This window comes from Gymnoscopelus microlampas, assembly GCF_963454915.1.
Source record: "Gymnoscopelus microlampas genome assembly, chromosome: 22".
Taxonomy (NCBI): domain Eukaryota; kingdom Metazoa; phylum Chordata; class Actinopteri; order Myctophiformes; family Myctophidae; genus Gymnoscopelus; species Gymnoscopelus microlampas.
The window spans coordinates 11880363-11952451 of record NC_139959.1 but is presented as its reverse complement, the minus strand read 5'-3'; the positions used below and the strand labels follow the sequence as shown (position 1 = coordinate 11952451).

The window sequence follows — 72089 nt, the reverse complement described above, 5'->3', positions numbered from 1 at the left end:
TTGTTGTGTAAGCCCCAAAATGACTGGATATACAGGCTTATGGCCAATTTATAAAAACGTACCAAAGCAAACATTTATTTAATAGCCGGTTGGATTGTATAGTGGTTCTGTGAGTTGACACTTGAGTCAGGGAAGGCGATATACATAGGCGGTGCCGATGATCTAAAAGCAACCGCAGAGGTGTTGATTGACTGTGACGAGTAAATAAAGTGTTGATGCCTCCATGCGTAAACATTTGTCACAGTTGGCTATGTGCGTTCCTCTGCAACAGTGGTTCCCAACCTGTGGGTCGGGACCCATTTGTGGGTCGCAGGTCCATTTTTATGGGTTGTGAGTAAATATCCCCTTTTAGTTTTTTGTTTTCATTTCCTACATTTTGTTTTTAATTATTAAAATTATTAATTATTAATTCCCCCCCCCCCAAAATCAAAAATGCTCATGATTAAAAACAAATTCAGAAATTATTCAAAATAATGTCATAGAATAGATGAATGCCAAAAATAAAAGAAAACAAATGTTTAAGAAGTAGTGAAAATAGCCGATCTACAAGCTCACAATGCGTTGCGATGCAATGCATTGTGAGCTTGTAGATCTGCTATTTTCACTAGTTTGGGTTCACGGGGAGACATCAAATTTCTCTTTTGGCTCTCGAGCTAAAAACTTTTGGAACCACCGCTCTGCACAGCACTGTATGCAAACCAGTAAAAGCAGTTATGCAAATTTACAGTGGTAAATGAAATTAAGCCATCGAGGGACCATTAAGAACTCAAAATAAGTGGGTCCTATAAACCTTTTCATAATCTAATTACAGACAGCTAGTAAATCCTTTACAAACCATTTATAAACATACTCTTAATTCAATGTGTCGTCTTAACGGCTTTATTCTCTCAGGCAAGCTTAATCTACTAAAATCCACCTGAAAAGGAGTAAAGTTGGGTTATTATAGGCATTTTAAGGGGGAAAGAGTGTGTTTTCTTGTATTGCTTCTATATAGAAGGACAAATAGAGTTGTGATACATCTCCACATCTTTACAATTCTATAACCGTGTGTCCATAGATAAGAGGACAGAACAACATGTTTTCCTTTTGCTCTGATTAGTGCATCAGAGTGACAGATGCCGAGGGGATTAGGCCCTAGATTAGTATCCTTTCCTCCCGAATCTGTTTTTCCTCTGTCTGCCACATTGCCCTTCCATTGGTCCTATTAACCACTTCAACCCTGGCACCCTAATTTTTATCGGCATTATTATAGGTGAAACTTGGGGGAGGGGGGGAGAGAGAGAAAAAATATGTTGTGGTTATGTGGTTAAAAAAAACAAGGAAGGTCAGATTTCCCTGTTATTTTCCTCCTCCTAACTGCTAGCTCCCGTGTTTGCTGTTCTCAAATATATTTGTTGGCTTCAAATAACTTGTTTTTGGTATATCGGTTTGCATCTGTCTCATCTTTCAAATACAAACTTTCTATAGTCACATATTAACTAGATAACAAATAGATTAGGGTTGTTTTTGTAATCTTATGTCAGTATACCGATATAACTATTCTAATCTCTCCGTAACACTATAGGGACATACAATATTGACTCGAACAAAAGCATTTCTCTACACGTGCGCTATGGTACACCGAGTGCATGTGTGCACTCACTCGGGCGTGTTTTCAAAGCGTGACTCATCATCATCTCTCCTTTATTAACCTGACTCATCTTTCTTGCCAGCCATGTCACAGCTGGACACGGGAAGTTGATTTTTTCCGCTGAAGCTGGCAATCGACTCGGCTGCCTCCAGAGCTGGCTCTGAATGTACGTCTAGCCCCACCCGCTTGATAAAAAGCCAGGAGGAAACCGGGCCCACTGTATATACGTCCCATTGTAGAAGATTACACTCATAACCTAATTCAGTGGTTCTCAACCTGTCGCTTGTAGATCGGCTATTTTTAGATTTTTTTTACATGACGAACTTGTGAAATGGGACATACTGCATAATGAGGTGCTTTTACCCATTAAGACCTGAGGCCGCGTCTAAAAAAATCTAAATCATCAGTTTTTCGGAATAAAAAAAAAAAAATGTTCACGTTTTTTCAAATATAGCAGATCTACAAGCTCATAGCTTGTATATATGCTATTTTTGAATAGCCAAAGTAATCTAAAAATGACACAGATGCGTTCCCGGTCTTAATGGGTTATGTATATTTTGATGCCAATACTTTTATACTCTTACTCAAGTACATTTTGAAAACCGGACTTTTACTTCAGACTTAACAGAGTATTTCTACATTATGGTATTGCTACTTTTACTTAAGTAAAAAGAATGTCAGTACTTCTTCCACCTCTGGAAACAGGGCCTATGGTATGCTATACGCTCCATCGTAGAAAATTACACTCGTACCCTAATTTAGTGTATGTAGTGCAGTATAAATGGATCTGGGTGTGTCCCTCTGTCTAGCTTCCATAACGACAGATTTCTCAGCGTTCCCCTGAAACCGCATTCGCAAGCAGATGTCTGCTAGCAGGACCTGCCAGATAATGACAAAGGATTAAATCGCCTCCCGTTCCCACTGCCGCACCGTGCTAGCCAGCCCACTGTGTTTGTCCAGCCTCTTTACTCCCCAATTTATGGGCGGCAGCCGAGCCGGGGATAGATTGCCTATAGGAGTACACAAGCCTCAGAGGAATAAAGAGGAGTGCTAATCGGTCTGAAATAATTCTGATTCAAGGGTGCAATTTGCGACTAATAAAAATGCAAATTCACCCAAGATGTGATGGAATGACTATAGATGACCACATGGTTCAGCTGTGTGTGTGCATTGATAGTTTGGGTTTCTGGCTGCTCAGTTTGCTGTAAACCTATATAAATTGTGGTCACTTTATCGTTTATTATAGTGTGTGTGACTGTGTGTGTGTTGGGGGCTTATAGGCACATAAGCCATGAGGTTAAAACTGTTCCCATCGCAGATTGGAACTCATTTCCCGGGTGGCACGCAAATATTTCAACTTCATTATATCTTATCTAAAATGTGTGCAAATGATATATAGACTCTGGAAGTCATCATCGCGGTGGAGTTATCGGCCTCTGTGTTAACTTTCAGTTCAACAACCCGACTTCCCAGACCAACAATGATGATGACCTTACGGGGTCTGGCTCCTGCCGTGTGTGTTTACTTTGCACCTGAAGCCGTGTGTCGCTGGCAGCGATCCAGACGGTGTAGGGTTTCATTCAGGTCACATCAGCAACGTGATATTGGGCCATGGTCATTTGTCAGTCAAATGGAGAGAGAGAGAGAGAGAGAGTAAGCATTGATCTGATACTCTATTCAGAGGAATCCCCCCTTTCCAAGTATACACTTCCTGTTTCAAATGACCACTAACCTTTAAAGGACTTAGTCAAATGATCTACTGGTAATTTTGGGAATCTACTGGGAGTTCCCTGGTATGAATACATTCCAAATTATATCATATAACTGAACTTCTGAGAAAACACACAGTCAAGTAAAAATACACAGTGAAAGCGTGTATACATAAACATACATAAAAATAGAGTCAAATGAACACTCCAGATTTTACTGTGCGTATAAGGAAAAAAGAAACCTTTTTTTGTTGTTGTTATGGTCTGAACATACAGACTGGACAGAGACTGCTCATTTCTACTGGATGATTTGTGTACCAAACCTGGCAGACTATCATTTGTGTGTGTTTTTAATGCAGGAGTCCCACTGACTGCTGCAGTTTTGTGGATCACCCAAAATAACACTGTGTGTGTCATTTAGGGATAATGTAGCTGGCTGGCAACAGGGAGCAGCGCAGCAAAGCAACAATTAGAGAACTGTTCTCTCCGGCTCACAGATGGCGTGCGACAGGAGACGAGAGAGAGAGAGAGGGGGTCAGTGTTTTCATTTGGTCTGATTTTTTCTTGGCCGTGGCATAATAATCAGCCTGGCAAATCGCGTTACCACCATATACAAACTCTTTCAACTCTGCAGGAGAGTTGAAAGAGGACAGGCATCCTTAACTCACCTCCAGCTCGTTACGTTGATTCATTCATTGCTGACAAACGCGGTGTGAAATGCAAGATTTGCCTTTCAAAGGCCTGTATACAGTCTTAACTCTGTTGACGTAGATTTCTATTCATAAACTCCCCCACGCATGGATTTTCCCCATTTTAACGCTTACAATTGCGCACAAGAGGCAACATTATGTTCTACCGCGGCATGTTATGTACAGTATATGTTAGGGGGGAAAGTACTACTAACTCGTGGACAAGCCCTTCCTTTGTTTGCAGTAAACTACAGTCCTCACCTGTGACTGCAGTGGCGCTGGCAGCCACCCAGCAGCGCGGTATATGTGCGTGTGTGTGTGTGTGTGTGTGTGTGTGTGTGTGTGTGTGTGTGTGTGTGTTTAAGAGACAGAGAGAGAGGGCCAGCCAGGCGCCTGTGCATTGGGTTGCCTGTTTCCACACCGTCTGGGCCCCAGAGGAGGATTTGCAGGCCAGATAGGATTAAACTCCCTCTCTTTACACAACAGTGATGGGGATAAGAAGTCCGCCGAGCTCAGGAGCACTCCAAAGCTCCATTAATACACAGCGGCAGAAAAAACGCACAGATGAGTTCCTTAAACAGCTGAGCCCACTGGGCTAACCGTGTTTGGTTATCATCTGTTCTAACTGCCACGATAATGCCTCAATTATGACAACACAAACCAGCCATGCCTGGAGATAAAAGAAAGGGGGGAATACATTTGTGGCAAGTGTGTGGCAGCATGCAGAAAATAACATGCCACTTGATGTAGCATCTGTTTGCAGAGCACCTCTCTCTCTCTGTCTTTCAGTCTCACAGTCAATAGACAGGAATAGAGACGGTCACAGGATAGGTGGGCACTATAGGGACATCTGGGCATTTTGTCCAAGATGTTAAAAAAAATATTTTTTTTGGAAATGTTTTTAAGTAAAGTATACATGATTAGAACATGCTTAAACATTCAACAATTAAGGTCTAATATTTCTACAATTGCTATCAAATTGCTACAAAACCTGTATATCCAGTAATTTTGGGGCATAAACAAGAAGTTGAAGGATAAATTTGAGCCTGATAATGATGCACTGTGCATGTTCACATCATGTATGCTTTATATTACTTTTATTATTTATTTATTATTTTTTAACATTTTGGACAAAATGGCCAAATTTTACATCGAGGCACCCAGATGTCCCTAGTGCCCACCTATCCTGTATCCATATCAGGATGTCCTTAGCTTGTTGGCATAGATCACCCCAGCACAGCCCCCCCAACCCTCCGTCACCGCCATGTGCCAGCCATCGCACCTAATCTGGCAGAACAAACACTTGTCATTGCTGGTGTCACGCACTTTACTATCAACAGCTCTTCATTGATGCTGATATCATGGCTGATGGATTCATGGCCGATCGCCAGTCCGTATGGATCCATTGTGTGTGTGTGTGAGTGTAGGGGAAGAGGGGTATTGTTCAAATGATTAACGGCACCTGGAGGTGTGAGTGAGCTTGATGCCCCGACCACTGACGGGCTTCTCGGGCAGTTTTTAATCATCATGACACACACGCTGTCACTCCATGTCCCTCAGCCCCATTAGCTGAAGAGCACCACTGTGCCACTGGCCTGCCAATCCTGCTGGCTGGGGGGCTTTCACCGTGAAGGGTATCAGGAGGAACAGGCCTTAAGTGGCGGTCAAACGTCTTCGGGATGCTTTGATTTGTGTATCTCATCCTGAGTGAGGTTCGCGTCGGTGTACGTTGTGACTCGTGACACCACGTGGGGGGGGGGGGGGGGGGGGATGCAGAGATGATTAAAGTGTCCACAGCGCCCATTAAATCTCACAATGTGTCATGGGATCCACTCCTTTAATCTCCCCACAATAGCCCAGTGCCTTTTTCTTTGCCGATGACAACAAACAGACATTCCCGTCCAACTTAGCCCTCCCTGATGAAAACAAACAAGCATGTTTACGCTAGGCTAAAGAGGAGACGCGGAGTAGGCCCTGCTGAGCTCTGATTGAATCCCCCTTTTGTTCTGTGTTCTTATCTAATCTTCATATAATTATGACATGCGGCATTAGGCTACTTTACGCTGTTGAGTGACTGTTTTAGCCCCCGCTCTGTGGATAAGAGCCTCGGCTAAATGCCTTAAATGATGAATTGTAAATTGTATGGTAGCCACTTAAAACCCCAGCATCTGTATTGTGGGGAAAGCTTTCGCAGGAAAATAGCAGATCGGCTATTTTCAGCAAAAGCTTTCCCCACAATAACAGAAAACAGAAAGGACACTAGCATAGAGCCCTGAGGGACTTAGCTCAACCATATGCGGTTTAATGGTTAACAACCTGCCTATTTACTGCAGTCCTAGAGTGCTACAGATGTAAATGTTATGATTTATTTGACCGTTTTTAGGTTATGTTATCCTTTATATTCACTCAAATGGAAACTGGTGTTCTTATCATATCTTTAGTTTTTTTTATGACCCGTTATTTATCAAGTTTTATTTACCCACAGTGTACATACATGCGCACAGTCATAATTCTAATACATATATATACTTTTTCAAAACACACATAGTATACATACACATGTCAAACGTTGAATACCTATGCATACATATTATTTATATACTGTGTCTGGTGTCAGTATAACTTCTGTTCTTCTTTCCATATTCTCTATCACACCATATTTATTCCCTACCATCCTGTATATATGTTTTCACAATTAATTAAATAGATCAAAGACCAATTCATGTATAACTAGTGAATAACTAACCCATAGAAAACTACCAGTAGAATAATTAGGATCAATAATCAACCATCAATAATAATTAATCAATAACAGTGCTATAGATAGACAATATCAGAAACAGAAACCTGTCTTATGTTACTTTGTCTTTTTACATGTTACACTTTAAGCTATTAATACTATTAATACTTAACCACTTAACTACAAATGTTTTCTACATTTCTACATTATTATCAAAATTGGCGATTATTTATTTATGTATTTATTTATTTTCCTCCCTATAATGACATACCTAAAATTGAGATGCCTGGGTTGAAGTAGTAGAAATAGCCTAGTCAGTAACAACGCATTTGGGTCGAGTCATAAAAACAATGGACACATGCTATAATGACCAACTCAACACAGAGAAATGTGCGAGGCCAGGATAAGAACAGGTTGTCTGAGGTCAGAGTCTCTTCAGTGAGTCTAACCCTGAAAAGATAGCACTCTCCTTTTACTTTTACACAACGAGGTAGCAAAACAATCTGTCTGCACGTGCAACTCTTCCACATACACTTACGCACACAGGGGTGGAAAGTAACTAAGTACATGCACTCAAGTACTGTACTTAAGTAAAACGTTGAGGTACTTTTACTTTATTTAAAAAAACATTATACAAAGAGTCAAATATTGTACTTTTTACTCCACTACAATTATTTGACAGCTTTAGTTATTAGTTACTATGTAGATTTGGATTATCATTACAAAACATACATTAACCACTTCAGCCCTGTTTAAACTTTAGCTATTTGAAAATCACTTTGTGAGCTGGTAGATCTGCTATTTTCAAAAGATGTGTATACATTTTATAAATGTGAAACCTGTGACATTCTGCATAATGAGTACTTTTACTTTTGGTACTTTAAGTATATTATGATGCCAATACGTTTGTACTTTTACTCAAGTACATTTTTTATTTTGGACTTTTACTTTTAACAGAGTTACTACATTGCAGTATTGATACTTTTATTCAAGTAAACAATGCGAGTACTTTTACCACCACTACGCACGCGAGCACGGACTGGACGGACGGTATGCACATGAAGTGACATAGCTCTCCACTAATGGCTTCTTGTGCTCTGCGCGTGACATGCGAGACGGGTCCCTCTCCATTTCGCCCCCATGACCTTCCTCCTGGTACACAAATATTGCTCATTACATGGGGGTTTATGTGCTGGATATAGTCATTGACCCTCCGCCCGCCTCTGGCACCGCGCCTTTCCCTCTCTCTCTCTCTCTCTCTCTGTCTGTCTCTCTTCCTCATCTCCTCCCTGTCCATGACTACTTACTGACGGGGCAGTAAATTATAGTGGCTAGGGTGGGATTAGGTATAGAGAAGGGGGGGGTGGGTGGGTTGGTGGGGTCTGAGAGGCAGGCGAGAGGCGGAGGACATGCACAAATACACATATATGCATGCACACACACACACACACACACACACACACACACACACACACACACACACACACACACACACACACACACACACACACACACACACACACACACACACACATGCACAGAGATGATTGTCTCTTCGTATGCCAGACAACTCCTCATTTTACTGCTCATTCGCCTCCTCTTCTTCCACCTGCAGATTGCACCATCAATCAATCCATTTTTTTATTTGCTCTTTGCTTCTTCCTTTTTTAAATATTTTTTTACAAACCTCTCCCACTCATTGACTGTCTGCAGGGCACGGTGTGTTTTAATGCTTCGAAGTAGCATGCAAGGCAGTAAGAAAACACATAGGCGTTGTGTGTGTGTAATCCATTGAAGTACAGTCATTTATACTTTGTCGAACGACCGCGGCAACACTTCTTTTAGATAAGAGTGCATCGTTTTACCATCATATGACAAAGTGTGAATTAGCCTTAAACATGATTTATGCTTGGGGGCGACAAAGTGTTGTGCAACGTGTCACTCGACAAGAATAACACATTTTCACTCTTTTTGTTTGTTCAGTTGAACATGTGTCACGTTTGGGACCTTGTGGTCGAAGCATAAACCAGCCTTCTAAAGTGCAAGGCGTTAACCGGTATACGCTCAAGGTGTCTTCTGTAATTATCACCGGTTTGGACCACAGTGGGGTTTTTTTTGGTGTCTTTGTGGAAGAGGAGCCTGTTGTCTTAATATAGGGGGATGACCTCAGCCGTGTCCTCCCCTAGGCTCCTACTATAGATGGACTGTGCTGAACACATGGACTCACACTCAAGGCAGCAGCAGCAGCTGATGGAAACAGGAATGTTGTACTGACTCCTCCACCAAATGACCTGGAAAACATTGCCTGGCTGCATCGCTCACAGTTATTGGCTGTGTATCTCAGCTGCAGTCTTTCTTTTGAAAAAGACCTGTTATCTAAAATGCCCTGGGCGTGTGTGACGTTGTCTTCCGCCATGTGTTTCATGGCTTTTTGCATTCATTAATTATGGTAGTTGTATGGGTGTCCACTGATTTTGTGACATAATGGACACTTTAATCTGAAATGTGTGAAATGCCAAAGCTGCCGTTGTTGAATAGGAACAAATGTGCTCTATGAGTACATGCTAAACCCATTCAGGACCGCTCTCTTGGTGAGACTCCAAACTATTTGGCATTCCTTTCTCAGTTCTCTCCCTAAGCCCTGCCAAAACATTTTAGAAAGAATTGCATGTACTTGTGTGAATACGCTCAGGAATTCATCTCCCCCTTCTCTCTCTCTTTCTCTCTTTCTCTCTCTCTCTTAGCGTTAATTTAGCCCACGTGTGTGTGTGTGTGTGTGTGTGTGTGTGTGTACGTTTTTATACATTTTAAATTAATGCTCAGGACTGTGTGTGTGTGTGTGTGTGTGTGTGTGTGTGTGTGTGTGTGTGTGTGTGTGTGTGTGTGTGTGTGTGTGTGTGTGTGTGTGTGTGTGTGTGTGTGTGTGTGTGTGTGTGTGTGCGTGTGCGTGCGTGTGCGTGCGTGCGTATGTATGCAGTGGAGTCAGCGTGTGGGGTCTTTGTCCAGGAGAGAGAGACCTGCTCCAGTGATTAATGGGGTTCCTGTGTTGGACGCTGCAAGGCGCCGTACACAATCGCTGGCCCCGACCACAAGCCCCGCCAGGCTTGTCCTTCACACGGTGGGAGGGTGTATAGGGGAAAATATTTCTCTCGCCCCGTCCTCTACTCTCCTTTTCCCGCTCCCTGTCCTTTCTTCTGCCCACCCATTCTTCTTTTCCCTCCTTTTTGACCCTCCAAAACACACACGCACACACACACGTTTTCCTTCCCGCTAACTCTGCTCTCCCGCTAACCCGTCTTAAAGCTCCCCTCCTCTCCAATCACAACACATGTTGAAACTGCAGATACACACCCACCACATCCGCATCCAACAACCCCCCCCCCCCCCCCCCCCCTCCCCTACACCTCTCTTGTAATGTTAGCCAGGAGGAAACAATGGCATAAAAAAAAGAGAGAAAGAGTGAGAGAAAGAGAACACTGGGGGGACGTGTCAGTGAGCGCAAGCAGCTTTTAGTGTTGTTGGGACTGGAGGGATTGGCAGAGGAACAGGGGTCTGGGCGTGAGGACCCAAGTGTGGTGAACCCAACCCAACCCCACGCCCCACCCCCGTGGCTCGGGGTATGGGTCCCTATTCTCAGTGTTAAACAAGCCTTTTAACTAGGCTTTAACCTGCGGGCCCACCCTCAATGGGGCCTTTGTGGGAACGGATGTGTGGACAGTAGTCCCTCGGCAAACACTGCTACTTGTCCCTTTTCTCACATTCTGAGACTGAGACCAGCAGGGCTGGAGCACGTGTTGTCAGATTTGGCGAGAGAAACAAGCAACCAGGTCTATGAAAACAAGGCCAAAAGAAGCGACTAGGTTACATGAGCACTTTAAACCTATATGCGTTGGCTATTTGAAAATAGCCGGTTTACAAGCTCACAGCGTGTCGCGATGCGACACGCTGTGAGCTTGTAGATCTGCTAATTTCAAAACGAATCTTGAACAAAATTGGGATATTTTTGGCACAATAGGTCTGGCACAAAATATTCTCAGATGGGAGTCTGCAAACAAGTACATATTCATTTGGAGGTCCTTGACATGAAAATGTTTGAGAACCACTGGTTTAAACAACATTACACAGCAAGCCCAAAATAAGTAACTATACACAAGCCCCTAAAAACGCAACTACCAATATTTACAAGCGACAGAAAAACAAGCCCAAAGTCGCTTATAATAAGGAGACATGGCAACACTGCCAGCAGGGCTGGCTGTAGACACTGTGGGTTCTGTGCATGTGCATTCCAGCATCTTGGGGGGGAGGGGGGAAGGGCGTGTGTGTGTGTGTGTGTGTGTGTGTGTGTGTGTGTGTGTGTGTGTGTGTGTGTGTGTGTGTGTGTGTGTGTGTGTGTGTGTGTGTGTGTGTGTGTGTGTGTGTGTGTGTGTGTGTGTGTGTGTGTGTGTGTGTGTGTGTGTGTTTGCATGTGTGGAGGAGAGAGACCACCTTAAGGACTACAAATCATTGTGTGTATTCCTGCACTGTTGGCACAGAGTGACCTTGGTACATAGGCTACTGTAGAAATACATCTGAAAATGGGCTGCTATTTGTCCCAAAGGTTTCATACCAAGTGAAGGCAAAACATTGAAATACTGTCATTTGTTTTAAAAGTTGATCCCAAGCTAACCTTTCCTATGTGGACGTGTAACTATTTCTGACAGAAAATAAACAATTCCTGTGATTTTGTAAGATATCTTTCTCTAAGTTGCAATGTAACACAGCTCTGTTTACATATTTCTTTATTCCCATTTAATTGTACATACGTTGTTTTGCTGTGATTGTTTTGTTCCACTTTTACTTTGGCAATTTAAACGTATGTTTTCTCATGCTAAAAAAGCCCCATTGAATTTAAATTGACAGACAGACAGACAGACAGACACAGAGACACAGAGACAATGAGAATGGACGGTGTGATGAGATAAACTAGCTGTTTATCTTATCAGGAGGGATGCTGTTGGTAGTCGGGTGTGGGTGCCTCTATGGCCAACAGCGGGACATAGAGAGACCATCAGCTCGGAGGAGCAGCCCTGCATTTGTTTACAGTCATCTTTAAATGATCTTTTTTGTATTTCATTTTCCACGTCATAAGCACATTTGAAAAAAAAGTTAAACTATTAAAGCACTTTGCTTGGCCAAGAGGAAAAAAAAGCTCTGAAAGCAACCATTGCCTTCTAAAAGCAACCACTACAATGTGGTCATCTTTTGGTCATTTCTCATAGGGTCTAACCACTTAAACCCCATATGGGTAACCGGAGTCCCTAGGGCTCAATACTACTCTGTTTTCTGTTATTGTGTTGCGTCGCATTGTGAGCTTGTCGATCTGCTATTTTCAGCAAAAGCTTTCCCCACAATACCGATGCTGGAGTTAAAGTGGTTAATGTAAATATTTGTTATTATTTTAAAGGCACTTTTGTGTATTACTGAATACAAATTACTTGGCTATTTTTGTTACAAGTAATGGAATCCCTTGGATTACAAAACAATTGTACTCTAATCTGAATATTCAGGATTGTTGCAAAGTCAAACATTGACAAACATCCTAACCCTAATCCCTTTTACAGCCTACTTAAAATTGATTTGTTTGTTTAAATATCTGAGTAATACAAACAGAAGAATTGTGCTTTTGCTATTGACAAATACATATAAAATACAAATAGGAACAATTTCCTCAATGTATTTAGAGGTATCTGCTCTGTAGGTGCAGTACAGTAGGTCTACATATTACTGAGACCAGCACAGGGAAGTGCAGGAGTACACTGATGATTGACAGTCTTTATGGTGGCTGTATTCCACTGGATGTCCTTTTCCTGTCACAACACCTCACAAATCTTGCTACTGTGTTTGCACATTGCTGTACTGTCTATACCTAGTAGGTATGGAGTTTAGATAGATAGATAGATAGATAGATAGATAGATCGAGTCACATTGGGTCATTCTAGTGGTAATAGAGATACGTTTGTATACTCCTCATTTTGCTGAGAACCCCCTGGAAACCTTTTTTTTTGATTGATTGAATACTTTATTAACCGTTTGCAAATAGATCAGTAGTATGATTATCCAATGATGCTGAAAGAATAACACAAAAATCCCTAAGGGCTTGTTGTATGTCCTGTGTATTCAATTCATCAATAATTGCCCATGGGGGTCCCCGGACCCTGGTTTGAAAACCCACTGCTCTAGAGAGTGGACAACAAGTCAGCCTCTGAATAGATTTGAATGACAGGGTGGGAGTCTTTTTTTGACCACTTTCCTCAACAGCATGCCCTGACATGATCCTCCCCAGTCATCTCTTTCGTTGGCACTTAAACAACCGCGGATTCATTTAGTTAACCCAGTGCGGCCCGAGGCTATAGATTTCATTAGCCGGGCCTCTCCCAGGGTCTCTAATTGGGCCTCGCTGTTGTCGGCGCGGCACCTGCGGTTGGTCTTTGCTTGTCACTGTAGCCGTGGTAACGGCGGCGTGCTGGGACACACCGGTTCTCTGAGCCCGGGTGACGCGCCGCGTCTGTGGGGGGACGGTGCTCCTTCCCTGCCGACCGTCCCCCCATTACCAGCACCACATTGTGTTCCTCTACCCCCACCCCCCCTAAACCCTCTCAGGCTGATTAGACTGACACCCATGCAGATTCCGTTTGAGGCCAATCAATGTCTGCAGGGCTCAAAAGATGAAGACTCCTTTTTAACCAGTTCATGGTTAAAAGTTCATGGAGTGCCCTAAAGCCTCCCTACCCTAGTGGGTGATATCAATCCTGTCATCTCTTTGGTGTTTATATACATACATATGTATGTTTGTGTGTGTGTGTGTGTATGTGTATATATATATATATATTACAGTACATATGCACGAGACAGAGCGAGTGCGGAGGCTTTGGCGTAGCTGCAACGAGCGAGCCCTTCTCTGCTGAAATGTGAGCTTAGCTTAGATGCTTTAATTTATTCTTTTTGGGGCATTTTTATGCTTTATTTCAGATACGAGTGTAGCGAGACAGGTAGCTAAGGGCAGACAGAGAGGAGAGAAGAGACACGCGAGACAAGACCGTGAGAAGTCCGTTTGAATCCCAGTTGCTCACTATAGGAGCATATGTCTGACACAGCCCTGGGTAGGCAACCAGGCCTGGCGGAGATCACTTTTCAAATGTATTTTTACACAGTACACTGTAAAATCTATAGTGTTAATTTAAACTTGAAATTTAAATGACATTAAAGTAACACTCTGGATTTCTAAATGGGGTTCGTGTCAGCAGTATAGTTTGTATGTTAAATTAAGAAAGGGTTAGAGTGGGGGAACTGACAGGTCACACATCATGCTTTAAATCTTCCTCACCACAACATGATTAGTGCTTTGCCTGTCACTGTCTGGAACTTTCTGGTGGCTGTTGTGCCACACAGTCAGCTTGCTTTCCCATGGCCTGTCTCAAGACCGCAAGATCGAGCGCCCTTTGAAAAGGTTGCACAGACAATAAGAGTAGAGAGGGGGGTGTGTGTGTGGGGGGGGGGGGGTTCTTCGTATTTTGACGGGAAACTTGGCAGTGCGTAGGCTTCCTTCTACTTGTGTCAGTGAGAACGTGTGATCGCCGTTGCCTGCGAGGGATTTCCAACACATCAGCCTTCCTTCGCGCCTCCTCTCTTGTCTGTGACAAACAGCTACAAGGTTTTTTGATAGCCATGCATTCTGCTTCTGCTAATACCAGTAATTCACACACCAGGGTGACTTCCAGAATAAGAGGGTTTTGACCTTATAGTAGAGACAGGCTTTTATTACGCACTGTAAGTACAAATTGTAGATACAAAATGATTGATTTATCAGATCTACAGTGGTTATTAATTTAGAATCAATTTATTGTTACTTACATCAGTGATTCCCAAACTTGGGGTCCCCAAATTATTTTTGGGGGGTTCCCCAGATTAGCTTAATGTGCAACATTGTTTTCTCACTTAACAGTAAACAAACCAACATACAGTATAGGTGTATACAAGGTATCTGCACATTTCTAAAGTGGCAATTTAATTACCTTTAAGACCTTTTTAAAACCAGATTGGCCAAATTGTCAAATATTACATAAGAAAGAGGCAAACTTTGCGAAAATAGCCGATCTACAAGCTCACAACGCCTCACAGTGCGAGGCGTTGTGATCTTGCAGATCTGCTATTTTCACAATATTTATCTGTGGAACCGAGTCAAACTAAACCCTTGACTTACATAATACACACTGAGCATACATTGGATCAAAATGCTATGTTTATACATACAAACACGTATGTTGATTTAACAGCCTGTGTGTGTGTGTGTGTGTGTAAGACCATTGTTATCAGCTCCGCGTCAGAGCAGCAGAGAGATTCCTGTTCTTCAGAAGCCGCTGCCTTTTCTGGAAAGCACGTGTGTTGCATTGAAAACCTCTCAATGAGGAAGTGCTGCAGTCATAAGGAAATATGGCAATGATAGACCATCACGTTTGTTGGCTGCCACTCGATGTGGCTAATGTCCCCGTGCACACAGCTTTCACTGCACCTTTTCAGCCTTTATGTAGCCGTAAAGCGCACTTTGTGACATATTGATTTCCGTGCAATGCACAGGCCGCTGTCAGGGAGCTGTAAATTCCATTAGATATGCATCCCCACCACACAGCTGCATTTTCCTGAACCTGTGCTCCACAGCCACGGTAGCGGTGACAATAGATGACAGTGTGTGACTGCTGCAGCTCCGAGAAGTGCATGCACTGATCACAAAATGATTGGATGAAGCTATGATGAAGTGGCTAGGATGAAGGCCAATCGTGGGGTGTACTGTGTGGAAAGGAGACTTTGCTCACTCACTTGAACCAACGGCCTGACCGAGTGTGGGTGAGTGATGTGATTGGATGGGCAGTATGCTCCCAAGCAGGGGCAGGGCTGGTCGCCTTATCTAATACACCCTGTCACTCATCATTAACCCTTTCAGCGCCAGCTTTACGACCCCCCCACCCCACACTTTCCATCATATTATGGTGTGGTGTGGTGTATAGTGAGGTATGGTGTATTGCTGCAAATTGGAACGCCTCTCCTCCCCCCCAACACCGTCCCAGTGGGAGATAGAGACTAGAGATATCTAGTTATATACCTCTTGATTACCTGCATTACAAAATGAAAGGAAAGTTGGACATTTATGATATACAGTATATGAAATATGGGCTCCTTATACAGTATATCCTCTGATGAACTGATGTGAGGACAAGACCCTAGGCCTAGAAAGTGTTTGAAAGGCAACTGCATCTGTGAACCCTTGCAATATCTTGTTATTATCGTGATTACTATTATTATTGTTATTATTATAATTTTTTGTTTGTTTTGGTTGTGTTATGTTTCTGGCATCGTCCTGTTTTGCGCTGTGAAAAAAACACTTTTACATAAAATATATATGGTGTACTTTGCACAGACGGCTGGTGGCTTCAGTAGTTAAGGGAGAATCCTGTGTCTAGCTGACCGACCCGATCACATGGCCTCGGTGCATAACGCCGCTGCAATAGAATCGCTGCTTTCAGTATTCAACAATGCCCATGTCATCCATCACCATAGGCCACGGTTTTTGAAAATAGAGGACACGCCATGGGGTTTCATAAAACAGATCTACCAGAAACAAGCTGGTATTTATCCAGCGGTGGGCACGCTTATTCATCAGTCTGATTAAAAAGGAAAAGGTACCTTCAACTGGGCGGCGTGCTGAAGCACCGCGTGAGGTCACTCTTTTGATCGTCTATTAACCAATCAATAATATTATGTCAGGAGTAAGTCTATATAGCATGTCACGCCGATGAATAAAACATTCAGCCAAAGGTTCCTGGGAGAGATACTCCAGAATGCATTAGTCAGACAGCCTTGTGACGTTGCCAAGTAAACAAAACAAAAAAGGGGGGAAAAAAAGAACAACTGGCAGCTTTTCAGCCCTAAAGCTAAAGATGTGTCCAGAGAAGTGGTGAGAGGAAAACACACATACACAGAGAGGGCAACCCAAACATAAAGCTTGTTTGTTAGCGAGTGAATGGAACCATTTTCTTGTCCCACTGTGAACGCGGCCGAGGAAAATAGCGGCTCCAGTTGATGAATTGACATCATTTATACGTTTGTGCCTGTCTCGTAGCTGAACGATGATATCTGGTGAATGTTCCACAAAGACAAAACCACAACCTTGTTTAGTTTCTTGGAATATAATTAACGCTGATTGCTTGGGAACAAGCGGTACCTTAGAAAAATCTACTGCTACGGGGCTTTAAAGGTAGACAACTGAAAACAAACAGGTCTTTGTTGAAGAGGCTCTGGGGGAAACACCATTACATTTCTCTCGCCCATCCTGAAAGATGGGGGTAGGGGTTGGGGGTGAGAGAGAGACACAGAAAAACACAAGTGACCTCTCCTTTAATGGGCAGCTGATGATGTCACATCACTACACACACAGATTCTTTGGTCTCCAAGTAAAGCAGCCCTTCTGGGCTCTGATTGGCCGGCTGGCTGGCTGGCTGGCTGGCTGGCTTGTGAGAGGGGGGATGGTGTTTGTTCCCTCTTGCCTGTGGATTAATCCCTGAGCCCTGAGTGAGCTCAGTGCACGTCTTTTCTCTCCTGTAACTCCTGTCAAAGAAGCCTCATCACACACTGCATCCAGTAAGACAGGCCTGCAGTCAAAGGGTTTCGCCAAAGGGTGCTGCTGTGCGAAACGTGTGTGGTGGAAGCTCTCTGTTAGTGGTGATTATAACATTGACAGAGCACTTGGGTGCCTCCACTCAAAATCCAATAAACGTGCATTAACACCACAGCTGCATGTATTCCTTAAGCGCCTCCACCCCCCACCCCCAACAAGTCTCATCCCCCCTTAGGCAGACGTTGTACAAGTTGTTTTGTTCGGACGTGATGAGCAGTGGCATGAACTTGGTGCACTGCTTTGTGCCTGTCCACCCTCTCTGCAGTGAAACACAATGCCTTGTGCTATCACGGCACTGTCTGGGGCTACAGGTGACCAGCTGTCTGCCTGTGTTCCACTCTTCAGGGACAGCTGGAGCCATCAATCTGTTCCCCCCCTGAGCCCTGTCGGCTCAGTCGGCCTGCTCTGACCACAGCAACCCCGCACTGTCTGATCTGCTCTGTCACTCCTGCGGGCGACAGTCCTGAGTCCTGCACAGCTGCTAACGCTGGTACCGTTGTTGTTGTGAACCCTGCACTTTAACGCTGAATGCTTGGAGATGGGAAGTCACATAATATTTACCTCCTTGTTTAGTCGCAGGTGATTGCGGACATTCATCAACTTATTTTCTTTCTTTTTTTCCTGAAAGGGGTTTGTGTATATTATACGTAGCTGCTCCAACCTCGGCGTGAAATCTATGGCTGGGATTTTTGACATCCATTTATATGCCAGTGGCATTTCAGTCAACAGCCCCAGTCTTCTCAGTAGGAGTGGTTTTATGATGTCTCTGATGGTCATAAATTGATACATTGTTGAGCCACTCCACACAGCACGTGCAGTCACAGGCCTTTTTTCCCCCCTCCGCAGATGGAAAGCATTGAAGCCCATTATTGTGCTCTTGGAGGGGCGTCTTCCACTGTCAACTCTTTGGCACACTTTTAAAGAGAGTGGCCCTAATGTATTCAGGCCTGATTCAGTGGCTTTGGCACCAGGGCCACCCTTCCCCCCAGCCTACACACTCTCAAATGCGCGCGCACACACACACACACACACACACACACACACACACACACACACACACACACACACACACACACACACACACGCAGATCTTTTTCCTAGAAGAGAGGAGTAAACATGTGTGAGTGTGAGTCGCACTGTTCCCCTGGAACTTTTCCTTGTTTATCGAAAGGAGGAATTCGGTGGGTCTGTCGGACGGACTTCAAAGGACATGAAAAGAATGAGTGCCACAGCCAAGACTTTTCCTGTTTATCTGGGTGGCTTTCAGCTCAAAGGACGGTGCATTGAATAAGTGACAAAACCTGTTTTCATTTTTCATTTTTTTATGATACCTACGTTTGCCCATTACATACATAATGGGTGTCTATTGAAAGGGACATTTGTTTATATAACTGTGAGAGGAGAGAGCAACCATCTCAGGGATCTGGTCTTTGCCAAAGCAGCACCCATAATTAGGTATTAGGCTGAACCAAAAACCATGAATGCAGTAGAAGCATGATGCCTGTACTCTCCTTGACTGGTGGAACAGAGGGCTAGTTGTTGATGCTGATGATTATTAGGAATATAGCGAAGAGGGCAGGATTCCTCTGTAATGGCTGTTACCCATGTGACTCTGTGTTTCGTCCTCGGGGCCTGCTGCAGAGAGCTAATTGTGTCTTAAGAGTTGCAGTGCAACAGTGAAGCTAATTGGGTGGAGTCAGTCTGCACGCGTAGACTCTCAGTCTTACCCTTTAGGCGTTATCTTGATACACACCCACTCACATATTACACACCTGGTGCACATGAAAACAGAAACAAACAATTCGGATAGTATCACTATTACTACATACAGTCATACACGCTCTGTCTGACTAGACAGACACGCTTCCTGAGTAAAGGGTCTTGTTGTATGCACCTAGAGAGTACAAGGCGTGGATGTTTCCTGGGGTCGATTTTTTGTTTTCCCTTTGATATCCAGTCCCGAAAGAGTCATTGTGCCACAGCACTTCTGCTAATACTTACCAGGTAAGAAATACAATGCTTGTAAAGCTTTATGGTAGCCTCTTAAATTATAGAGCCCCCTTCCCCAATAATTACTCTGTAATCAGACAGTAACAAACAAAAATGTAACAATATTTACCACAACTGACTTTGTTGCATCCCACAAGGTCTGTCATTCACCTAATCTTTACGGAATAATTCACCTGTGAAATTGATGGATTTGGGTAAAACCGTGCAATTACGGAGAAAGACAGCATGCATTCTCTCTCTCTCTCGCTCTTTCCCCATAGAATTCATAATTTTCCATTTACCATTTATTTTTTCTTGCGCTCAAATTACTGTAATTACGGAAACCATAAAGGGACTGTAATTTAAAGGGTTACTGCTTTCACTCACTTATCAGTGCAGAATTGGACTTTAATGTCTACCCTGTTCATGTCAACACAGCCGAGACTTTACCAAAGCTCAGAACAAAACCTCATCATTTACAAAAGAAACATTTGTTTCTACTGCTGGTCAGAAGGCCAGGGCATACAACCAGATGTTCTTTCTGAACGCCTCTGCTTTCAGCCTTATTGTCACCTTAAATTCAAGCTGGGTCCATTTGGGGTCCAAATAATGATAATTTTCAGCAAGGTTAGACTAGGAGATATAAAAATAAAATAGTTGCACACAGAGAGGCTGGAGTTTGTGAATATTAAATATTTCTTTCTGCCAGTATGCTAGGTCTACACAGCCATGGTCAGCAGTGTGTGATCCTCTTTACATACCATTTGCCTTCGAGAACAACATTCGAGAAGCGTGTTTTCTCCCCTAAATGTTTTATATATCAACGAATCAATTTACCACTTAAAGCAGGACTTACGTAACTTTCCTCTTCTATCCAGGATTTGAACCCGAAATGTTTAACATTGAGCTAATAGAGCCGGCCTTCTTGCTCGGGATAAATAGAATCCAAAATGTGTGTCAGATCCTGTGCCTAGGTGAGACATGACCTTTGACACCATCTAAATGTCTCAATAGAAGAGCAGGGAGACAAAATACAACCACCCCAAATGTATAAGTTATATTGCATTAACATACTCTGCCACACAGATTTGACAAAAAATGTATTCATTGAAATAAGTTACATTGTGAGGCTTTAAGCCCTATTTTATACTTTGTTGCACAATGGTGTCATGCACAATTGTTGAAAATAGCTGTTCTACAAGCTATTAGTACAATTAACTGGAGCCTAACTGGAGCCATTCCCTCCAAAGCAAATGACTGGCGTGATGAAGAAAAGAAGGCAGGTGTGATACCTGTGATTATGATGCTAAACATCAGCATGAATGTGTTTGTAGCCATTAATTCGCTGTCACATGTAAACGAGACTCTTAATGACAATGACCAACAGCCCATAGTGACAAAAGGGCCCACCCTTAGCAATGGACAATTAGCATGGGCCTCTATGTACACAGCTTCAGGAGACCTCTTCCCAAAGCCCTAGCTGCCGAGGGGAACACCTGTATTGACATTGGCAGGACACTTTGCTTCTGCATTCAGGTCCAACGAAAGCAAACCATCTCAGTGCATTCCCCATGGCCTGCTAAAATCGTAAATACCCGATTGACTTGAGGGGTGGAGTGTGATGGGAACGGGTGTGAGACATGTTGACATGACCTGTGAGGACAATAAACCAAATACACTAGTGGGTCTGATGATCAGCTCCAGTTAACAAATCAGCGGAATATTCAAATGTCACTTAAGGTGGTCACACTGCAGATGATCTATTATCAGTATCATTAGTAAAAACAGAGTCACTGACAAAATAAACGGTATGTATGATAGTCGATACATTTTAAATGGGTACTTTGTTTGGTGTTGATTACACTTTCACTTTCCTTTCACATTAGACTAACATTCTTTTTTAATGGGTAGTTTGTTTGGTGTTGATTCTACACTTGTACTTTCCTTTCAGATATCAGACTATCATTCTTATTTATGTGTTTTTTGGGAAACAGTGACTCACAATTTCACATTCAGCTTAGTCAGTGTTTTCCTTTAACTGGAAATTAGCCACACACAACACACGCATCACAGCAGACAGCACCTCCTCCTCCTAGGTCATTGGAAATGATATTATCTGACAACTGATGCTCCACGGGTCTACTTACACCACTACAGTCACAATGTAGTAACTGTAGTATGGTTACTGTACATACTGTATACGTTCGTTGCTACTAGCGTTGATTATGTCTTGTTTATCATTGTATATTATTGTTTGTCTTTAAATGTGTTGATGAATTGAATACACAGGACCATAATGGAAACAAGCCCCTATAGGGCTTTTTGTGTTATCCTTTTAACAATCATTGTAAAATCGTACGTCTGTACTATTAGCAAACTGTTAAGCCTAATACACACCAAATATAGCTAAAATGTATTTTTAGCTTTATTTGGTGTGTACAAGGCTTTAATAAAGTATTCCATCAAACACAAGTTAGTTCCAGTGTCTTTTTCCCCCACCCCAAGAGCCTATAATGTCAAATGACGTCATAGTCTATTACCATGGTGTATGGTTTTACAAACAAACAAAACAGAGCGTAAAGGTAAACGTATACAGTCGGTGACTCAGTGTCATAGGAAGATACATTATTACACACAGCCAGTCAGCCAGTCAGCAGTGTTGCCAGATATTGTGAGAGAAATAAGCAACCAGGTCTAGGATGCGATGCGTTGTGCGCTTGTAGATCTTCTATTTTCAAAAGAAGAAAAAGATCATCTTGGGGGAAAAAATAGGTTATTTTGAAACATTTTAACAACACAGATCTTGTATGGGGGGGGTCCCTGGCACAGAATATTTTCAGATAGGGGGTCCGTGGACAAATATTAACCTGGGGGTGCTTGACAGCTCAGTGGCCTTGTGATTAGACTGTCCGCCCTGAGACTAGGGGGTCGGGGTTCGATTCCCCTGCTGGGTCTTACCAAAGACTATAAAAATTGGACCCAATGCCTCCCTGCTTGGAACTCAGCATCAAGGGTTGGCTTGAGGCTAAGTCCCTGCGACATACTAGCGTCATGTCCAGAGGGTGTACTTGTACATCAAGCTGCCTCACGTCACGCTAAGGAAACAGGAGATGCCCAGAGGCTCCTGTCCTCTGGGCCTCAGGGCTCGGCAAGGCTTACTTACTTATACCTTAACATGAGAATGTTTAAGAACCACTGGTTTAAACAACATTTAGGGAACAAGCCCAAAATACGCAACTACACTTTAGAAACAAGCCAAAAAAAGAACCGCAACAGAGGAGAGGAGAGACAACCGCTCTAAAATAGCACTTACAAGCGGCTGCAATTCGAAACTGGCCCCTGTAAAAAGTCAAAGCCTAATCCCACCCCCCACCCACACCGAACTGTTTACTGTACTTTTTTTTATTTTTTTTTATTATTTCTGTTTATATGATCTTTTGCATAGTATTGTATATTTGTCTGTCATTAAATGTTTCGATGAATTGAGTACAAAGGACCCCAGTGGCAGTGGAAACAAGCAATAGGCTTTCTTGGGTTTAAAATCCTCTTAGTAGACCTTGTATTGAACTGTACTTTCCTGTGCTTTTCTTTTTTTTTCAAACTGCTAATAAAATATTCAATCAATCAAAAAACAATATTTACAAGCAACTTACCACCAGAAAAACAAGCCCAAACGTCGCTTATAACAAGCGGACATGGCAACCCTGCCAGTCAGTGGCTCCGAAGGCAGGAAGCAGCAGCGTGGGCAGGCCAGTGTAGCCTCCCTACAGTGTGTCACCGCCTGCGTCAGACCAGACGCCAGTAGAGGGGAGTTTTCCTTTTCCACTGACGAACACACAACACTGCGCGTCTGAGCCTCCTTGCTCCAGTCACACAGGAGAGGAGAGGAGAGACAAGAGGTACGCCGCTCTGCCCTCCGCCGCTCGCACAGACACAAAAGCCAAGCATCCACTTCTTATATGCGAGGAGGATAAGCGCAATTTTTCCCTTTTGGATTACAATTTTATTCCATCGGCGGATTTATGTTATTATTTCATTATAGTTTTTTTTCCTGGGGGATGCATTTTGACTATTGATGGTGATCGGATACGTTCATTCGTGGTGAGTAGAGTTCTAATAACAGGAGGTGATTGAACGGGCAGAATGTATGTCTTGTCTCTTTATAACCTCGGAGGTGGAGAGAGAAGACAAATAGTTGTAGATGTTCTTTTTTCCCCTGTGTCACCGCAACAGTAAACAATTTACTATTTGGTCAATTGTGTTGATATTTTTTTACACTGTTTTTGGTTTGAATGATTAGACTTAATCGCTATTTCCCTTAATACATCGCTATGGTCAGGGCTGCTTGTTTAAACAGTTTAATGTGTTATGTTTGACGGTCATTTATAACCAGACGTTTAATTCTAAGATTTTCGCCTACAAAGCGGATCGTTATTTATTTATTTTGACGAGTTTGGAAATATGTTGTTTAATAGTTTAGCCTGATACGGTCGCGCACAGGTGACCATTTATAATGTGTTGATAGCCTACAGACACGTTTGTTGATTCGCTGATTGCTTATTGATTGACTGCATAATTTGATCACTGCATGATCAATCACATTTTTTTCTCTTTCCCCCGAACTTGATTTGGATCGCAGGATCCGCAGTGCCCTTTAGTTTGGTGGTACAATCAATTCATTCTATTGAACTGTTGATGAGGCTTTTGTGTGTTGATCCCGACCGTGGAGTTCTTGTCCACATCAGGGGGTGGTGGTGCGCCTCCTGAAGGCATACTGCTACAGCTGATGATAGAATGAAGTGGTGTCATTGGAATAGGCATTAATCACCAAGAGCCATCGATGATGACACTTTATGTCAGTGAATATACAGTAGCGCGGCTATTTATAGCCATTCAGTTGGGTAACAGTTACAATGTAACTGCTGATTGAATCAATGTAACAGTTACATTGATTCAATCAGATACATTCAATCATTAGCCTATACACCAGGTAATGGAATGTTGCGCATATTTCCCCCTCATTTAGACAAACGTTTGCAATGTTTCCAAAAGGACACATTCATTCATATATGGTTGCAATTTATTCACATTTAAATGATAGTGCCTTGGAATTTGTTTTTGTTTTTACGTGCAAATGTTGAAAGTTTGTTTGCCTTTGTAGTAGCCTATTTGGTTCTGTGGAATGTTATTTAAAATGCTTGTTTGAGCACTTGCTCATAATTATTATTTGTTATTATTAGCCTATTTGTTATATGGACATTATTATTATTGGCCTATTTTTGATCACCATTCTCTTGTTGAATTATGTTGATCGTAGGCATGTCTCGGATCTAAGCTTTGTGTGTTTTAGTGAGTGACACTAGAGTCGATTCAATCGTCTCTAGTGCGACCTCACTCGGATCATTTCTGGAATTATGTTTTTTTCCTGAATTAGACTAGAATGCAGCGAGCTGAGTGATCCTTTGTTTACAGAATAACCTACATTAATGTGTGCTTGTGATTTTATGTATTTGCTTTTTTTTGGATTGATTGAATACTTTATTTTGGATTTTGCAAAAAAAAGCACAGGAAAGTACAGTTCTATACAAAGGAATGCTCAAAAGGATTAAACCCAAGAAAGCACTATGGCTTGTTTCCATTGGGGTCCTGTATATTACATTAATTTAAACATTAACAGTTTGGTTTGGTGGTCATTCAGTGTACCTAATATATTGAGATTTTATTTTATTTTTATTTTTTAATGTATAATTATCTTCTATTATCTATAGCAGTACATACACTTTTATTAGGCAGCTATGGTGTGTGATATATTCCTGGATGTTGCACCAACATTTTTATTTATTTATTGCTTATTTCAAGGCAATGCATTTTTTTTTAGGTATAACAGTGCTCTCTGTGCAAGAGCATTTTGTCTTGAGCCTGATGTATAGCTTGGTTGCACATTGGTGTTGCATGCTATAAATAGCAGATCTACAAGCTCACAACACTTCACAAAGCTTGTAGATCTGCTATTAATTTACTGAGCACGGCAGACACCGGCACACACAACTAGGTATACCTGAGGCTCTCTAGGGAGGGATTCATGCATGACAAAATGTCATTCTACGGCTCCTGCCTGCCTGGCTGCTGCTTATTGAGCTCAGGCATATTATTGTAAGAACCCGCTCCTTAACCTTGGTGCTGCCCCCAAGCCCCAACCAACCCCCGGCAGATGTCAGAGAGAGACAGTATAGATTAACGGAATGACCACTTCCTGTACACTGCAGTCAGTGTTACTAGTGTGTTTCACAACCTCAGGAAGCACTCTGTCGTCTGTCTTCCTCGCGCACACAAACAGTTATCAGGCTCAGAGCGACAGAGGTTCTCTCTGTCCTCAGCCCAGGGGAGACACACACACACACACACACACTCGGTTCAAACCAGGTTGACTGCAGTCAGTGTGCTTGGTTTCATGTTGGTCACATGGAATGGCCCCATGCAGCTTTGCATGTGTTGTGGTGGGGAGGGGTTTTTAGCTGCCCATCTCTCTCTCTCAGACCCTCAGCACAGTCAGGGCTCCCATCTGCTTTGTCCTTCCTTTCCCCTGACATTCCACACGGCTTATGAGGTACCACTGAGTGCCCTAGACTGGAACATGACCCCTGAACCCATGACCTTTACACCCCCCAACACTCCTCTCTCTCTCTGCCACACACACACACACGGCCATCATCTCAATCAATCCATTTACGGTGTTTAACACAAACAAGCTGAGATTTACACGCTTACATGCAAAGGTGCTAGCTATCCTGATACTTAACTGCTACTTCCTTGACCCCCCCCCCCTGAGCAACTTTGTTTCCAACCATGCAAATCTGCCCGAGTGCAATGAAGATAACAGCTTTTACACCACTCACAGATAACTATCTATGCTTCTATAAATATGATCTCTATACCCTGAAATAGATGCACGGACCTGCACAGTGCATGGCCACGTTAGAAATGAATATAAATGACATGTTGGGCAGATAATAGTTTGTAGCGTTATATTTTCTTTTTGGTTTATGAAATAGCCCCACTTTGGCACACACAAAGGGAACAGATTGAGCGTGTGTGAGCCTGAGCACGGGTTGTCTTCCCACTAGTTGTCTATTTTATCAGCTTTTTGACCATAAAATGGGGGGGATTATGCTAATGTCCACCACATTTTCTCAAAGCTGTTTTTTTGGTTGGGGACTGGAGTGCAGTCACCTCAGTGTGTATCAACAAACCAACCCCAAATCACTCGCAGCATACAGAAGTTGACTCAAGGCAGATACCCCTGCATTGCAAAATGTAAAGTAACTTAAGTACATTTACTCAAGTACAGTTTTGAGGTATTTTTACTTTACTGGAGTACTTCCAATTTTTCAGTAATTTTACTTCTACCCCACTAAATATACTAACCTCTTCAGCTCTATACACATTTTGGCCATTTGAAAATAGCTTATCTACAAGTGAATAGATTAAACATGTGAATACCTTTTCCACCACTGCAAGGAGGGCAGCACCTGGTCGTTCAAGTCTGTCTGTGGCCTGCACAACAGAACAGATTAATGACAATAGAGCGAGCATGTGAGGTCCATGTGCAGCACGATAATACCCTGCTGTCAGGTGTACTAGGAAGGGAAGGGGAGCCGGCTGCTTGGTTGCTGCTCGCCTATAATGGCAAGAGGTGCTTTCCAGCGGTTAGCAGTAGAAAACACATCTGGATTAGATAGAGCCCGTGTTCTGAATCTTCTCCCGCTATTACAGTGAGAGACGAGTGGCGCTGCCAAGAATGGAATTCCTGCGGCTTGCGAGACATGACATTATTTATTTGTTTTGTGCGGTCCCTCCCTCCCCTTCCCACCACCACCACCTCTCTCCTCTCCCTCCTGCTTTTTGGAATCTGCGCGCGAACCGGGTCGGGCCGCGGGAACGGAATGTTTTCTGTGGCACGGCCACATCGAAACGCTGTTCGTCTCTCTGTGTGGAGTGAGAACAACAAACTAACTCACACAGAGGGATGGGGTGGAAACTATTAAGCTCTCTCTCTCTCACCCTCAGCTGTGCCTGCCAGCAGGTGGAGTGTTTTCCTAATGCCCAATTTAGGCTCTGTTGTGCCGTGTGTCGGTGCAATCTACTTACCTGAAAGAAGTCCCTATCTGGACTTCTTTCAGGTGAAGTTGTTACTTTAGTTTGTTCACTTGGCTTTGCGCGTTCTGCTGCTGCCAGTGTCTATTAGTTGGTCAACCTCCTCGTGTTTTTGCGTCATGATGATGACTGTGTTTGATTTGGTTGTTGACTTTTGATGGTTGGTTTGGAGGGGAGGTGTAATTGATATGTTTTGTTTAAAAAGTGATTGTTTGTTTAGAGAATGGCTCCAGCTCTTGAGGAAACAGAAAATACATTTTCATCTCAGGATGCCAATTTGATCCAATTAGGAGAAAGAACCCTTGAAGGTCATTTATCAGATTCCATTTTAAAGTGTTACTATTTACATCACTTCCAATTTCACTTGTTTATCCTGTATGAGCTCTCTCTTCTGATTGGATAAAATTGGTATCTTGATGTGAAAAGGCCTTGTCTATTTACTAAAGACCCCTGTTACTGAACAAACACAATGCAATGATGAGGTCTCTTGTCGGAATATAGAGCTACTTAGCACTTAATCGAATACAAATATCACTTTTTACACTCACATTAATGGTAATCGAAATACAATTATGATCCTACTAGGGTGACTTGTAGTGCCATTAGCAAAAATAACAGGTTTGCTGATAATTTTGGCAAGTGACATGGTTGTATGATAGTTTAAATTGGGTTTCAGTCATGGTTAAGAGGCATACAACTGCACTCCTGTGTGTGTGTGTGTGTGTGTGTGTGTGTGTGTGCGCGCGTGTGTGCATGTAACGTATGCATGTAGATGGGATTCTATGTCAGTGTCAGCCCAGTATCATCTGAAACTTATGTAATCAATTACATTCTTTCTCTTCTCTTGTTGTTAGAGTTGTAAGAGGCGTATTAGTGCCTCGAGGAACCTGCTTGCCCAGACACGTATCCACACACACGCTAAGGACTCTCAGGATGCTCATTATGAACGCTCAAGTCAGACAGTCGGCCAGTCATTCAGCCACTTGTATGCAAATATTCTTGGCAGGTTTAGTTAGTTTAGCCTCTCAACACACCCTCCCTCTGAGTTATCAGCTGCACAGGGGCTGGACAGGCAGTGTTGTAGTAGGGGTCAAAGTCAACCATGACTTGGCCTCCTGTGTGAGCGTGGCAGACCAGGGCAGTTTAGACAGGCTTGGCTGGTGATGTCGGTGAAAGCCTGGATAGGATTTTTCGTTTCTTTGAGCAATGCAACTTTTTAAATGAAATGCAGCATTTTCCTGCTTTTTGTCTTCATTAATTCATCTCTTGTTAAGTGCTAAGTGCCAACTCTGCTTCGCTTTAAAAAAGTGGAAATTGAGTGAAACTGGTGCTTGAGGTAGGATTGATCCATCCAGAAATCCACACCTATAATCCATGTCTTGACAACCCGTCACAGTGATTGTTGAGAGATGGATACATTTTCTTAGGAGTGATTGCATATTGTATACTTGTATTAATTCTTGGGGTTTCCCCCCTAAACTTCCTACCAGAATAACAGAGGAGTTTGTAACCTAAGGTGTTGTCTGTAGGCAAAACGGAGCTGAACTGCGATTCAGAAGTCATGTTTTGCAGCATGTGCTGTATCGATGGATGCACATATGAAGATAATTCTTCCTTATTCGAATGAACATAGTCGTGCATCTTCTGACTGGAGCTGAGCAGCGCTTCTGATGACAAATCTCCCCCCCCCCCCCACCCTGTCTGTCTCTCCATTGCCAGAGATTTATCTTTGCTTCCCGGTGACAACTGGTTGGGGAGCACCTCGGCGGATGCGTCCTTTATCTGCCTGCCTGTGTGTGGTTGATGGAATGACAGTGATGCATAATTTAGTGTGCGGGGAAAACACGCTGTGCTTTCTCTCCATCTCTCTCTCTTTCTGGCTCGCTTGTCCGATCACATCCACTCTTGTTTAAGATCAGACGTACACAGACTGTGCTCTTTCTTGGGAGGCTGCATATGAAGTCCTCTTTTCCTTTGTCTTTTTGGTTCTCTTTTCATTTTTTTTTTCTCCCCTCCTGCCCTTTTACAAATAAGCCCTTGTACTGCTAGTTGGCTTCTTCTTTCCCCTTTCACTCCCTTGTTCCGTTTGTTCTCCCTGTTCCCTTCACATCATTCTTGTGTGGGTGCAGTGGCCGGGCGTGCTGAGAAACTCCAGATTGACTACGAGCTGTCTTCCTCACCGGGATTAACCTCTTCGCCATTGTTTCTGCCCGTTGAACAGGATTAACAAATCAATGTGTCAGGTAGACTGCAGTTTACAAGACAATGACCCACTTTTGACACCAGTGGCCCCTCTCTCTCTCTCTGTCTTTCTCTCTCTCTCTCCCCCTCCCTCCCTCTCCTCCCCTTCTGCCTCACTGCAGCTTTTAATTAAAAAGACTTTGCTTAGCTGGCGCTATGTACTCCCTTGGGGACCCCTCACAGCTTTGTTTTCATTTTTTTGAAGGGAAACTAGGGGTGGGGGTTATACAGTGTGTTTGTGCCTGCGTGTCGGGGAGGGGTAAGGTGAGACTCTCCTTTTCTCCTCTTATCTTTGTAGATACTGTTTAGTGTAGTGTTTCAACGGTGGGACGCATGTGTTAAGTGGGTTAGACATGCAACAGACGCGGCAGCACCCAGGTGTTCCCAAAATCAGCTCAATGCAAATGATCCCATCAGACGGAACAGGTGGAGGGCGGAGAGAGTGGTTATTAAGAGATTATTTCTCAGGTCAAGCGAGAGTCGGTGGACGTCACACGGCGATCAGCGCTATTGCTTTCCTGATCGGATCGGTGCCGTAGGAGGAACCGCTGAGCTTAGTTTATGGCGTCAAGCCGGCTATATCGGTGTGTTGGAAGACAAGTAGCCTTTTTGTCGGCTACAGTGATGCCGTACTCTGGCATGACCTATTGCAAGGTGATCCATTCATCATACATGCTCTAGGGACAAGAATATCTCTCTTGCAACAATAACCCCCTATATAGCTCTGAAGCTACCCGCACTGCCTGTACAAACAAAGAGGTCAGCCTCTTGCCCTTGACTTTGTCTCCTCTGCTGCTGTGCTTGTCACATAGAGCACTCGGCTTCATACAAAATTACCCCCTTTTCTCTCCCTCCCTTTTTTCCCTTGTGCTGACACTTGCATAACAGTCAGATAAGCCAAGCCAAGCATCCAGGCCACACATGGAATATATGGAGTTCCTTGAAAGTGATTGGACGATCGCTCTTGCGTGGCACACCTTGCCTTTGGCACAGTTGTTGTGACAGTTTAGGCCTGTTGGCAGCGTAGCTTTTGTGTGTGTGTGTGTGCGCGCGGCACGTGTGCTTCTACGTGTCGGATGATATTCATGGCACGACTAGATGATTACTTGATAATTGGTCTAATCTCAACCCGATCGCCAGAGGAAACGTTCTCATTGAACGTTTTTCAGCGTTTCTCAAAATCCGTGCATAGACTACTGGAAAACCACAAATTCCGTGCATAGCCGCCTCGCATCTCCCCCATTGTGACTAAACCATTTCGGAGCCGCGCAGTCTCAAGGGAATTGTCGCTTTGTGAAGGACCACCGAGCGCGCTAAAGCGCGCGAGTTGCCGTCCTGAACATAGCGACATTCCCTTGAGCCTACTCAGCGGCGTTTGAGTTACGTACCGATAGGCACAGAATCGTAAATTTTGTTGTGGGGACTGCTCTACTTCCTGGTTTTTCCGGGTTGCGACTGGTTACGCCCACCGTGGGACTCCCCGTACATATGCACGGAATTTGGGGGTTTCTAGGCGACTATGCACGGAATGACATGCACAAATCCGTGCAATGTATACTAATTCTCTGGCGATCAGGCTGCTAATCTAGAAGATCCTGGACTGGTATGGGCATACTTGGCTAGCCTTGCCTGTATACTTGCTAGTTATATTATGCGGATATGTTGCTTACATACCTTTGTTAATTAGATTTGTTTTTGCTTGACCACAAATGTTAAGAATGTTATTTAGATAGCATAATTTGTTTTTAGACAGATGTTTGTTGTTTACCTGATAACGTAGTTCCTTTGAAGCACTACATTGTTCTCTTTGCACTCAATACGTGGCTATTTACCCTGGCGTTTGTTGAGTAGGGTTCATGCTTACTCTACTTAACTCTGGAAGTCTCTCTGGAATAAGAGCATCGGCTAAACGCCTAAACTGTATATGACAGAATTTGAAAATCATACCCGAGTGCTTGCCAACATGTCAAAATGCTGCTTGAGCACTTTCCCTATCTGGATATTATGTTTCCAAAACCTGTATCTGTTCCGAAGCGTACCAACTAAGTCTTACCAAAAATCTAAAATAACAGCAATAGTGAAGTGCCTGGCTGCCTGCATTTACATTACCTTTTAAAGCTGCCCAGTTTTGGCCGGCAGTTGCTAAGGATTTGGCCGCGTTACAGGAGACGGTGATGAATGCGGTGCAGGCTGATATAGTTGATGCTGAAACCTATTTCTTTATGAGCAAAGTCTTCCTCATCCCCCTGGCCTGTGCATCACTGAAGGGAGTGTCTGCGTTGCTGGAGCCGAGCCCAGTCGCTGCTGCTGCCGTTTCCTTCGCCTCTCCTTCCTCAATTCTCTCCTTCCTTCCCTTTCTTCCTTTCCTCCCATCTCTGTTGTTTGTGAGTTTAGCAGGAGCTCATCCCCCGACTGTGATGATGACCAGTCTGCTCTCACAGTCTGCTCTGTTTTTTGTTTGTATTACTCCAGCATGCTAGTATCTCCTTTAAGCATGATGTTTACTAACATGTGCAAAGGGTAGGCATAATAAGCTTAGGCTTCAGCCTACACCTTTTGGTCTGTGTATTACCATCATTATTATTTATTATTTATTACAACTATTATTATAATTATTATTGATGGGAAAAAAAAAAGAGAGTGAAAAAGAACAGTGTATGTACATAACTGCCTTACAGACCAAATAAAATCTACTACTACTAATCTACTACAGTCACGACACACACACACACACACACACACACACACACACACACACACACACACACACACACACACACACACACACACACGGTTCCCAGAAGTTGTGAAGACGATGACTCGCTGTCTGTCTCAACATGTACAGTATGTGTGAAGAGCTGCATGCATCCTTCGTCTGTAAATAACAGCAGCCGTAACTATCCAGGAACATATGACACACGGAATAAACATAATGTCATCATCTTTGTATTTAATTCAAAGACATTTTTAACGTGTGTGTGTACACCTGTGTGTAATTGACCATGATCACACGGTGGCCATTTTGCTCTTGAATCATAGTCAAGGAGATTGGCCGGTGAAGAAGCCTTTTTAACAACATTTATCACAACGATAACACAGCAGCGTCCCTCTACAGAACACCGTCTATGATTTGTACTCCGTCGTACGAGAGTCCCTTGCTGAAAATAGCCTACAAATTTGTAGATTGGCTATTTTCTGCGCGTGACATACCACGTATGAAATTAAGCAATGTCGTGACTGGTGACCATTCTCCAACTTTCTATCTCTCTCACACTCGCATTCCATCTCTCACACTCTACCCCCCACCCCTTCCCCTCCCTCTCTCTCTCAGTCAAAGAATTGATTGTTTTTATCGCTGAAGCAGCAGCTTAGATAAACAGGAGCCGCATAACAAAACATGTGGAGCATACTCAGGTTCTTCATGTTTACTACGAGAGCCATGTAAACATTTTACAAACGGCTGTTGCTTTTGGATTTGTGAAAGCCGACCACAGGGAGGGAACCGTTTAAATTAAACAGATATAGTCCTTTTTGTTTGTTTCCCTGGCTCCTGCCCACAGCAAAATGTGGAGTATTAATTCAACATCAAATTGACCTCAAGAGTTAAATTGACACTCCTGATTTTACGGTGCAGCTCTGATCAATGCTTTTGCTGAGCTGATGTGATTTGGAAGTGGGTGAAGGGTCCAGTAATTGTTGACTTATGCGAGTAGGCTTGATTGATTGCTTCCTGTGCCATGCCTGGCCCCTCTCTCCCTCTCCCTCTCCCTCTCTCTCTCTCTCTCTCTCTCTCTCTCTCTCTCTCTCAGCTGAGTGCAGCATGAGATGGCCTGCGTACGGTCTCACATGGCCAAGCACAGAACTGGCTTGTATTCAGCAAATAACTCGCTCTATTTCAGGCAGGCAGATGGTTGCAACCAAAAAGTTTTGGTTAATAAAAAAATCTGTGCCAAAAAGGTGTTTCCGTTCAAAGCAAAGCTCTATTGTTTATTCATTTGTTTTAATTGTGTATAAATGTTTGACATGGCGACGGCGTGTTAATGGCGTTAACCCTCGAGGCATTACTCTTGTTCGCTGGGCGTCGTCGTGCCATCATTAGCTCTGTTCGAATGTGAACGGTGGGGGAAGTAATGGGATGCAAATTATGTTGATGAGGGGACATGCTAATAACCCCTCCCCTCCCCTCTCTCCCTGTGTGTTCCACAGACTGCCAGTGTCGACGCCATGAGTGGGCTTCTGAAGAGGAAGTTTGAGGAGGTGGATGAGGAGGACCCCTGCTACTCCTCACCCTCACCCTCCCTCTCCTCCTCTGCCTACTCGGGCTGGGACTCGGAGGGCGAGAGCTGCTACTCCGACACCTTGGACTCTACGCCCAGCAACCCCAGCTCTCCAGCCACCAGTTTCAATGGTGAGTGCTCTCATTGCCTCCTACACGGAATCATAGTAAGGGTCAGTGTTGCCAGATTCTGTGAGAGAAACAAGCAACCAGGTCTAGGAAAACCAGCCCAAAAGAAGCGACAATGGGGCCACATGAGCACTTTAACATATACATCAGCTATCTGAAAATAGCCGATCTACAAGCTCACTTGTGAGCTTGTAGATCTGCTATTTTCAGATAAAATCTTGCGGGGAAATTATAATAAGCAGATCTGGCAACCCTGGTAAGGGTTAGGATGAGCACTTCTGTCTCTGTCTCCCAATGACCATATTCACATGGCAGTCATTTTGCTCTTACATCATTGGGAGGGGGTGGGGGCGGCTATCATTACTGCTCCATCAAGGCGAAAAAGAGCTCTTGATAACAAACTTATAAACCGGAGAGAGAGTTTGAGGGACTCAGCCAACTGGCAGCATATAAAACACTTCACCCAAAATGATTTCAGACGTGTGCAATGAATTCCCCTTTTGATTTCTGGCAACCGACGCCGCAGAAGCGCTAATCTCATTATGTGGAGAATGTTGCACCTTGGCCCCGACTCACCCGGAACTCTACAGACGCCACAGGCCTCCGCCTTGACCTTTTTTTCCTGCCAGAGATGTTGCCGTTGAGCCGGCGTACGTCGGATGCGTTTCAGTTTTTTGGCCCTTTTTTTAGACTCTCTGCTGTCCCCTCAGGGGATTTGGTGGGGGGGGCGTGGGGTTCGTAGGGTAGAAGAAGGGGGCAAACAGTTGTGAGGTTTCCCAGGATGGTAGAGGCAGGGAGCCAGGGCAGAGAAGCGTGGGCAGGGTGCCCATAGCACTGGGAACACACAGAGCCTTGTGTTAGGGCCCTGGGCACGCACCCAGCACAGGTGCTGGAAGAGACCGGGGGGTGAAGGAAGGCGGATGGAGTCATAAAGAAATAGAAGGCATGTCGGAACATTGAGGAGATGGAGGATTGTGTGTGTGGACCATTATAATCTGGTGTTTGTGTTGGAGAGAAAAGTCGTTGTGCTTTGCCGGGAGGGGGAGAAAAAAAAGAGCAAGGCTATCCCATTAAGAGGCAGCGGAGGAGAGTGCCATTTGTCTCCTGCAGGTGTCATAAGCCTGACTGCATTTGATGGATGCGAGACTGAAAGGGGTCTCGGTTTGTCTCATCTGTATTACCTGCGGCAGCTGATGCGGGACACAGTGAGACTATTGTCTGTCTGCGCCGGATAAGAAAGAGGGAGGCAGACAAGACCACGTTTAAGCCTGCCTACTGGCAAAGGGGGAGGTCTGTTCTCTCTCCCTCTGATCTGCACTGATCAAGTTTGTCTCCCGTTCCTCGGCCTGCCTGATTTTGGGAGGGCAGTGGCGTGAGGCGTTTGTTGCATGACGGGGCTTTCACCATGTGAAGTGCAGACAGTAGCCAAAAGCATTACAGTACGCAAACGTCCTACGGGGGTCTGTTTTCCCGCTAATATACTGAAGGTAATGTACAACACATGTGGTACACGGTTATCCGTCTTCTGTCCGCACACGATAAGTATCGGTGAGCTGGCAGCTTACGCAGAGGAACGTTTTTTTTTTTTGCCTGCCTTTAAGCGAGGCTCAAAAGTCATGTTGAATATTCCTGTGCGGAAGAGGTGGAATTTATAATAAAAACTGGATAAACTGTTGGGCTCGTTCCCACATATGGTTCCACTTTGATCCCCATGTGGTTTTATTGTATGGTGTCTGCGCACAGAAAAATTGTCCGCCTCTGTGGTCCCTGAATGTTTTTAGCAGAGGAAGGACCTTTTGACTCTTGCTGGTAACTGGTGGTCTGGTGCTGTTTGGGGGGGGTAGGGAGGGGGGTCTGTCAGCATGTAGAAAGATTATGATGGGCAACTTTCATCCCCATTCTGAGAATTGACGCTGTGCTTGCCCTCCCCCCACCCTTCTGCCTTTTTCCGGAAGCCACAGACCTCCAAAACATGTACGCGCTGGTTTGTGATCCCATCCTGGCTGGGTCTGCTTCCTTCATTCTGCTGGCCACCAAGGGGAAATTCCTGGGCTGGGTGGTTGTTTGTCACGCCAGGAGGGGGACATGGCGGTAGCAACAAGACATGAATGGATTTGGCTATTTCTGTTTTTTACTGCTGCTGGATGCAGGTGTTCCAAGAGTCTTGTGTTATGATTTCTGGTAATTGGGTTCCATGATGAGGCTTGGCTGAAGAGGAAGGTGAGGGATTTGGAGAGGTGCCTCTTTGCAGTCTGATCTGCTGCAAGAATCTGACTCGTTACTTGTCCCACACTGCCCCCTAGTGACATAAAAGTGAATACTACTCAAGCCCAATGGACGACTGCTGGTGAACATTATTTAACTAAACTCACTGATCAGACAGGCCGTGGTGTGTGTTCTAATGCCTCTCATTCTCCATCCCACAGTCACATCCATCCTGAAGAAAGCCAAGAGGGCCCGCCGGGGCAACGTGACCTTTGACCAGGTGACGGTGTTCTTCTTCCCACGGTGCCAGGGCTTCACCAGCGTGCCCAGCCGTGGGGGCTGCTCGCTTGGCATGACGCAGCGGCACAGTGCCCTGCGCTCCTACACCCTGGATGAATTTGCCGTGGAGCAGCGGCAACTCCGCCGGGAGAAGCTTCTCACCCGACTCAGAGAAGAGAAGCTGGATGCTCTCAAACTGAAGGTGAGTTCAGAGGCATCGTCAGCTGGCCCGCCATTCTAATGCCACTGTTTCCCAAACAGTGGGTCTGGACTCGGGACCCATGTCTGGGTCGGACACATATCCCCTTTTGTTTCTTACATTGCGCCACTTTGTGAGCTTGTAGGTCTGATATATTCACCAGTTCTTAATTTCTCTCTTGGGTCTCCAGCTAAAACGTTTGGTAACCACTGTTGTATGCAGGGGAAAAAGGCTGAAACGTACAGCTCGCCATACAAAAAAAAGGCACATACTCAGTGAATTAAGATATTGACACGTTGTTGTCCTTCATGTCCAGCTGACCAAGAACGGAACGCAGGACTGCGAGGAGGCCGAGCGGCTGACGCTGGACGACGTCCCCGAGGACGACATCGACCTCAGCGGCGCCAACCTGGACGACGGCTCCTTCCTGCACCCGTACCCGTCCAAGCAGCGGCACGCGCTCCTCAAGGCGGCCGGCGTGAAGAAGATCGACAAGGAGGAGAAGAGGCAGCTCCATGAGCTGCGGCTCTCCAGGGAGAACTGCGGCTGCGACTGCCAGGGCTTCTGCGAGCCCGAGACGTGCAGCTGCAACCTGGCAGGCATCAAGTGTCAGGTATGTGCCGTGATAAGCCTCGCCCCCCATATCTGCATAGAGCCACACAACCCCTGATCGGAAGTAATGCCATCATTATAGAGCCACGGGATGCCTCTATTTTGACGTTCTGGCTAACGAGCCAAATATGCCTTAATGGCCCTCTATAGCTGAAATAAAAAAGGCATATTTGGCTTATTAGCCAGGGATCCATCTAACAAAACTGCCTTCCCCCTCTTTCAGATGGACCATTCCTCGTTCCCCTGTGGCTGTACCAAAGACGGCTGCTGCAACACGGAGGGCCGCATCGAGTTCAACTCCAGCCGGGTGCAGACGCACTACATACACACCATCATGAAGCTGGAGCTGGACAGGAGGCTGGAGGAGCACTCCAGCCCGGAGGAGGAGGAAGAGGAGGAGAACGCCGCCATCCCCTCCTTCCCCTTCAGCACGGAGCTGGCGTCGGCAGGAGAGAACAGCTGCAGCAGCGACATGACGGACTCGTCGTCGGACTCCTCGGGTCAAAGCGAGGACTGCGACGCGGCGGTGGGTTGCGGGAGCGCGGACGTCGGCGAGAAGGGTCTGAGCCGCATACTCAGCTTCTGTGACGTGGACAATGAGGACCGCAGGGAGATGGGGGATGGGAACGCCAACGCTAAGAGCGGCTGTTGCACAGAGCAACGGCAGCAGCAGCCGTCAGCGATTCCATACGGTAGCTTTAGCATGGTGGACTTCTCCGACGAGAATGACAACATAGACGCCGTGCTGTTGGACTCGGTGGGCGGTCACGCGGACAATCGGGCCACGGCCATCTCGGAACTGCTGGACGAGAACGCCAATCAGGGCAACGCCCTGTTCCACAGCGGCAGCGTGCCGCACACGCCGTCGCCTTCCATCGACCGCTCGGAGAGCTACAACATGGACCTGAGCCTCTCGTCGGAGTCCGACCTGGAGTTCTTCGACGGCTTCCCCTGCCTGGGTCCCAGCTCGCTCTACAACTCCCTCAAGGAGTACGAACACATGGACAACTTTTTTCAGTTTCAGTTGCCTAGCTACCCCAGCCAGCCTCAGGCGAGTGACCCCGGGACCTGCCTTCTGGAGTCTCTGATTGGCCTCTCGGAATCCGTCCCAGAACCCCCCGCCGCTTTTACAGACAATCAGCTGTTGGAGGAAGCCATGAAGTTGTCTGTGATGGAATCTGTGAAAGTTTAATACAGCATGCAAATGCTGTGGACTGTGTAATAAAAATGACTTGGGGTTGGGGGGGAGCTGTACATGCACATAAGATGTCATTGCTAACAGATTTGATGTTGGAGGAAGCTGTGATTGCCCTCTTGCCTATTTAATGTTTAGAATTCCAGACTTGCCTTCAAAATGTTAGTAAAGCTGTTGGGGGAATTATTGCTGTGTGAAATGGCAGCTAGTGTTTCAGTGAGAGTGAAGTAACAAAAAAAAATCAGGCGCAATTGGACCACCTTACCGTAGCCCATGTAAACCAATGATGGTTCTCAATTCCTAAGAAAATACTTTTAACCAAACCTAGAAGTCCATCCCAAAAAAAGAAAAAAATACGCTGAGCAAGCATTAAACTTTATTGGGGCATGGTAGGGAAGCTTAACACAGCTGAATGTGCACCTCAGGGACTTTTTTCAAGCTTTCTAGATTTTGGAGGCAATGCATGGTGACCATTGCTGTGATGGATAAGGTTTTTGCCTTTCTACGAAACCCACAAACCCACAACATGTTCATGATGAGCTCTCTTTGGACTTGATATTTAGTCCCACATGACTTGAGATCCTCCCTGGGTCCTCCCTGTGTTGTATCATGAAGCTAGGGGACTCCCTGATTCTATTAGATTTGTTTTTCTCTCCCAAGAGGTATGGTACAACAACAAAAAATCCCTCTCAAAGGCTCCTTGATCTGCACTTTATCTGTGAAAATGGTTCTGTATAAATAGGCAGAGTTTTGGTTCTATGGGGTCGATTCAACAGTAAAACTCTAAATTATGGAGCTTCTTATTTATGAGTTGGGTTACCTGACATTTTCCGAGGAATAATGCTCATAACAAGAAAAGGCTGTAACTGTATTATCTATATTAATTTTTAAATTATTTCCTATTATGAATTTATTTATTTCATGATTAAGTCTACTTTCACTCTAGCAGCACTGTGGTTTGGTATTCTTCACCTGAAAGTGCAATCTTTCCTCCCTGTTCACAATCCCTTCATGGCATTGCTATGGGAAATGGGACCACAAGTCCAGCAAAATATTAGTATTTAATATCTATTCTGTTATACTTTAACACTTTTTTCTTTTGGTAACTTATTATGTTATTTCACTAGTTATTTAATTTAGGACATTTTGGCAATAAAATGGGCTGTTGTGAAGTTTACTGGGTGTGCCTGTTCATCAAGGGAGACATGTCCTCCAGTTGTGTGCACAGTGCTTCCACTTTGGAATTGAAAACTGTGGAATCTCCCTTTCGTGCTGAAACTAAATTATGGGTCTGTTGTATCGCTGCCTAATTATGTAACCATAGAAAATTACACTAATATTTTGTAACTAATTTATGTAGGTTGGAGAAAGAAATCCTAATCGCTGACAAAATTATTTTATTAAAAAAGAAAATTGAGTCATTTTCAATTTCGGGGGGAAAAAAGTTGTAATATATGAATCATAGAGAAATGTATACTTATGAAGGCTAATTGCTGTCTAGCATTCTGAAGTATTTTTCATAGCCAGTCTAATGGTTAGATATATTAGCAAAATGCCACTAAAACTAAATGAATTGAAAAGATCAATTTGATTGTACTCATAATTTTTGGGGGAAGGTTGTGACCTGGCTCACGTTGTTAGTTTGAAGTTGTTTGTGGGTAAAAACTGCATATATTATACAGTTTTTATCACATGCAAAAACAAATCTGAATGAGTTGCCTCATCAAGTATCAAACAAGACCTTTTTAAATGGTGATTCTCCTGTCACCAGTGTGAAAATGAGGGACACATTAATGTACATATCTCACCCTTTCTACGGCTGTTTCAACAGCCACTCTGGACCCTATAGGAGTTATGCATGCAGGTCCCATTTGTTAAAAAAAAAAATATTCCGATTTATTGTATACTTTGAAAAGTGCAGAGCGCACATTGGAAATGTATTACCTGCTTTTTGCCTTTTTGATTACTTTGAAATTCACCTGATGTATGTGTTCTTACGCCATAGAAGGGGACACTGAGTTTTGCAAGTAAACATTTCTCTTTTCTCTTGTATAAAACATCAATTCTCATGAAGAAACGGCAACAGTGAGTGTTTTATCAATGTAATGTATTACGGCTTCTTTTTTAAATTATTTTCAAAGAATGTGTCTTACATTTTTGCCTTTTGTGTTGTACATATTTCTGCTTTAATGGTACTGCAGAGCAAACAAAGCTGCTTTATTTTTTACATATTCACACTTTAACTTACTGTTCAAAAACTGTTTCTTTCATTCAAGCCATTTTGACAGCTTGTCCCTCCAAATAAAAAAAGAAAACTGTATTGACGCTGACTGGTTGGTTTTTGGTTTTAACGTCTCATCTGTCTCATCTTTTGGAAAGATAGGTGTTTCATAAAACCCTAATTGATGTTTAAAATGTAGCCTACAGAATAGATGAATCTATTCAAATATTTTCAAATAATCACATTATTGGTCATTTTCATTTTACCACGCATATCTTTTGGTCTTTCGCCCTCTCACTCAGTTAACTTTTTGGGGATTTGTTGAAGGGCTTGTTTTCAAACCACACTAAAGTTGGAGCACACAAAGTACTCATATTTACTCCATAATACATGGAGTGATTTAATACAAAATACAACAAAGACTGAAGCATGCAGTTACTGACATATTTCTATCCTGTGTTTTTGTTGTAAACCTCAGGAATTCATTGCTGCCTTCTGTTTATGTTTAAGAGAATAACATTAACTTTGAGTGATGTCACGGTAGGCCTGTGAGCAGTGGTGTAAAGTGATAGCCTCGCGTGGCCAGACAATATCACACGACACACTGCGTGGATATTAGTCTGGTCCTTATCAACGATAGATTTTTTTCCAAAGGGCGGTTACAAAAAGATCCAAATAAGGTGATAAGCCCGCCCACATTTGGATACTGGGCCCTGATTGGTCCCTCACGACTTCGGAGGGAGAGAAATGAAATCTCTATTGAGGGGGGCCAGACCTAATCTGCCGAGGGCTAAAGTGCGATGCAATTTTGCAAAGGCAGATTCGTCTGGAACCAGGCTAGTAAAGTGACTAAGTACATCTAGTACTGTACTTAAGTACAATTTGAGGTACTTTCACTTTACAGTAGTACTTCCAACTTTAAGTACTTTTACTCCAATTCATCTCAATGCGACGCATTGTGAGCTTTTAGATCTGCTATTTTCAAAAGATTTGTATACATTTGAAAACTTGAAATGGGACATTCTGCATAATGATGAGTACTTTTACTTTTGATACTTTTAAGTACATTTTGATGCCAATACTTTTGTGCTTTTACTCAAGTTCATTTTGAATTCTGGACTTTTACTTGTAACAGAGTATTTCTACATTGCAGAATTGATACTTGTACTTAAGTAAACAAATTGAGTACTTTTCCCACCACTGCCTGAGAGACTACACCACAGACCATATCGCACAAGAATCCTGGCAATGTCTAAAATGCTCTTGACCATGGGGTAGCACTAGCAACCATTTACTGCAGTGGTTCTCAAACATTTCAATGTCAAGGACCCACAAATTGATATTTATTATTAGGCCAGGGACCCACATCTTAAAAGACTCTCTGCCAGAGAAGAGAAGATGTGTGTAAAAGAAATACATCTAAATCATTTTAAATTGTAAAAAGAAATGTCAAGAATTTTCAGATTTAAAAAAAAATAGCCTAAGTATAAAGGGCTAAAAGTGGTTAAACAGATTGTAGTCCTGTATTAACTCATTTTGCTGGGGAACCCCTTCAAGGACCCCTGGGGGTCCCAGACTTGATTTACAGCATTAAGCAAACTGAATATTTTATTCAAACTCTTAACCTTTGTCGCAGTTGTGAGCAACGCCTTGGCATTATTATGAGCTTGTGGTTCGGCTATTTTCACAATATTTATCTGTGGAACCACGTCAAACTAAATGTAATGCCTCAACCACAATTCCAAGTGCTTGTGAGGGTGAGGGAGGGGGGTCCCCAGTTCCAATATGAAACGTTTGGGAACACTTTCTCTGGTCTCTCTCTGTCCCTTTCACTGGCCTGCATGTGCTGAGCTCCAGGATATGCAACACACAGCACAGGCACAGCACACAACGTTGTCATGAGTCTAGTGAGCAATTACTGAGATTCTATGAAGAGGTAGAGGAATGCCAAGAATGTTTCCATAGGGTCTGGGCCCTAGGAGGGAGCCGCCAGTATGCTGTTGATCCAACCCATGAAGCAATGGTGCCATCTACTGGTTCAATTGAGAACTGCTACCAAATACGTTGATCCTGCCATTATTTATGCACGTTATAGCAGACAGAGGTACATATTCTTTTAAAGGTTTTATTTTGAGGAAAACTATCCATAATTGTAATATTTTCCATTTATTCTGTGGTAGTTGCTCCACCTGTGTTCAAGAGTTTTTGGTGTGTAGTCCTTAAAATGTTCTGACCCCAATGAAGAAAGCACTGAGAGGAGCAGCTACTATTTCACAGGTTCACTTAGAAGGAAATGACAAACCATGGTCTATTTTGCATCATTTTACTTTTATTAATGACTCCTTTTATTCACGTATTCAACCTCTCTCTCAGCATGCCCCTCCATTACCTGCAAAGTTAAAAAGAAGACAAAAGAGAGAAATGGTATTCATGGATCTGACAACTGACAAGTACTGGCATTTTTGTTTGGAACAAATGAGAAATTACCAGGTTTAAAAACTTAAAAACAATAAAATCATAAATCTGCTCAATATAGCATTGGTTTTCAACCAGTGGTCCAGGGACCACCAGTGTTCCTTGAGGGAGTACCAGGGGGTCCCCAGCGAAATTAGTTAACATAGCGACACAATCATTTTAACCACTTAGCTTTGGCTATTCAAAAATAGCAGATCTACAAGCTCATAGCGCGGCACCGAGTGCCGCGCTATGAGCTTGTAGATCTGCTATTTTTGAAAAACCTTGAAAAAGTGTGCACATCTTTGAATATTTATATATATTTTTAAAGCAAAAATTAACTGATATCTTTGCTTCTGGGGGTCCCTGGCACAAAGCATTTTCAAATGGGGGTCGGCGGCCAAATGTACATCAATTTAGGGTGATAGATGTAGTAACGAGAGACGTCTTACGGTAGAGTAGATCCAGTCAATGAAATAGGAGACTCGGGTGAAGACAGTGGGAAGGGTGACCTGGTTACAGTTTCCAGATGGACCATAGCTGACCACACCGTGCACTCTGAACACATCACCTTCAGTCTTGCAGCTCAGCGGTCCACCAGAGTCACCCTGAGAAGAAAGGAGAGTTGTGGTCAACTCACTGCAGCAAAGTTCAAGAGTCCTCATTGGAACACATTACTCATCAGTGATGTAAAGTAATTAAGTACATTTACTCGAGTACTGTACTTCAGTACTGTAGAAACAAGTCAAATTGTAATCTGTGATGTCATCAACATGCAAAGTTGACATTTTACAATACAAGATGTTAACCCTCACACATTTTAACATGTTTAGGTTTATGCACATGCATAACCCTAAACATTCACCCTCTATGTGCCATAGAGAAGGGGCCAAAGACCACTTAGCCTTTAGCTGAGAGAGATGAAGCAGCTAGGAACCCCACTACATATTGTATAAAATTGTGTTTTATTCATTTTTTATAAATTTCAATTTCATATATAACTTCATATAGAATAGACAGTACTATCATCAGTGTTGTGTAAATTCATATTTGTTGTTTGTTTGTTTTCACTATTATGATGGATTCGTGTTGATGTGTATTTTCAGACATTTAACCAATTAAATCCTCAATACTTAGTAAACTTGACCTTTGGTTGAATTGACTCTGTAAATGGTATGCGGTCAGGTTTAGGCCTGGCTCAGGGAAGAGGACGCCCCTGCCATGCATAGTCCACCATGGGCACCGTTGGAGGAGCGACAGGCGCAAGGCCTAGCAAGAAGACCATCCCCCTGTATGAAATAAAGCTCTTTTTCCCTTTTCACCAAACCCCTTTGCCGAAAATAGCTGATCTACACACTCGGTCAAAACGCATGGCGCTGCAACGTGTTGTGAGCTTGTAGATCTGCTATTTTCAGGTGAATATCCCCCCTAGAATAGTTATGCTATAGGGTTCAGGTAGTTAATGTATTTGGCAACGCTGAGTGAGGACCCCTAAGGGGTCCCGGACCCCCTGTTGAAGAGGGTTATGGCTTTCAATACAACAGTTCTATTTAGAATGCAGGGAGTTGTGCTCCAGTACCTGGCAGCCTGAGGTGATTCCATCCCCTCCAGCGCACACCATGGACTTCAGGGCAATGCTTCCCCACCACTCACCACTTGAACAGGTGGCGTGGTCGACCACATTTATTGCAGCATCTTGCAGCTTGGCAGGTGAGGGGCCTCCAGCTAAAAAACAACAATAAAATATTCAAGTTTTCTATCTATCTATCTTGTGTGTGTCTTCCAACAGTCAATAGTTTCGGTCCCTCACTTCCAAAATATTTTTTTTTGTTGGTTTTTTCTGCCTTGTAGGCTGACAGGAAATGGGGGGGGGTGACATACAGCAAAGGGATTGGGAGTCGAACCTGACTGGCAAATCACCTTTTCAGTCACCTAACTATGTTACAGTTTGTTTATGTTGATGTACATGTACATGAACCTCTGTCACTCTGAGCCTGATAACTGTTTGTGTGTGAGGAAGACAGACGACAGAGTGATTCCTTTTATTACTATTAGGCCAGCAGGCGCCCCTTCCTGCCCAGCTTTGTATCGAACTGTGCTTGAGCAAGACACTGAACCCTGTAACACTGCTACCCAGAGACACTGTTTAATAGCTGCATCTAAGAATTAGGAGGCAAAAAAGTTCAATGCCGAATACTTACTGTAGAGAAGCCCCCAGCCAGAGATGTAACAGGTGAACTTGTCGGGCAGTGTTTCTCCAGAATAAGGCAGGGGAGCAAACTCGATATAGCCGTTGTCATACATGCCGTCGGTCAGTCTCATTATGGCGATGTCATTTCTAACAGGCAGGCAGACAGTATATTAATGCACGTCATCTTCCTGCTGGACAAACAACTTTTGCAATTGCACTGTGAGTTTAAAAAAAGGCACTCTTGTGGAAAAGTTAAAAAGCATTTAATAGTCTGGCTAATGCATGGCAAGAATAAAAGATACACCTATGCATTGCAGCAACAATGCCTTCATCAGGGTGACTACAACCAGTTTAGTGTTTCAGTCACCCTGATGAAGGCATTGTTGCCGCAATGCGTAGGTGTATTTTTTATTCTTGCCATGCATTAGCCAGACTATTAAAAGCTTTTTAATTTTGCCTTGGTCTCATCCTTTTTTTGCATCAATTTTGTCACCCAGTTGTACCAAAGGGCACCTTGTTGGGGATATCTACTCCAGCCAAACAGATGCCAAACACTTTTTTTTTTACAGTTAGTTGAAATGTGTGGAAAACAACACAGCATGTTTGGTAGTTATTCATCAGGGAATATTCGACACTGTTCTGAAGTTCTGTTTGGCAACTCACTGTCAGCAGTTCCTAGTCAATATTCAAGGTTAAATAGGTCAGTGGTTCTCAAAGTGGGGTCAGGGGACCCCAGGGGTCCATGAGGGGTCCTCAACGAAATCGCTCAACACAAGGTTGTAGATCTGCTATTTCCACAAAAAAAATCATTTTTTAATATATATATAAAAAAAATATATATATACAACACAAATCTTGTATGGGGGTCCCTGACACTAAATCTTTTTAGATGGGGGGCCACGACCATGGCCACTCTGCCTGTCTGGGCTTTCCCAGTAAGGGAAGTGATTGGCAGAGTGGGGCAGGTCGTCAGCCACTGGGCCTCACCTGGGGGCAATTAGGGGAACCCTATATAAAGCTAACATCTCACTTCCTCTGTTCCTCCCGAGAGCACCAGTTTACTTGGGTTCTTGCCTTGTGAGTCAATACGTTCACAGTATTAATTTGGCGGTCCTTGACATGGAAGAGTTTGAGAACCACTGAAATAGGAGATACATTAGGGAAGTGGTGTGGCTTGACAATTTTTTACCCGTTGCCGAGTTCGCCTGTCCAGCCCGGATGGATGATAATCTTTACCACACCGATGAACAGCTCAGTGCCGGCATATTCATAGATGTCATGCTCTCCAACCACCACACGGTACGCTTTGGGATCCATGTTGCTGTAAAAGAACACAGGTACAACACACACCATGATTACATCAACAAACTAGACAATTTCAGACCAGTCCGTATGAAGCAAGTGGGGGTTATAGGCTTCTAAATGAAAGCATGCATTCATACTTTGAATGTTGAAGTATAACTGGAAGAAGCATGTACTACTGTATGGCAGTGGTTCCCAAACTGGGGGTCGGGGTCCCCAGATGACAGTAAAGTGATTTTAATACCAAAACTGGGTCAAACCGGGCAAAAACTTTGAAAATAGCCGATCTACAAGCTCACAATGCCTCGCAACACGAGGCGGTGTGAGCTTGTATATTGGCTATTTTGACAATGTTTATCAGTGGGAACTGAGTCAAATAAAATGTAATGCCTCACGCCTACAATTCCAAGGGCTTGTCAGGGTGGGGGGTCCCCAGTTCAAATATGATCATTTTGGGGGGTCCCCAGTCCAACTATAATTATGTTGGAGGGTCGCGGCCTGAAAGGTTTGGGAACACTTGCTCCATGGAACAGAACAGCGAGGGTTCCTACCCGATACAATGGGCTGCCGTCATGATGTGGATGGAATCGAGAAGACTGCCTCCACAGATGTGGTACCAATAACCATCATTGTATAGGTTTGCTTGGAGAGAAACCTGAGGATGCGGCAATATCAACCATTTGGAGACAGATAAACACTCATGTTACAGTATGTTTATTATTTCAAGTAGCCAAGGCGTGGTGATAAAACAGTGAAAAGTGACAATGATTGATGAGGCCCGAGGCTACATGAGATCCAGTAGGAAGAAGCACTCTTTTTTTTGACTTAAGTAAAAGTATCAATAACGCAATATAGAAATAGTCCTGTATTCGAAATTGACTTGAGTAAAAGTACAATAGTATTGGCATCAAAATATACTTAAAGTACCAAAAGTAAAAGTAGGCCTACTCATTGTGCAGAATGTCCCATTTCACAAGTTTTCAAATGTGTAAAAATAAATTTTCGAAAATAGCCGATCTACAAGCTCAGAAATCACAAAAAAAAGTATTTTGATTTGACCACACAAACTTTTGGTTTATAAGAAAATGAACACTATAATACACTTCAAATACATGAAATCATAAACCAGTGTGCTTTTCCACCTTGAGTTTGAAATTATGAAGAAATATGAAATAATTGAATAACGGTTGATCAAGAATCTGAAGCAAATCTTTAGTGAAATGTGAGTATATTTGACCTGGTATTTCCAGGAATGGGGTTTAGCCTCGGTGCCTCCTACCACCCTCTCATTGTGCACATTAGGGTCGAAGGGTGCCTCGGCACAAATCAAGCCTTATGCACACAGTTAAAACCACAAGAGCAGTTAGAACACAGTGAGGACATGCAGTAACAATCCTAAAATATAACTGCAAGAATGAATAGAATAATAAATAATGGTAATAATAATAATGATAATAAATCCTCATTGAGCCTCTTCTGTAAGACTTACCAATGCAACACAAGAGAGTCACAAGTCGTATCATCTTGGACTGGTCAAGTGATCAAATCAGATGCAGTTGGTTGTGTTATTTATATCATCTTGAGATGACGCAACATCTGGTTACATGCCAGTGTCAATAACCAATACTCTGGGCATATCAAAAGACTTTGTCAAACTTGTACTGAATATTTTCATGATCCACAACAAAGTGAGTATCTGTACTTTACTTGAGTATTTGTATTTTTGGATACTTAAGACTTTCACTCCATCACATTTCAAACACAAATCTTGTACTCTTTGAAAATAGTAGATCTACAAGCTCACAACGTATTGCATTGCGATGCGTTGTGCTTGTAGAGCTGCTATTTTCAATGTTATTTATAGATCTGGAAAATCTTTGCTATTTTGTTCCAGTAAATGTTTATACAGCAATGCATTGGTATTAAAAAAGAAAATGTACTTTGTAGATGAGTCCTATTTGACCAGGAGTATCTTTACTTTGAGTCAAGTACTGGGGTTGAGTACTTTGTCAACCATCGACAGCAGGCAACCTAACCACAGAAAATAGGAAAGTAATTGGCTAGATGCAAAAGATTTCCCACTTGTTTTCTGAATAACTTTATATTCACTTTTAATATTAGAAAAGAGAAACATTTAGATATAAAATCTATTGAAATATACATTATATTGAGATTTACATTTTATATAGAATACTGTACTGTACAATATAAATTATATTTCAATAATTTCATGTATGTTCATCGGAAATGTACAAACTGGAACCCTGATATGTAAGAATAAATGTTTTTGTCTTTGTCATTGGTAGCTGGGAAAAGTACAGGTGGGTCAAACATTAAGCAAAGTCACAAAAAAACAGCTATGGAAAATAACCTTATGTCCTCACTGATAGCAGTGTAGGTAGGCTGCTCAACAGCTGCACTTCTTAACTTCTTTCCCTCAGGCTATCAGAGATTTGAACAACATCCACTCACTAACAACATGCACATAGATATACACAGTATTTTTGGACAAATCTTTTTGCACAACCTTCTTGCACAAATTGTATTTTTACGGGGACAGAGCTCTGCTCTGTAACCGTATTGTTATTGGCAGTATTCTGTCACTTCTGCCACTTTTCGCAGTTCTGGCTTAACCGTGCATACGCTTTTTACGAAACTCGGCCATATGGTAGATGCTCATGAAAAACTACCAAGAAATAATTCTCACACTCATTCGTCAAAGGGTGGCGCTATAGCACTCAATTGAAAGTGCCAACTTTGAACAGGTACAACTCATGCCCTGTTTGACCTACAACCATGAAACTTCGATACGCACATGCGTCTCTTCATGCCCGACAACTTTCGTGGTCTGACTTTTGACCTTTGACTTTTAGATCGCCCACCATTTTGAATTATATGAAAAACAGTCATTGGCTCCTAACTTCTGCATTTTTTCACTTATGGAAAATCCGTTGGAAATTTTTGTAGGCAGTGGTCCAAAGTTCATGTGTAAAATGTTTCGTGCAGATTGCTCAAAAATCCCAGGAGGAGATAGATTTTAACTATTACAGTTTTATGAAAATTATTCATCTGTGCCTAAAACATACATGCAGACTCACATTTCTTTGAAACTTGGCAGAAATGTACAGGGTCATTCCAAATATCACCGAAACCAATCTCACTCCAATTGGCCAAAAGGGGGCGCTATAGCAATTTTTTGAAAAGGCAGACTTTAAACAGGCATAAGTCATGCCTCGTTTGGCCGAAAGTCGTGAAACTTGCTTACACATGTGCCTTGATTCATGAGGAACACATCTATCGCTTTGACCAGTAAGCTCCGCCCTTAGATTGTCCGCAATTTTGAGCAGTTTGAAAAACACTTAAACCCAGGATTTTTTCAGCTATTTGCGTGAAACTGTATCATCTGTGTGATCTCCTTTTTCACAGTTACTTATCTGTTGGGCCAATGGCGTCTCCCTTAAATGAAGGCCTCCCAATCTCAAGGTCGCCAGTTCAAGCCTCACTTGATGCAGACTTAATTTAAGTTGAATTGCAAACAACATGACTGTATCAATGAATTCATGTGCAAATGGTAAAGATAACCTGAAATGCTTATTTGAGAGTACGTTTTTTCAACGTATGACATACTTCATTCTGAAAATAGCCGATCTACAATCTCAAAACTTTTCAGATAGCAACGTGTTTCTGAGCTTGTAGATCGGCTGCTTTCACTGTTTTCGGTAGCGAGGAGACATACAATTTCTCTATTGGTAAATGGTTTGTGAACGAGTGATCTTAGTGTTGGCTTGGTTCATGACAGAAGGCAAGAGTTTATGATCTTCAACAGACAACATCAGCCTGGACAAAGCTATAGCACTATAGGTAGTGTTGCAGCCTACTAGCCTATCATGGGGCGGCCATAGCTGGGTGGTTAGTGAGCACGCCTAGGGAACCAGAGGCCCTGGTTGCCCCAGGTTCGATTCCAGGCCATCCCAGCATATGCGTCGATGAAATTAAATTTGTCCTTGAGCAAGACTCTTAACCCCTAATTGCTCACAGGTTCTCATTGGAAACAAGACCACAAGGACTTTCATGAACGACCTGTTAAAAGGAATTATCCTTATCCTAGTCCGAAGGTTGAGAGTTCGATTCCTGTTAATGGCAATAGGTTGAGATGTCCAATCTATCCATTCTGTTTCCATATCTCTCTCTCTCATCAATCTATTCCGTTTCCATGTCTCTCTTCAATCTATTCCGTTTCCATGGCTCTCTCTCTCTCTCTCTCTCTCTCTCCAGTTTCCATCTCTCTCTCTCTCTCTCTCTCTCTCTCTCTCTCTCTCTCTCCAGTTTCCATGTCTGTCTGTCTCTCTCTCACTGGCCCCGTATTATCGCTGCTTGCAGCTATATTTTTGTATTGTACCTCAGAGTTGTTATAGCTCACCACATAATACTGACTGTTATTTATAGTTCACCACATAGGCCAGTGGTTCTCAACCTTTTCAGACCCCCCCCCCCCCCCCCCCAAATAATCAATTTGAACTTGGACAGACTACTTAATATTCATTAACTTATAACATTATCTACAGTGAAGTATTCATGACATACTGTCAAGTGAGTGACTGTGACTGATCTTTAGTCTCTGTTGGTGCAGCTCCGTTAATCTCATTGTAGCCTACCTTATAGTGTTTGAGGTCGCGTTTAAAGGTGGTCGCTGACCATGTGCACACAATGCTTTGTGTGACCTTATAGATCTGCTATTTTTGCTGTACTCTTAGCTGTACCCCTGATTAGGGACACTAGGGCTCATGTGGTTAGTGTTGATACAATGTTATTTTGTCATTGTCTTTGTTAATAAATAAGGCTATGGTTAGGCTTTATGTAATAAACAAACCTTGGGCATGGGGACATCAGCCTTTGCCACAGACCTGAGTTGGAGAAGCTTGGGCAACAATAAATGTAGGCTACAGTATAGGTGATAATCTGTATGTATTCATTCAATTCAGAATGAGTAGCCTACCTGGTTAAGGGATAATCAATTTGTACTACAAGAGATTAATCTGATCCCTCCCATGTAATTTTAATATATCCCTCCTCGCTATCGCCTACATACCAAGCCATTTTTAGTGTAAATTCCAGTGGTGTAAAGTAACTAAGTACATGTACTCAAGTACTGTACTTAAGTAAAATGTTTAGGTATTTTTTACTTTCTTCAGTATTTACAATTTTCATTACTTTTACTTCTACCCCACTACATTCTGCACAATGAGTAGTTTTACTTTTGGTACTTTAAGTATATTTTGATGCCGATACTTTTGTACTTTTGCTCAAGTACATTTTGAATACGGGACTTCTACTTGTAACAGAGTATTTCTATATTGCAGTATTGTAGATCTCAATGGAGACAGGCAAGTATGATCCTGGCATCTCTGAGTCTCATCCTTTTATAGCACTGATTGAGAACTTTGACAGATGCCTGTTAATAAGGATAACATTTTAATTTCTGCATTTTCAGAGCATGTTAATTTTAATGATCAATAAATCGATTGGGTTCCGGCTTGGATCAAAGGTTCCTTTATCGGTATCACAATAAACACATTTTGTAAAGGTTTTAAAGTGTAATACATTCCATATATATATAAAAAATGTTTTACGTTAACCACTCACAACTGTTATTTATCATAGGTCAGTCATAGCGCAGAGAGAAACATCTGTATTTTATCTTCCAGATCGACTTTGAAGGAAACAACAAACCATGATGTGTTCTACGACATATTTTTATTCATTACTCCTTTTTATTCCTTTAGGAAAACATCACTGAGTTCCCTTGGGCCTTTCTGTTACCTGCAGATAAATTGGAAAGGGTAAAATTCAGCTGATAAGTAGTGGAACAAATTAGAAATGAGCAGGTTTAAAACATTATTCAGACAGCTGTAGTACCTTTTTTACATTATTCAATAGATTATTGATTAAAGCAAAACAAATTGATAAATCATTCGCTCAAAATTCCAATCATAGACTATAATCACAGTAGGCCTCATAGTAGAATAATCGATCAATCAGTCGGTTTGGCCTCAGTCGACCAAGACTTTGTTAGTTGATTAGTAGTTTTTTATAGTTTTCTTTTCTTCAAATGCTGAATGAATGATTTCTTGAAAATGATGAGCACATCTCTTGTAAACATGGATAACAGTATAGACCAGTAGCCGTTTTGAAATTAGAATGAATGTTTAGTTCTCAACTTTACAGACTTGAAAAGTCTCTGCATGTTTACATGCAGCAAACACTATTTTACATATTGTCGATTAAATCAACTAATCTAATTAGTCGACAAATTTCTATGCTTATTAGCAAAGTTGACTAAGAATTTCTTTAATCGAGGACAGCCCTAAATCACAGCGATATAACGATTAAGGCTTACGTCGAAGATCCAGTCCATGAAATAGGAGACTCGGGTGAAGACAGTAGGTTTGGACACCTGGTTACACATTCCAGATGGACCATAGCTGACCACACCATGCACCCTCCAGACACCATCAGTCTTGCAGCTCAAGGGTCCACCAGAGTCACCCTGAGAAGAAAACAGAGTCGTGGTCAACCTCCAATTCATTGTCTCATAGAAACGAGTCAAAACTGTAACCGGTGATTTAATAAAGAGAAGCCTGCGCTCATATCAGCTTTGAATCTAAACACTCGAATTAATGAGGGGGCGGGGAGGCGAATCGGTGACCTTCTGATAGCCAGACAGACTGTCTACCCACTAAGCTACTCCCTTCATCCTTTTCCACTGGGCTACAGTAATAAGCATATCTTGAACAATGTCTTCACATGAGCAATGGGCTAAGATGTAAACGTGTACTTTGTGTGCTAATGTTGCCGAGCTGTGATTAGCCTGTGATTGTCCATTAGGGATGGTCTGCTACAGGGGACATGCAGTACATACAGACCAACGCTGGCCTAGATGCTTTAACATCTTAAAGCTGAGGCAAAGTGGTATTCGTACAAGTATTTACAGAGAGAGGGAGAGCGAGCGAGAGAGGGAGACTCAGTGCTGGAGAGATGTGCTCCAGTACCTGGCAGCCTGAGGTGATTCCATCCCCTCCAGCACACACCATGGACTTCAGGGCAATGCTTCCCCACCACTCATGCTGTGAGCAAATGGAGTGCTCTACCACATTCAGTGGAGCCACTTGCAGCTTGTCTGGTGAACCGCTTCCAGCTAAAACATATAGACGCAAAATATAGATTCAAATACAACATTTAGTTTAGATTATTTCTCCTCCCAATTTGTGTCTTTGAGCAAGATACTGAACCACTGCTCCTATACTTAGAAGGGTTAAACGCAGAGTACATACCTGTACTGCCGAGAAGCCCCCAGCCAGTGATGTAACAGGTGAACTTGTGGGGCAGCATTGCTCCAACATGAGGTATGTTGGCAATTGCCACAAAGCCGTTGTCATAAACACCGTTGGCCAGTTTCAGCAGAGCAATATCATTTCTATAAGGGAAAATATAGAATAACTAGAGGTTTGGGTTTGTTTATGGTTATGTCTGAGTCATAGTGACATGCCTATATATGGGCGTATGGGGTTTGTTTATGGTCATGTCAGAGTGAAGTGGCCGTGGTTCTGCCTATACATGGACGTATGGGGTTTGTTTATGGTTATATCTGAGTCAGAGTGACATGGGCTGCTGGCCGGCCGGTACAACAAACAACTTTAGTCTTTTAAAAACATTTGCAATTGCTCTGTGAGTTGAGACTGTATGGAAAAGAACACGGCATGCGGTAACGATTCAATGTTTAAGTTCTGATTGGTAGTTTGTCTACAGTTAATCAATATTCTAGGGTTAAATAGGTGATAAATTAAGAAGGTGGAGTAGTTTGATCATTTTTACCCGTTGCCAAGTTCACCTGTCCAGCCCGGATGGATAATAACTTTTTCCACGTTGATGTTCTGCTCAGTGCCGCCATCTTCATAGAGGTCATGCTCTCCAAGCACCACACGGTACACACTGGCATCCGGGCTGTCAAGAACACAAGGATATAAAACGCACTATGATTACATCAAAAAACTAGACAATTTCAGAGTAGGATAAAATATATGATACAAGTTGGGTTATAGGCTTTTTAATGCCTATGCTTTGTATGTATAACGGAACCGAACAGCAAGAGTCCTACCCGACACAGTGGGCTGCAGTCATGACGTGAAAGGCATCAATAAGAGTGCCTCCGCAGATGTGGTACCAGTAACCATCGTCGTATATGTTTTCCTGGAGAGAAACCTGAGGATAAAATATCAACCAACCATTTGGAGACAGATAGCACTCATTATATTGCAGTATGTTTATTATTTTAGCCAAGGCGGCAATAAAACTGTGAAAAGTCATAATGATTCATGTGGCCCAGGCCCACAGTATTAATGTGATCATTAGTTGGGGACAGAATTCATGGCAACCTGCCTGAGCCTAGTAAGGCTAATAGATTAATGTGTAGCAAAACTGCAAAAATACAAAGCACGACAAATTATTAATTGTTTGAAAATGCTATGCAAAGCAATGTGAAGATATTACAGGGCCAGCAATCACAAAAATCCCGATAGAGTTCACCACAGTTACATTGCTTAGTAAGAACATTATAAGCACTGCATTCAATTCAAATACATGAAATGGTACAGCACACGTGAAATCACAAAACGGTGTTCTTTTCCAACTGTGATGTGAACTTGATGGAAAATGAGGAAGAATCTCAAGCAAATCATTAGTGAAATGTGAGTATATTTTACCTGGTATTTCCAGGAATGGGGTTCAGCCTCTGTGCCTCCTACCACCTTGTCATTGTGCACATTATGGTTGAAGGGTGCCTCAGCACAAATCAATCCTTATGCACACAGTTAAAACCACAAGAGCAGTTAGAACACAGTGAAGACATGCAATGACAATGCTAAAATATATCTGCAAGAATTAATGATAATAAATCATCATTGTGCCTCTTCTGTAAGACTTACCAATGCAACACAAGAGAGCCGTGAGTCGTATCATCTTGGACTGGTCAAGTGACCAGATGCAGTTGGTTGTGTTATTTATATATAATCTTCAGATGACGCAACTATTTGGTTACATTCCAGTGTCAATGGTCAATACCACTGGGCTTATCAGTAGACCAAAAAAAGAATAGTTTAATGCAACAGGCGGTGGTGGACAGTAACAAAGAAGTACTTGAGTACTACTTAAGTGCATTTTCTAAGTATCTGTACTTTAGGCTCCATGAGTAAACTAAAGTCTAAGGTCACAAAAAAACTGGTATGGAAAATAACTTGAATGTCCTCACTGATAGAGCGGACTGTTCAACAGCTGTACTTAACTTTTTTCCCTCAGGCTATCAGAGATCTGAATAACATCCACTCAGCCACCAGAGGACGCATTAAACCAACCATCGACCGACCATCGATGTAAAATTGATAAAATACATATATTATAGTCTTGTTCCAAGGCAAGGCCGGCCCTGGTTTAGGCAAGTCAGATGTAAGACTTTTTTAAATGTCACTTTAAATGAAATTTAAGACCAACTTATCAAAACAAAAAAAGTATGCAATGACACCAATTACTCAATTTTGTCCATATATTTAATAGAGTTCACCTTAAGGGTTGAAAACAATACAAACTAGAAAAAGTGCTCCTCGGAGCACAGGTCTCCGCCAGGTCGGGTAGGCTATTGTGGCCTCCTGGTGGCGCTATAATAGGCCAACGTGAAAAGGGTGCCATTTCTTCTTAGGCCTTGCACGACAATCAGACTGACTGCATTCATGATTTGAGGCATTTTGTTAAAAACATGTGTTTCGCTAAATTAGACCTGTTGGTGGCGCTATAACAGGCCAATGTTAAAAGGGTGGCATTTGTTCCTCAACATAGTGTGAATGTGCGTGCAAAGTTTGAGAGCAATTGGACGGTGCGTTCATGATTTGTGGAATTTTGTTCAAAACAAGCCAATAATGCAAACTTTAGATGTCAATCTTAGCCAATCAGTATGGAATATAAAAAATCAAACACATCCATCGTGATCACATGACTATAGAGATCATGTGTACCGATTTGCATGAAATTTGGATACAATTGGAAGGAGTAGTATAAAAAAATGTGTTTTACATAAGTCGGCCTCCTGGTGGCGCTATAAAAGGCAGATGTGAAAAATGCAGGGCAAAGGTTTTTCCTTGACCTATAGGGAGTGTGCATACAAAGTTTTACACAGATCGGTGCAATTATAGGTAAAAACAGGAATGGGCCTGTTATAGCGCCACCATGAGGCTGATTTGAATATTTTCAAATGGTAGTTCTTCCTCGGCCTAATGGGAATGTGCGTGCAAAATTTCACGGAAATTGCATGCTGTGTTCATGATTTGAGGCATTTTGTTCAAAACGGAGCACTCCTGCAAACTTTGGAAGACATTTTTAGCCAATCAGGATGGAATATTAGAAATCTGAAAGACCCGTTTCGTTTAATGACAATAGAGATACTGTGTACCGATTTGCGGGATTTTGGGACAAAATCTGTAGGAGTACTGTCAAAAAATGTGTTTTGCACAAATTGGCCTCCTGGTGGCGCTATAACAGGCCCCTGTGAAAATTTTGGGGCAGAGGTTCTGCTCTGGTATCCAGGGAATGTGTGTGCACAGTTTGGCTGCGAGCAAGCCAACGGTGCCGGAGATTAGCTGTACACAGACAGATCGAATGACACACGGACACACGGACACACGGACGGACGGACAAGGGGTAAAACATACTCTCTCGCCATGCCTTTCGGCCTGGCGGAGACAATAATGCACAATGCAAAAACACACAATAATTATAAAATAAGACATTATCACAGTGTGACAGGAAGCATGCTACTGTATCCTGCTACATTTTGAACAAATCCATCCATGCCAAAATCATTGTAGGGAACGTCGCATTCCAATGAGTACCAAACCTTTACATAACATTAACACCCAGGGGCACTGGCATGGAAAATTACATGGGGAAGGACATTAATGTGGGCGTGGCCAGACAGTGACGTCAGATTAGACAGATCCTCCAGACTAGTGTACAAAATAATGTAACCAAATGGACTCCTGTGTTTAATTAACTACAATAAGCACTTGTGTTATGTGTAATGTGTTGTTAGAAGACAATAAAAAGCTCTCTGGTTAAAGACCACATTGTAAACATTCTGTCTTTCTATTTAAGGGAAATTCAAGGTTACTCTGATGAAATTTAGAAGAACTCCATGACACATTTAATTTAAACAAAAAAAGTGAGCTCTTCATTTAGGAACTAGAAAAAGTGCTCCTCGGAGCACAGGTCTCCGCCAGGTCAGGTAGGCTACTGTGGCCTCCTGGTGGCGCTATAATAGGCCAACGTGAAAAGGGTGCCATTTCTTCTTAGGCCTTGCACGACAATCGGACACTGACTGCATTCATGATTTGAGGCATTTTGTCAAAAACATGTGTTTTGCTGAATTAGACCTGTTGGTGGCGCTATAACAGGCCAATGTTAAAAGGGTGGCATTTGTTCCTCAACATAGTGTGAATGTGCGTGCAAAGTTTGAGCGCAATTGGACGGTGCATTCATGATTTGCAGAATTTTGTTCAAAACAAGCCAATAATGCAAACTTTAGATGTCAATCTTGGCCAATCAGTATGGAGTATGAAAAATCAAACACATCCGTCGTGATCACATGACTATAGAGATCATGTGTACCGATTTGCGTGAAATTTGGATACAATTGGAAGGAGTAGTATAAAAAAATGTGTTTTACACAAGTCGGCCTCCTGGTGGCGCTATAAAAGGCAGATGTGAAGAATGCAGGGCTAAGGTTTTTCCTTGACCTATAGGGAGTGTGCATACAAAGTTTTACACAGATCGGTGCAATTATAGGTAAAAACACGAATCGGCCTGTTATAGCGCCACCATGAGGCTGATTTGAACATTTTCAAATGGTAGTTCTTCCTCGGCCTAATGGGAATGTGCGTGCAAAATTTCACGGAAATCGCATGCTGTGTTCATGATTTGAGGCATTTTGTTCAAAACGGAGCACTCCTGCAAACTTTGGAAGACATTTTTAGCCAATCAGGATGGAATATGAGAAATCTGAAAGACCCGTTTCGTTTAATGACTATACAGATACTGTGTACCGATTTGCGGGATTTTTGGACAAAATCTGTAGGAGTACTGTCAAAAAATGTGTTTTGCACAAATCGGCCTCCTGGTGGCGCTATAACAGGTCCCTGTGAAAAATTTGGGGCAGAGGTTCTGCTCTGGTATCCAGGGACTGTGTGTGCACAGTTTGGCTGCGAGTAAGCCAACGGTGCCGGAGATTAGCTGTACACAGACAGATCGAATGACGGACGGACACACGGACGGACACACGGACACACGGACGGACGGACAGGGGGTAAAACATACTCTCTCGCCATGCCTTTCGGCCTGGCGGAGACAATAAGAAGGAAGGCAAAAATAAACCTCCAAACAATGCAGAACCAAGGAAAGCAGCTGCTGTTTCACCCACATTTCCCATATCGTGTGCTACTGTCATTCCCAATAAAACAGAAGCTTTTCAGCACTTCGTTAAGATCCAACTTGACAGTACATTCATTTCTGTCGCGTGTTTTTATACTGTGGTATTCGGTCAAAGAGCACACATTCAAATTCACAGGCCATTCACCTGTAAATTGCTACATCCTGTCTGTTGTTGTCTTCATTCATAATAATCACAGGATTAATTGAATAGGCTACATTAGTGTATTTGCATTTGGATGTCTGGCGAGTAAAGTACAAGTGAAAGGTGGTTACAAGGTGAATAGGTGGTTGTGTATTCATGGATGTCTGTCGACTTGTGTCGAGTGGCCCGCGGTGCTCACTCAGAGTGACACAGAGTGAAGCAATCTGAGCAGCCAGCCAATATGCAACGATTTGTGCATGCTGTAAATGCATTGTGCCATGGGTAGAGTTATAGTGATAGTAATACAATGTGTGAATGTCACCAAAGAAGTTCAAGCCTATTAATATTGCTGGCCAACAAACATTTCCTGGCTGCAACAACCTCTGTTTCTACTTCTGCTCATTTTGGATGCTGTCAATGCTGCTCTGCCTCCAACCTACACAATATAGGCTTCTATATACAGTAGATCCTGTAGTGTATTGCATACTATATGTTCTATAGTATACCACTGGTATACTTTGTTCTATAAACTATATATTTTGTATTTTAGATGACAGATTATGATGTGGCATTTGTACATGACTTATTTTGCAGATATTAAATCATTACAAAGTAATAGCTGTCCCACTTTTATGTCTCATATAATGTGAAATCAACCACCATACTATTGGGGTCCTTGACCTGAAAAAAGTTGAAGAACCCTGGGTAGAAGAACCCATCTATATGATTTCACAGGTTGACTTTGAAGGAAACGACAAACCATGATGTGTTCTACAACATTTTACTTTTATTCCTTACTCCTTTTTATTCCTCCTGAGGTCCCATTATTACCTGCAAATAAATTGGAAAGGGTCAAATTCAGACAACTGATAATAGTGGCATTTTCTTTTCTTTTGCAAATGAGAAATGATCAAGTTTAAAACATTATGCTACTCATTCAGACAGCGTTAGTACCTTTTCTATTGTTCAATCCAGTAATGATTAATCAATAAAACAACAGCATAAATCATTTGCTCAATATTCCAACCATAGACTATAATCTCAGTAGGCCTCAGAATAATCGTTTAATTGTTCGGTTTGGCCTCAATTGACCAAGACTTTGTTAATTAATTAAATATTTTTTTAATGGGTTCAAATGCTGAATTATTTCCTGAAAAATTATGAGCACGTCCCTTGTAATCTCTAGATACAGTATATTGTCGGTTGATTGTATTGCTGTATTGATGTATTGTGCTTTTTGCTTTGGCAATGTAAACGTATGTTTTCTCATGCCAATAAAGCCCTTTGAATTGAATTGAGAAGAACCACTGAATTAGTTGACAAATTTCTATGACTATCAGTCAAGTTGACTACGAATATCTTAAATAGAGGACAGCCCTAAATCACAGAGATATAACATGGCTTACGGCGTAGATCCAGTCAATGAAAGAGGAGACTCGGGTGAAGACGGTGGGTTTGCTGACCATGTTACACATTCCACTTGGAGCATAGCTGGCCACACCATGCACTCTCCAGACACCATCAGTCTTGCAGCTCAGGGGCCCACCAGAGTCGCCCTGAGAAGAAAGGAGAGTTGTGGTCAACCTCCAATTGACTGCATTTACATGGACAATATTTCTTAAAATTCAGAATGGAATCAGAGATTTGCAATTAAACTGTTTATATATGGACGCTAAATAAAAGTAATCCACGTGTCCATGCCTCAAAGTATTTAATCTGTTTTTTCACATGTACAAAGTGGTTCTTTATATGTTTTTGTCTGTCTATGGTTTGTGCTCCATGCAGTACGTTGCAGCCGGCGGTGATTCCATCCCCTCCAGCACACAGCATGGACTTCAAGGCCAGGCTTCCCCACCACTCAGGCTGGGAACAAATGGAGTGCTCTACCACATTCAGTGGCGCCACTTGCAGCTTGTCTGGTAAACCGCTTCCAGCTAAAAAGAAAGAAATACTCATGTATGTATATCCCCAATTTGTGTCTTTGAGCAAGACGCTGAACCACTGCTCCTAATAGTTAAAAGGGTTAAACGCAGAATACATACCGGTACTGCCGAGAAGCCCCCAGCCAGTGATGTAACAGGTGAACTTGTGGGGCAGCATTTCATCAACATAAGGTAGGCTGGCCATTGCCACAAAGCCGTTGTCATAAACACCGTTGGCCAGTTTCAGCAGAGCAATATCATTTCTATAAGGCAAACATAGAAGAACACTCATCATCTTACTAAAGAACAAACCACTTTAGTCGGTAACCGGAGGAGTGGTATAGCCAGTCATTTGGGGCATAAACAAGAACTTGAGGGTTAAATTGTCTTATTATGATGTACTGTGCATGTTCAAATCATGTAGGCCTACTTAAGAGATTTTTTTAAATTCTTAGATTCTTTACATTTTGGGAAACAAATGCCAATTTAACATCGAGGTACCCTCTCTTCCTAGGTGCCCACTCTTCCAGTATCCCTTTAGTCTTTTCAAAACATTTGCAATTGCACTGTGAGCTGAAATGTGCAGAAAACAACACAGCATGCTCGGTAACGATCCAACATTTTAAGTTCTGATGGGTAGTTTACTGTGTTTCAGTTCCTAGTCAATATTCAAGGGTTACATAGGTGATATTAAGTTAGGAAAGTTGTAATGTTTACCCGTTGCCAAGGTCACCTGTCCAGCCCGGGTGGATAATAACTTTTTCCACGTCGATGATCTGCTCAGTGCCGCCATCTTTATGGAGGTCATGCTCTCCGACCACCACGCGGTACTTAATATCCGGGCTGTCAAGAACACGAGGATATAAAACACACTATGATTATCAGCATGACTTTATTAGGATACAATATATGATACAAGTTGAGTTATAGGCTCTTTTTATTTTAAATATAAAATTAAGCCATACATGGAATGATTATTTACACATCTTACACAATGAATTTAGTATTGAAGTAACAGTTCCCCCCGCAGCCACCCACTCACCCTCCCCACAAACACCATGTTGGCATTTTGTGCAAAATAATATACACACCAGATTAAGCATATTCCAATTAGTTTAAATACATAAAAAAGGTTAGGAGGGAGAGAAAAGAAAAGGAGAAAAAAAAGAAGAGATAAAGATGTGACCTACGTAGCGAGCTGATCAAAGTCAGCCACTAACTGGGAATCTAACTTCTCTACAAAGTCTAAGAAGGGCTCCCATGTGGAGAACAGCGAGAGTCCTACCTGACACAGTGGGCTGCAGTCAGGACGTGGAAGGCCTCAATGAGGGTGCCTCCGCAGATGTGGTAGTAGTCACTATGGTCCTCATAATGGTTTTGTTGGAGAGAAATCTGAGGATGAAATATCAACCAACCATCATGAGACAGATGACACACTGCTGATTGATTGATTGATTGATTGATTGATTTTCGTGTCCTGACCAACCCTCATGGGTTTCTAAACTCTATTTTACAATTACACTTTACAGCGTGTTTATATTTACAAACTACATTCCAAAATATAAAAATTACAAAGTGTTCTATCGTCTCTCCCAAGCTTAACATTTGCCACAACAAAATCTCCTTTTTTGAAACATACATTCAGTTTTTCATAATCATCCAACTCAAAGAAATCAACATAAATGAACATTTTACCATAATCTCATGTAATCATAAATGGGGCAATAAAACAAAAAAAATAACTCATATTACAATATGTTATTTGGTGTCAATAAAACAGTGAAAAGTCATAATGATTCATATGGCCCAGGCCCACAGTATTAATGTGATTATTAGTTGGGGACAGAATTCATGGCAACGGGCCTGAGCCTAGTAGGCTAATAGATTAATGTGTAGCAAAACAGCAAAAATACAAAGCACGACAAATTATTAATTGTTTGAAAATGCTATGCAAAGCAATGTGAAGATATTACAGGGCCAGCAATCACAAAAATTATGAAGAATCTCAAACAAATCAGTAGTGAAATGTGAGTATATTTTACCTGGTATTTCCAGGAATGGGGTTCAGCCTCGGTGCCTCCTACCACCCTGTCATTGTGGTTGAAGGGTGCCTCAGCACAAATCAATCCTTATGCACACAGTTAAATCCACAAGAGGAGTTAGAAGACAGTGAGGACATGTAACTCAAATACAGTGGTGGAAAGTATAAGTACATTTACTCAAGTACTGTACTTGAGTACAATTTTGAGGTATTTCATTTATACTTTCCTTGAGTGTTTTCAGTAATTTTCAATACTTTGACTTCTACTACACTACATCTCAGACGCAAATATTGTACTTTTACTCCACTACAATTATTTGACGACTTTAGTAGTTACTTTGACTTTGATTATCATTACAAAACATACTTTAACTTCAGCCCTATATATGCTTAAGCTATTTGAAAATCGTGTTGTGAGCTTGTAGATCTGCTATTTTCAGAGGATTTTTTATGCATTTTGAACACAAAATGGGAAATCCTGCATAATGACTACTTTTTGTTTTATTAATATTATATTATTATATTTATATTAATTATAATATTATATATTTAATAGTATCTTTATGCCAATACTTTTGTACTTTTACTCAAGTAAATTGTGAATACCAGATTTTGTTTTACTTGTAACAGAGTATTTCTACAAGACGGTATTGATACTTTTACTTAAAGGACCCATTTTCAACCTATCTTATAATTGGTCCTCATTAATGCTCTTATAAGATGGCACCATTTTTGTCTACTGAGGGCTGTGGACAGTTACCGAAACCCACCTACCAGTGACATCATCGATGGGGATTCCAAGCTAATAAAGCTAATTCCAAGCTTTTGTGCTATAATAGAAGCTATTTGTTCTTACATTCATATTTTTAAAGAAACATGAGTACTTCCATCACTGCTAAAATATACCTGCAAAAATTAATTGAAATAATAGTAATACAAAATCATCATTGTGCCTCTTCTGTAAGCCTTACCAATGCAGCACAAGAGAGCCGTAAGTCGTATCATCTTGGACTGGTGAAGTGACCAGACGCAGGTGGTTGTGATATACCTTCTTGTGGTGACGCAACCATCTGGCTACATGCCAATGTCAATGATGGGCATGACGACACACCATGTCAAAGACATATTGAATCATTTCATGGTGCTGACTAATTCTCACATTTTGATATTCATGTCATGTCTTTAATATATAATATATGTACAATGTTTTTCTCTCCCAATTATAAATTATTTTATTTATTGTTTTTACTTTATTTGCAAAAGATATATTAAAACTCATGGATAACAGAATAAATGTTAACTTATAATTATATCTAAACAGGAAGCTCTCGTGCACATCTAGAGTGGAGGTGCTGGTTTGGCAAGATGATGCATATAAGAAAGAAATAAACCTCCCCACTGCTTCTCTTTGGAAGGAACCGCACACTCCAAATGACGATGGACTCACTCAGTTAATGCTTCATTTTTCAGCTTTATTATATTTTGCTTTATTTAATAAAGCTGAAAAATGGAGCATTAACTGAGTGAGTCCATCATCATTTGGAGTGTGCGGTTCCTTCCAAAGAGAAGCAGTGGGGAGGTTTATTTCTTTCTTATAATTATATCTCTCTATATACACACACACACACACACGCACACACGCGCACACACGCACACACGCACACACGCACACACGCACACGCACACGCACACGCACACGCACACGCACACGCACACGCACACGCACACGCACACACACACACACACACACACACATTCACACTAAAGTATAATAGTACTAAAGTATAAGTGTTTTCATCAATTGAGAAACTTAAAAACTGGGACCCTGACATGAAAAACAGAGTTTTTTTAGCCTACTTTTTTTTGTTTTGTCATTGGTAGCTGATAATGAAAGACACAGTTGGCCAAACTTTAAGCAAAGTCAGCAGAACAGGTGTGTAAAATGAACCTAAATGTCCTCACTGATAGCAGTGTACTATAGACGGCTCAACAGCTGCAGATCTTCTTGGAGAAAGACATCGTTCTGCACGCCTTGTACAGTTCACATGGCCGCAAATGAGACATGATAACAAAGTGTACGAATAATCTAAAATGTCAAATTGCAAATATATATAAACACCTAAAAGTCACAAAACAAGAACAGGTCAGCATATGTGTCGATGAAATGAAATTTGTCCCTGAGCAAGACTCTTAACCCCTAATTGCTCACAGGTTATCATTGGAAACAAGACCGCAAGGACTTTCATGAACGACCTGTTAAAAGGAATTATCCTTATCCTTAACATATATGTTTTGGTTTCCCACTGCATGGTGGTAAAATTTGGACGAATATAGTGCACGATAAACGGAGGACAAGAATAAATGTTGGTGGGGTATATACCTAAAATATAAGCCTACCTATCAGGTGCATATCAATAATGCTCATGAATGTTACTTTAAAATGTAATTAGTCCTACTTAGCTACCGATTATTATATTATATGTTACTACGAACAAAATACTTAAATGATGGCTTCACACATTTTCAACTTATCTTCATATAATTGGTCCCATTTAATATTGTACATTTTTTTGTCTACCGGTGGGGCCTGAGGTCTGTGTCTCAGAGGAGGAATGTGGACAGTTAAGAAATCAGTCTACCAGTGACATCATCGGTGAGGAATCCAAGCTAATAGAAACGGCATGCTTTTTTTAACCCTTTTTTCACCCGGTGCCAATTTGCTAAGTGATCCTGGGCACTACACTCCCCCCACCAGCCTAGGGAGGCCAGGGCCGAGCTCATGCCTCCTTCAATGCATGAGAGCCAACTGACCACCTTGTCACCTGACAGGGGGGGTTTCCCTGGTTGGACGTAGCGCGTGGAAGGAACACGTTATTCCAACCAGTTCCCTTCCCCTCCATCAGGCGCCCCGGCTGACCAGGGGGAGGCAGTAAAGTGACCAGGATTACTACATGTTTTTGTGAGGGTATTAACTACCCTAGGAGACACGGGGAGAACATGCAAACTCCACACAGAAAGGCCCTTCGAAAAACAAAAAAAGGAAACGGCATGCTTTCTATTCCTTGAAAGTTGGCATGCCATAATAGAAGCCATTGTTCTTGCTTTCATAAAAAAAATTGAAAATCTAATTTGAAATGACCAAACCTGCCTACCGATGATGTCACTGGGCTTCTGAACTGTCCACAGCCCTCTTCTGAGACAGAGTGACAAAATTGGTACCATATTATAATGAGCATTAGTTAGGACTAAGTAATTATATGAACATAGGTTGAAAATGGGTGAAATCGTCTAGGGTTGCCACCCGTCCCGTAAAATACGGAATCGTTCCGTAATTGGAAACTAAAAGATGCATTCCGTATTTTAATGTCGGGGAATCAATATGAATGACAGGGCGATCTATGTGCTGTCCTGTCTCTTTGCTACTGTGACTGAGAGAGTGAGAGCTCAGCTGTGCGTGCGTTAGTCAGTGTTGCCAAGTATAGCGAGAGAAATGAGCCATTCGACCTCCAAAAACTAGCCAAAAACAAGCCAAAATTGTATCCAAAAGTTGTGGTAAATAAACAGACTTGGCAACGCTGATCTGATGCTAGGGTCTGGGAAGGCGCTCAGAAGGCGCTCAGCAGCTCATACTCATGACACGACCAATGAGAGTCTTGCTTCTGGAGGTCCCTGGAACAAAATATTTTGAGATATGGGGGGAGGGGTCGGCGGCCAATAATTTTGGGGGTCCTTGACCTGAAAAGGTTTGAGAACCACTGATATAGAAACATACGTTTTTCAGAAAACTGTTTTTTTTTAAAAACATTAGAATCGGCCTCAGGCCGTAATGGGTTTAACATTAGAATATAGACAATGGTTTCGTTCAGTTTAAAATACATACCAGACCACAGACCAGTTTGACCGGTCACTCACAGTGTAGGCTGCCCTAGCTTGTCTGATTTCTTGTCTAGAGGGGCGGGTTTAAAATCAGCGGAGAAAGAATGCGCCTGATCCCATCGGTTCACCAATCTGTCCGTCAGCCCCCGCCCCGTAAACTCAACATTTGGAGCGACGCCCACTGCACTCTGGTTGGTTGGGGAAATTAAACACTTCCTATGCCCGGAACACCGACTCGCTGGTCTAGGCTTTTATTTTTTAACAAAACAAAAAAATAAAAGCCTGGAGATCCAGGCTACTTGTCATTGGTAGCTGATAATGAAAGACACAGTTGGCCAAACTTTAAGCAAAGTCAGCAGAACAGGTGTGTAAAATGAACCTAAATGTCCTCACTGATAGCAGTGTACTATAGACGGCTCAACAGCTGCAGATCTTCTTGGAGAAAGACATCGTTCTGCACGCCTTGTACAGTTCACATGGCCGCAAATAAGACATGATAACAAAGTGTACGAATAATCTAAAATGTCAAATTGCAAATATATATAAACACCTAAAAGTCACAAAACAAGAACATATGTTTTGGTTTCCCACTGCATGGTGGTAAAATTTGGACGAATATAGTGCACGATAAACAGAGGACAAGAATAAATGTTGGTGGGGTATATACCTAAAATATAAGCCTACCTATCAGGTGCATATCAATAATGCTCATGAATGTTACTTTAACATGTAATTAGTCCTACTTAGCTACCGATTATTATATTATATGTTACTACAAACAAAATACTTACGGTAAATGATGGCTTCACACATTTTCAACTTATCTTCATATAATTGGTCCTATTTAATATTGTGCATTTTTTGTCTACCGGTGGGGCCTGAGGTCTGTGTCTCAGAGGAGGAATGTGGACAGTTAAGAAACCAGTCTACCAGTGACATCATCGGCGAGGAATCCAAGCTAATAGAAACGGCATGCTTTTTTTTAACCCTTTTTTCACCCGGTGCCAATTTGCTAAGTGATCCTGGGCACTACACTCCCCCCACCAGCCTAGGGAGGCCAGGGCCGAGCTCATGCCTCCCTCAATGCATGAGAGCCAACTGACCTTCTTGTCACCTGACAGGGGGGGTTTCCCTGGTTGGACGTAGCGCGTGGAAGGAACACGTTATTCCAACCAGTTCCCTTCCCCTCCATCAGGCGCCCCGGCTGACCAGGGGGAGGCAGTATAGTGACCAGGATTACTACATGTTTTTGTGAGGGTATTAACTACCCTAGGAGACACGGGGAGAACATGCAAACTCCACACAGAAAGGCCCTTCGAAAAAGAAAAAAAAGAAACGGCATGCTTTCTATTCCTTGAAAGTTGGCATGCCATAATAGAAGCCATTGTTCTTGCTTTAATAAGAAAAGTGTAAATCTAATTTGAAATGACCAAACCTGCCTACCGATGATGTCACTGGGCTTCTGAACAGTCCACAGCCCTCTTCTGAGACACAGAGTGACAAAATTGGTACCATATTATAATGAGCATTAGTTAGGACTAATTATATGAACATAGGTCGAAAATGGGTGAAATCGTCTAGGGTTGCCACCCGTCCCGTAAAATACGGAATCGTTCCGTAATTGGAAACTAAAAGATGCATTCCGTATTTTAATGTCGGGGAATCAATATGAATGACAGGGCGATCTATGTGCTGTCCTGTCTCTTTGCTACTGTGACTGAGAGAGTGAGAGCTCAGCTGTGCGTGTGTCTGATCTGATGCTAGGGTCTGGGAAGACGCTCAGAAGGCGCTCAGCAGCTCATACTCATGACACGACCAATGAGAGTTAGCGCTTTCGATGTTGCTAATGTAGCAGAATGGGCGTCTCCCACTCTGCCCATGGCCCCCGCCCATCCTCCTCCCACTAATCAGTGGACTGGTTGCCTGCAGTATTTAAGCAGCGCTCCTTCTGCCTGCTGGAGGTGTCTCTTCTTGTTTGATGTGAGTGTCTTCAGACTGGTCTCCTCGACCAAAGCTGGCCTGTTGGGCTTCAGTGTTTGTTTGCTCACGATGCATCAGCGCAGGTATATGTCTCTATCGTTTAGCAAGTGCTGCAGTGTATAGTAGTTATGGTCATAAACTTGACAGTTTGTTTTATGTTGTTTAGTCCCTGTGTGTGGCTGTCTGTCTGTCTCCCCACGGAGAGCACGCCCCCCCCCCCCCCCCCCCCCCCCCCTCAGGTTGTCTACCCCTGCTGGGGGTGTGTGTGCGACTGAAATAAAGTAACAATAAAAAAAACAAAAGTTACAAAATCCACCCAAAGAACTAATTATTTCGCGTGCTGGCGACGCATGCATGCGCGCGCCCGTATTTCCATTTCTGAAAGCTGGAACCCTAGAAGTGGTCCTTGAACCCATTAAAACCGGGAAAGCATCTGTGTCACTTATTAACCATTATTTTATACTTTAGAAAATAGCAGATATACAAGTCTTGTAGTCTTGTAGAGTCTTGTAGATCAGATATTTTTTGAAAAATCGTGAAAATGTGTGCAAATCTTTGAATATATCTATATTTTTAAAGCAAACATTTGTTACTCAAATCTTTGCTTCTGGAGGTCCCTGGAACAAAATATTTTGAGATGGGGGGGGGGGGGGGGGGGGTCGGCGGACAATAATTTTGGGGGTCCTTGACCTGAAAAGGTTTGAGAACCACTGACATACGTTTTTCAGAAAACTGTTTTTTTTTTAACATTAGAATCGGCCTCAGGTCGTAATGGGTTTAACATTAGAATATAGACAATGGTTTCGTTCAGTTTAAAATACATACCAGACCACAGACCAGTTTGACCGGTCACTCACAGTGTAGGCTGCCCTAGCTTGTCTGATTTCTTGTCTAGAGGGGCGGGTTTAAAATCAGCGGAGAAAGAATGCGCCTGATCCCATTGGTTCACCAATCTGTCCGTCAGCCCCCGCCCCGTAAACTCAACATTTGGAGCGACGCCCACTGCACTCTGGTTGGTTGGGGAAATGAAACACTTCCTATGCCCGGAACGCCGACTCGCTGGTCCAGGCTTTTATTTTTTAGCAAAACTAAAAAATAAAAGCCTGGAGATCGAGGCTACTCACAGTCCAGTCAACGCGTTTTCACGTCATTCTCACTCAAATTCACGTGGCTTCCAATAAGTACCAAACCTTTACATAACATTAACACCCAGGGGCACTGGCATGGACAGTGACGTCAGATTAGACGGCTCCAGACTAGTGTACAAAATAATGTAACCAAATGGACTCCTGTGTTTAATTAACTACAATAAGCACTTGTGTAATGTGTTGTTAGAAGACAATAAATACTGTAGCTCTCTGGTTAAAGACCACATTGTAAATGTAAAAGTGATTTTCTGTCTTTCTATTGAAGGGAAATTCAAGGTTTCTCTAATGAAAGTTAGAAGAACTCCATGACACATTTAATTTAAACAAAAAAAGAAAGCGCTTTATTTAGGAATAAGGAAGGCAGAAGGAAGGCAAAAATATACCTCCAAACAATGCAGAACCAAGGAAAGCAGCTGCTGTTTCACCCACATTTCCCATATCGTGTGCGACTATCATTCCCGATAAAACAGAAGCTTTTCAACACTTCGTTAAGATCCAACTTGTCAGTACATTCATTTCTGTCGTGTGTTTTTATACTGTGGTGTCTGTATATTGCCAACTCAACAAGGTCAAAGGGCAGACATTCAAATTCACAGGCCAGTCACCTGTAAATTGCTACATCCTGTCTGTTGTTCTTGTCTTCATTCATAATAATCACAGGATGAATTGAATAGGCTACATTGTGTATTTGGATGTCTGGCGAGTAAAGCACAAGTGAATAGGTGGTTACAAGGTGAATAGGTGGTTGTGTATATATGGATGTCTATCGACTTGTGTCGAATGGCCCGCGGTGCTCGCTCAGAGTGACACAGCAAAGTATACAGTCTGAGCAGCCAGCCAATATGCAACGATATGTGCAGTAGATACTGTAGTGTACTGCATACTGTATTATGTTCTAATCTATAGTAATACCACTGGTATACTTAAAAATCACACCTGTGTGAAGGTAGCGGCGCCTTTGATATATTTTGTCATAGATATGTTTTTCTACTAGAGAAACAATATTAAATCTCTGTAAATGTATTTCATCATAGTGATGTCATGAATAGTAACATAGTGATGTCATGAATAATGACCAATCAGAACTTTGACGGACCTGACCAATCAGAACGTTGACGGACCTGACCAATCAGAACCTTGGCGAGCCTGACCAATCAGAACGTTGACGGACCTGACCAATCAGAACCTTGGCGAGCCTGACCAATCAGAACGTTGACGGACCTGACCAATCAGAACCTTGGCGAGCCTGACCAATCAGAACGTTGACGGACCTGACCAATCAGAACCTTGGCGAGCCTGACCAATCAGAACGTTGACGGACCTGACCAATCAGAACGTTGACGCAAAAGCCAGGTATAGAGGGCTAATATCCGCTCTATACCTAAAGGTATAGAGCGGCTAGCGCCGCTAAAAATCACACCCAGTGTGAAGTGAGCGGTGTTATTTAAGGTCATCACAGTGATGGAAGCTCACTTAAAAAAAAATCACACCCTGTGTGAAGGTAGCGGCGCCTTTGAATACATTATGTC

General features: G+C 42.6%; 2 protein-coding genes across 3 annotated transcripts; one reads left to right on the top strand and one right to left on the bottom strand.

The window, feature by feature from the left end:
• Positions 1 to 23314: 23314 nt before the first annotated feature.
• Positions 23315 to 41075, top strand: csrnp1b (cysteine-serine-rich nuclear protein 1b). 2 transcript variants are annotated; one of them, XM_084048364.1, is made up of 5 exons: positions 23315 to 23566; positions 34067 to 34268; positions 36692 to 36951; positions 37265 to 37561; positions 37784 to 41075. In XM_084048364.1, the coding sequence occupies exons 2-5, from the start codon at positions 34085 to 34087 to the stop codon at positions 38750 to 38752; spliced, it is 1710 nt and encodes a 569-aa protein (XP_083904490.1). In that variant the 5' UTR covers positions 23315 to 23566; positions 34067 to 34084; the 3' UTR covers positions 38753 to 41075. The 2 variants fall into 2 exon arrangements, with proteins under 2 accessions (XP_083904490.1, XP_083904489.1); XM_084048363.1 differs by having other exon boundaries at positions 23438 to 23570.
• Positions 41076 to 60397: 19322 nt separating this feature from the next.
• Positions 60398 to 64626, bottom strand: LOC311039117 (elastase-1-like; the record flags this gene model as incomplete). The annotated part of the gene is made up of 8 exons (XM_084048758.1): positions 60398 to 60424; positions 61000 to 61149; positions 61382 to 61527; positions 61642 to 61778; positions 62233 to 62358; positions 62801 to 62907; positions 63558 to 63643; positions 64605 to 64626. 8 exons carry the CDS (start codon positions 64624 to 64626, stop codon positions 60398 to 60400), a joined length of 801 nt encoding a protein of 266 aa, XP_083904884.1.
• Positions 64627 to 72089: the final 7463 nt, after the last annotated feature.

Excerpts from the sequence above, each read along its gene's own strand:
- csrnp1b (XM_084048364.1), top strand. The coding sequence starts at position 34,085 with ATGAGTGGGCTTCTGAAGAGGAAGTTTGAGGAGGTGGATGAGGAGGAC. Across the intron at positions 34,269-36,691 it reads TCCAGCCACCAGTTTCAATG|TCACATCCATCCTGAAGAAA; the intron begins GTGAGTGCTCTC and ends TCCATCCCACAG. Across the intron at positions 37,562-37,783 it reads TGGCAGGCATCAAGTGTCAG|ATGGACCATTCCTCGTTCCC; the intron begins GTATGTGCCGTG and ends CCCCTCTTTCAG.